This window comes from Prinia subflava (genome assembly GCF_021018805.1).
Source record: "Prinia subflava isolate CZ2003 ecotype Zambia chromosome W unlocalized genomic scaffold, Cam_Psub_1.2 scaffold_22_NEW, whole genome shotgun sequence".
Classification (NCBI taxonomy): Eukaryota; Metazoa; Chordata; class Aves; order Passeriformes; family Cisticolidae; genus Prinia; species Prinia subflava.
The window spans coordinates 4,751,810-4,823,380 of NW_026960606.1; the positions used below are offsets into that span (position 1 = coordinate 4,751,810).

General features: G+C 48.1%; 1 protein-coding gene across 1 annotated transcript; it reads left to right on the top strand.

The window, feature by feature from the left end:
* The first annotated feature begins 3,713 nt into the window (after nt 1–3,713).
* Nucleotides 3,714–56,243, top strand: LOC134564909 (protocadherin-19-like). The gene is given in 6 exon segments (XM_063424196.1): nt 3,714–4,785; nt 5,222–5,335; nt 5,337–6,644; nt 10,253–10,580; nt 47,604–47,662; nt 55,832–56,243. Coding segments are annotated over 6 exon segments (2,838 nt in total). The 5' UTR covers nt 3,714–4,069; the 3' UTR covers nt 56,145–56,243.
* The last annotated feature ends 15,328 nt before the right edge of the window (nt 56,244–71,571 follow it).

A 71,571-nucleotide genomic window follows, 5' to 3' on the forward strand; every position in this document is an offset into this window, starting at 1 on the left:
TATTGTTTGAAATTGTTATAATTTGATTCTAAATTTTGTAATTTAGATGTTAATAAACCAAACTATTGAATTTGACAATAAATTTGTCCTGGCGTTTATAACAGTGTCAACCAGGGTTACAGGTGATGTGTGTCTGGCTAGCTGTGGCCTGGCTTCTCCTTAGTCAATGTGATAAATGACATGGGATAATTCGTGTTTATAAAATATAAATTAAGAAATGTTCTGTAAAGTAAATGAGAAAGTCGGTCGGGCTTGGGACAGATGGATTTTTAGGATGCACAACTGCCTCTGCCAGGAATTTGGGATGAACAATACCCCTGTCTGGAAACTGGGAAATACAAAATTAGCAATGGAAAAGAAGGTGGGTCCAAAGACAGATGGGTCTTCTTGGGTGGTGGAACTGTGAACGATCCAGCCATTAGGATCGATATTGATCTCGATCCACCATCTGGGGGAAGCCTCTCCATTCACAGTTCTGAATTAATAATCATCCTCCCTTGGAAGAACCATTCAACAGAAAGGATGGCAGAGAGGAACTCCCATGAATATGAAGGAAAAGACGAAAGACAAAGAAGATGTGGAGAAATACTCTGCCCTCGGCTAAATAAACTGTATATAAGGAAACCCCAAAATACTGGACTTGTGAATGGGGAGGGGGTAGCTAAGGTTCACCCAGTGCTGATCCTGGGACTCGACACTGAACTTCTGATTGTTGGCTGACTCTAAATTTTGTTTTGTTAATTCTTGAGAATTAATAAAAGTATTTATTAATTTGGAATTGGCTAAATGTTTATAACAGTCAGAGACCATCCTGCAGAAAAGCACTGAGAGATGAGATGTTCTACAGAGGCCAAATCAGGAGACCTTGTGCTCCAGGACATGCCATACTGTTCAGGTTCTACATTCAGCAACCTCATATCAGTTACTGACCCACTTCTAATCCCCCTTCATACCCATACAGAGGTGAAGTTTCTCTGATTTCAGGGCCTTTTCAGCTCTGCCTGGCTATGAGGTGACTGGCACAGCATCCATTGTGTCAGTGATTTCCTTTATAGCAGCAATAAATATGCAATAAATTAAAAAAATTCAGGTCTTTTATAGGTGTGATCCATAAAGAAATATTTCAGTGGAAAAAGAGCTGGGAAATGAGGTGCATCCCTGTCCAGCTCTTGGTCCTCCACACAACCCCTGCCAGTAGTTGATCCCAGGTGCCTTTATATTCAGACTGATCCTGCCTGGTTTTAAATATCTCAAGCCACAGAACTTTTTCCCTCCAGGGAACCACGTTGCAGCCTCATAATTTTTGCTGTCATCAGAGGGGATTATTTCCCCTGTCACATTCAACCTAAATGCTCCATTTCTTCATTTCCTGTTATCCCTTCTGGTGATGCCCCTTGTTCTCTATGAAATAATTCCTTCCCTCCCCCTCTATTTACTCCAACCAGACCTGTTAGGCTCTTAGTTTGTCTCCCTATGGACAGCTCTTAACCAAGCAATATATATATTTAAGCCTTTTAATCTTCTTTCAGAAATCAGTCTCTCTGTGCCTTTGATCATTTGTGTGGCTTCCCTCTGAACTGCTGCCAGCACGTCTGTGCCAAGGGAGCGCTGTGCTTGGGCTCCAGCCACACCTGAGCCCCCCAGCGCGTCCCTGCCGCCCTCAGATGTGCGGGACCCAAATGCCAGGGGCTGATCCATCTCTGCTGCCCTTATGCACAGCAGTCTCCTGCATCCCTCTTGCTGACACCTGGCCCCAGGCCTTTCCCTGAGGTGTTGCTCTGGATCTTGGCTTGGCTCGGCTCAGCCATTGCTGCCTGTCCTGCTGTTGCTCCTTTGCATCCCAGCTGCGCTCGCTCACATGTGTCCAAGGCACAGCTCCTTTCGCTGCTTCCTGCCCATATTTCTGATCTCACTATGCCCTTTTTTGTGTTAATTTTCTATGCTTGCTGGAGCACACGTCACCTCCCAGTACAGCATCATCTGCCAAATTCATTAATGTGTAGTTTACTCCCTCTCCCCAGGTCATTAATGAGGGTATTAAATGAGAGCAGCCCTAACCTAGATCCCTGCAGTACCCCATAAACACCTCCCCCTGCTTCTAGTTACCCTTTGTTTATGATCCCTCACCCAGGTTTTCAATCCACATGGCACAGTTCAAGTCATCAGAATTATTTTTTTCATGGAAGACTTCTACAGGGCTTTGCCCCCTCATGCTGTCCCCACCTGCCACCCCTCCATGTCCCATTGCCACTCCCCCATGGGTCACAGTGACCTACACTGCTGCTTTCTGGAGAGGAGAAAGAACACCTGGCAAAGGCTTTTTCCTCTGCCGGCTTTTGTCCCACTGCGCCAGGACATGGCAGCAGAAATGGAGGGGCCCTTCATCCCTCCGATGTCCTGCGGGAAGGAGGGGGCTTCCCTCGGCTGTTCCTGGGTATTGTGTCCTTCCGTGGACGGATGGCATCTTACGGAGTGGTGTCGGTGGAGGGATGCTGTCCTGGGAGCTGGAGTCAATGGACTGATGATGTCCGGGACAGGTGTCGCTGGAGAGGTCGTGTCCCCGGACAGATGTCTCGCGGGATGGGATCACGGGGACGGTGTCTCCGAACGGATGCTGTCCCAGGGACGGTGATCGTGGATGGATGCTGTCCCTGGCGGCCGGCGGTATCCCGGTCACCCTCTACGGGCCATCCCAGCCGTGTGGGGCCCGTGGCCGGGCCGTGCCGCTCGAGGAGCCCCGCCCGGGCCGGGTGTCCCCATGTCCCGGTGCCGCCGTGCGCGGGCAGGGCCGGTGCCGCGCCCCGCGCGGCCGCGAGATGGCGCCTTTGTGCCTGGGAAGGCGCGGCGGGGCCCGACGGTGCGGCCTGCCCGGGCCGTGGTCGCGGGGCGCGGCACCGCCGACGCGTCAGTTCCCGATGCCAACCACTCAATGGGACCGGTGCCACGGCAGATGCACCGGACCTCCGCCCTGCTGCCCCTCCTGCCGCCTGACCGCTATCGACCGGCGGGCTGCGGGGGTGTTTGCCGACGGCCGCGCCGGCACTGGCACCTCTTTAACCCCGGGGAGGGGAACGGCGTCTTGGGAGGTTTCCGAGCCGCAACCCGCCGGGGCCGCTCCGCCTCACTCTCGGTGACACATTCCCCGGGCCCCTATACAGAGCACCCGGGACCCTGCGTACGGCGCGCGCGGAGACAGGAGGTAAGGCACGGGCTCACACACCTGGAAATGCTTTATTTCATTGTTAGGAGGACACGGTACCGCGGAGGTTTCTCCAGGGATCAGCACGGTGCAGCGAGCGCTGCGGGGCTGGAGCCTTCCGGGGGCGTTGGGCGGTCCCGGGCCCCTCTCCGGCTCCCGGGAACACTGCCCGGCGGGGCGGGGTCCTCCTGCCCCAGAGGGTTCAGTCTCTACTGAACGGACTTGGGGCGTCCGTAGCTTCCGGGCAGCGGGACGGGCTCAGCAACGCAGGGCACCAGGGGGAGCAGGGACAACAGGAACAACGGGCTCCCAGCTTGGACAGCGGGTCCGTCCCGTCCCGCTCCGCTCCGTGCCCACTCCACTCCCGTCCGCGCCGCTCCGCCGCTGGCCCCGCTACCCGGCCAGCGCCGCTATCCCATTGGCCGCGGCGCGGCGCGCCGGTCCCGCCCCCGAGCACCTATTGGCTGCGGCTCAGAGCTACCCGGCCCCGCACCGCCGGCCGGCGCTCCGGACTGTGGTCAGTGGCGTGCGTCCGCCGCGGCGAGCGCCGGCGGCGGCGGGCTCGGCGCGGCTCGGCACCGTACGGCTCGCCTCCTCGCTTCTCGCTTCGGTACCGCTCGGCTCAGCACCCCGCTTCTGCTCCCGCACCCGCTCGCCATGCCCGGCCCTTCCGCGGCGCCGCCGGCACGGAGCTCCTGAGCGGACGGCGTTGGCGTGTGCGCGGGGGACCGCGGCTCCGGTGCCCGCACCCGCCCGCCCGCCGCCGGGGCAGCCCGGCGGGCGCTGCCTGTATGAGCGCGGCGGGTCCCTGAGGCGCGCGGACGGCGGCCGTCGGGGCGCGGCGCGGCGGGCGGAGGGGGCGGCACGGCGATGGGGGCTCTCCCGGCTCTGCTGGGGGCCGCCTTGCTGTGGGCCGGCGTCGAGGCCCTCGTCAACCTCAAGTACTCAGTGGAGGAGGAGCAGAGGGCCGGCACGGTGATCGCCAACGTCGCCAAGGACGCCCGGGACGCCGGTTTCGTGCTGGACCCCCGGCAGCCCGCCGCCTTCCAGATGGTCTCCAACTCGGCCTCCCACTTGGTGGACATCAGCCCCGGGTCCGGGCTGCTGGTGACCAAGCAGAAGATCGACAGGGACCTGCTATGCCGACATAGCCCCAAGTGTGTCATCTCGCTGGAGGTGATGTCCAGCTCCATGGAGATCTGCGTGATCAAGCTGGAGATCAAGGACCTAAACGACAATGCGCCCAGCCTCCCCACCGACCAAATCGAGCTGGAGATCTTGGAGACAGCCAGTCCTGGCACCCGAGTGCCACTGGAGAGTGCCTATGACCCGGACTCGGGCAGCTTTGGTGTGCAGAGCTATGAGATCACCCCCAATGACCTCTTTGGGCTGGAGACCAAGACACAGGGTGATGGATCTCATTTTGCTCAGCTGGTGGTGGAGAAGAGCCTGGACCATGAGACCCAGTCCCACTACAGCTATGTGATCATGGCACTGGATGGTAGTGACCTGCCTAACTTTGGCACAGTGGAGCTCAGCATCCACGTCATCGACTCTAATGACAACAATCCTCTCTTTGAGGAGCCAACCTGTTAGCATAGGAAAACATATAACCACATGAAGGCGATCATATGCGGTTCTTTATTCAAGCGCGCGGGGACACAGGGGCATACAGTGCCCAAATCTTGTGCCCAAGAAGACAGAGTCGATTTGTGATTTTTATAGTTTCAAATTATACATATGTTAGCTAACCTCCACCCCTAGATACTGGCTATCCTATTTCTTAGTTGCTATCTTAGGTCATACCTATGCTTTACCCTGTGTTATACTTGGTTTGGTTAAAACAATGCTTCTCAATTATCTCCTGGGCTGGAGTGATACTTAAACAATAGTATGCAGCTAGTTGCAGAAGCTGACGTTTGTTCCAAGCTATCTGTAAAGTTCAGATTGTGCGTCTTCTACCTACCCCAACTACCCGCAGTTAGCTTAAACAGAAATTATTATTTTAACCCTCCACCATCAAACCTACACTGTCAGCATGCCTGAAAATACCCCTCCAGGGACACCAGTCATTTGCCTCAATGCCTCTGACCCAGATGAGGGCACCAATGGCCAGGTTCTCTACTCTTTCCACAGCTGTCTCTGAGCAGGCCCAGGAGCTCTTCCAAATTGACCCCCAGAGTGGCCTCATCACAGTGAGCAGTGCCATCGACTATGAGGAGGGTCATGTCTATGAGCTGGACGTGCAGGTCAAGGACTTGGGGCCTAACTCCATCCCCGCCCATTGCAAAGTGACCATTAGTGTCCAGGATGCCAACGACAACCAGCCCCTCATCAACCTGCTCTCTGTCAACAGTGAGCTGGTGGAGGTGAGCGAGAACGCCCTGCTGGGGTACGTCATCGCCCCGGTACGGGTCTCGGATCGTGACTCTGGGGCCAACGGGTGGGTGCAGTGCAAGCTCCTGGGCAATGTGCCTTTTCGACTCCAGGAGTACGAGAGCTTCTCCACCATCCTGGTGGATGGGCGGCTGGACCAGGAGCAGAGAGACCAGTACAACCTCACCATCCAGGCTAGGGATAATGGCATCCCTTCCCTGCAGGCCACCAAATCCTTCACTGTCAAGATCACCGATGAGAATGACAACTATCCCCATTTCTCTAAGCCCTATTACCAAGTCATTGTGCAGGAGAACAACACCCCAGGGGCCTACCTCCTCTCAGTCTTAGCCAGAGACCCTGACCTGGGCCTCAATGGCAGTGTGTCCTACCAGATCGTGCCCTCCCAAGTCAGGGACATGCCTGTTTTCACCTATGTCTTCATCAACCCCAATTCTGGAGATATCTATGCTTTGAGGTCCTTCAGTCATGAACAGACCAAGGCCTTTGAGTTCAAGGTCTTGGCAAAAGATGGGGGTAATCCTTCTCTGCAGAGCAATGCCACTGTCAGGGTGATTGTCCTGGACATCAATGACAACATGCCTATGATCACGGCCCCGCAGCTGGTCAATGGGAGGGCAGAGGTGTACATCCCCAGGAATGCGGGGATTGGCTACTTGGTGACAGTGGTCAAGGCAGATGACTATGATGAGGGTGAAAATGGCAGACTTTCCTATGAAATGGTGGAAGGAGACAGAGGATTTTTTGAGATCGACCAAGTCAATGGAGAGATAAGGACCACTAGAGCCTTTGGGGAGACTGCCAAAACAGCCTATGAGCTCATTGTGGTGGCTCATGACCATGGGAAAACATCTCTCTTGGCTTCTGCGTTGATTTTGATATACCTGTCTCCAGCCCTGGATGCCCAGGAGTCCATAGGATCTGTTAATCTCTCCTTGATTTTCATTATTGCCCTGGGGTCTATTGCAGCCATTATTTTTGTCACCATGATCTTTGTGGCAGTCAAGTGCAAAAGGGATAACAAGGAAATCAGGACCTACAACTGCAGGTAAAGATACCTTTGTTTATGTGCACCTGCAGGTCTGCTTTGATTTTTGCCATCGCAGTTAGTTTTGCATTTGCTGCTGTATACTTGGGGGTGGTGAAGAGGGGTGGATTTGCCTTAGGAACAAAATGAGGTTCCTGTCCTTGTAAGAAAATTTCTTGCAAAGCTTTAAGAAATTGTTCTCTGCGAGGAGAGCAGAGTAACAAATCGACTTAATTGGGCGGCTTGACAATCTGTTGCCACATCCCCGATTTTCTGTGCTCCATCACAAAAAGCAGGGAGAACGATTTTACAGGGGCATGGCTGGTTCCCATGGGCAGCCCACAGTCCCAGCTCAGCTCCCCGGGCTGGCAAGGGGAGAAAGCCCCCCAGCCACCGCAGCATCCCTGCAGCAGACGGTGTGAGTGGCGCGGCGGCATCCCTAAGCCTCGCTGGCCGTTCAAAGGAGCTATTGTGTGCCCGCTCCAGCTCCTGGCCACGACCAGCCATGGGGCCAAACTGCAGAGAACAGTGGCGAACTCCTCCCGGCCGCCCCCGGACCGCAGCTCCAGCACCAGGCATGGCTGGCTGGGCTGGTAGAGATGGGGCGAGGGAGGATTTTTGCAGCGCTGTGTCATTTTGCTCTGGCTGGATGAGTGCTCTGGGGTCCGAAATGCCGGAGGGGAGGTCAGCCCTGTGCCTGGAGCCGCTGAAAGGCTGATAGGGGAAATCCAGTCCCCTGAATATGTAACAGCCTGGCAATTATTGTCTCTTTTTTACTATTTTCTGTGTTACACAAGTTAGGTGACAAATGCTAACCACACATGAATATCAAGCAGATGCCATAAAAGAGCAGCTGCAATGCCTCATAAATGGTTTAATCCTGTTACTAGTGAAATAGCCATGACTTCTCCATTCCTTCGGCACTGAGTCGTTTCAGACAGGAGGGATGGAAATTAATTTTGCTCTACCTTGGAAACGCACGCTCACCCCTGGCAATTCAGTGGTGCGGGGGGATGTGCGTTCTTTAAAGTTTTATTTACGCAGAAATAATGCTGGAGAGTACCCCATTTTCACAGCGTAAAGTTCATATATAAGCCTTTTTGCTTGATGGGGGAAAAATCATCTGCAAATAAAGGTTGGTCTGTGCTGTATTATGGGATGTCTAGCTTCAAGTGAAAGCTCATAGACCAGATTTCTTGCCAGCTCGGTCCATTAAAAGAGGATAGGACCTGAACGGATAAAAATCATGTTGTGGTGGTGCCCCTAACAGCTTCTCACATACGTATGTAAGAGTCATTTCGAAAATCCCTCATCTGCCTCACGACTGTCAGAGGCTGAGACCCGCAAGGACCCTGGGCCACAGCACAGGAGAGATCCAAGTTTTTCCCTGCAGCTGCACCCACTGGACCAAGACGCCCTCCTCAGGGACCCATGCAGGAACAATGGACACTGTCACGGTTCCTGGCCGTGTTTGCAGAGGCCGTGTTTGCTTTGACTGACTGTGCTGTACCTGCTGCAGAGCCCAGACCTGCTTGCCCCAAACCTGCCTGATCTGAATGGTTGCACCTGATTCCCAGAGCAAGGGGCCTCCTCACAGTGACTCTTGGGTGCTCCCCCCACGCTGGCCAGGTGTCCCCCACTTCTGCCTGCATTGGCCGGGTGCCCCCTGCTTCTGAAATGACTATAAAAGCTTCCCCCTGCGACTCACACTTTGAGGCCCTCCCCGGCGGACGACGGATCTATTGATGCGTGCCACGAGGACTGCGAAGGTGGTCATGGTTTCCAGCATCACGAGGACTCCCGTCTGTCAGTCGGTAGCTATACCCTTTCTTTCCTCCTTTCTCTCTCTCTCTCTCTCTCTCTTTCTTTCCCTTCTTTTCTATCGCATAATTGTGTGTATCAATAAAGATACAATTGATTTTACTTGAACTAAGTTATCACTGCCTCTTTTTGCACTCTGAAATCAAAACAAACCATCACGACCATCCTTTGGCTCGTGACAACGTATAAGCCCTGAGTTTTACTGAGATGGCTTAGGGATTAATGAAGTGCGGTTTAATTAAATAATTGGTCAATAGAGAAAGGACAGCAAAATGAATGCCTGCAGGAAATAACTGGGCTCTCGCATTGCCAAACTTAAACATTTAGGTAAACAAAACAATTAAAGCTTAATCAAGCATTGTTAGATGAGTCAGCAACGTATAGATTGTTGGCACAACAGAAATCTCTGCCTTCCTCTGATTTATTTGCACACTCAGGGGGTTGCTCCGGCTGTTATCAGTGTGTCTGAGCAGGAGTCAGCTGCAGAGGTGGGGAAGCACCAGGCAGGCTCAGCAGCAGCAGTGACCATGGGGCACCCTCTTCCCATGCCTTTAGGCTTTGCAGTGCCTTGTTTTAGAGATTCTTCACAAGAACTGCTGGAGAGTCTTCAAAAAATGTGTTATGAGGCACATATGAGGGCTGTTTGACTTAGTGGCATTTTCATGCTCAGGCAATTAGCTTTCTGGAACAAGAATATTTGTCCAAGATTTGCCTTTCCAGATAAACTGTATTAGTTATTCATCCTGTTATTTCTGTTGCAGCTATTGGATTTTTTTTATGCTGTTATCATAACAAGAAGAGGAGCAAAATCCTGACTTTCAAATGTGTATTTCTGACTGTGCATAGCATTTGATGTGCTTCCCGAGGAAATACCAAGCTGCCCAGTGCTGTGCATGTGCAAATTCATGGCAGGGACTGTTGTGGTGCTCACTGTGGGAAGATGAGCCACAGTCACTATGGTGGTGGTGTTTTGCAGTAACTTTTTTCCTCTGGTGTTTTGCAGAAAGCAAACAAGGCACTTCAGTTGATTCTTTTGGCAGGTGAGGAGCAAAGAGGGAAGGAAAGGCAGAGAAAAAAACAAGCTTGCAGTAAAATAAAAAGGTCAGAAAGGATCATTTTTCTTTGCAAAACACACAGTTGTTGTTCTCTGATATGTAGAAGGTGAAAGCATTTCCCAGCAGAAGGGGATGAACGTGTCAGGGTGAGGGAGGAATGGAATTCAGTTGGAGAAAAGATCAGGTATGATCAGGAGACAGTCAAAACACCAGTGATTTAGATAAAGCATTAATAAACAAACAGCTTTTGGAATGTGAGAGAATTGAGCTTGCCAGCTAGGACTGCTTCTGGGTCTGCTTTATTTACTGCTATGGAAAATGAACTGGGAAAAAATCTGCTATTCGTTTTGAATTTTCATTATGGGGACCAAATTAAATCACTTTAAAAATCCTTATTATGCATGGAAATGAATGCAGGTACCCTTTTTAGTTCATCAATTTTAACATCTCCTTTTTTCTCTTCTGCAGGCTGGACTTTACTTCTAGTAGCTAAATATCAGCAATTACATACACTAGATCAAAACAGAAGCATTCTTCCTTCCCATTTTTTTTACATATTTGACCTGAAAACATTATACATATGAAAATAAGCTAAAGACCGTGTTGTGCCACCAGACTCAGACCATGATGTAACATGCATGACTAAGAAGCCTACATGGAGATGGGGGCCAAGCCCTCTGGGTTTCTGCATGTGTATTTAGCAGGGAAGGGTTTAGCATGCTCTCAGCTTCTCATTTTCCCTCTGTCCCCCAGAATCGCAGAGTATTCCTACGGGCATCAGAAGAAATCAAGCAAGAAGAAGAAGATCAGCAAGAATGATATTTGCCTGGTACCGCGGGATGTGGAGGAAATGGATAAAATGAATGTTGTGAGCTGTTCCTCTCTCACTTCCTCCCTCAACTACTTCAACTACCACCAGCAGACCCTGCCGCTGGGTTGCCGCCGCTCTGAGAGCACCTTCCTCAATGTTGAGAGCCAGAACAACAGGATTGCAGGCTCCAACCACATCTACCACCACACCTTCATGGGGCAGAGCCCCCAGCAGCCCGACCTCATCATCAATGGGATGCCGCTGCCGGAGGTGAGTGCGGGCAGTGTGGAATTGCATTTTATTGAAATGGTATGCTCAAGCTCACCCCCCCCAAATCCAAACCGCAACAGGGCAAGGCTCCCGCAGCGTCAGGAGCAGGGTTGTGCAGAGCTGGTGCCTGTGAGTCTGTCACTGTCAGTGCTGCCAAACAGTGCTGAGCAAACAGGCACTGCTGGCTTCTGTGTGCTGGACAGAGCACACTTGGGTGGTTTTAGTGTGCTGGACACCCCAGGGGGAGGCAGTGATGGAGGATGGGCAGGGGGGAGCAGCCAGCACTCACCTGTGGGTTCTGGGGCAGCCCTGACGTGTGGCCATGGGTGGATGTTTCATCCCCAGACACTGAAGAGACCCTCCTAAGTGCCTAGGTGGGGATGGGCCAGGCCAGGCTGTGTCCACATGTCCGGGAGGCTGGAGGTGGCTGCTTTGCAGGTGGATTTTGAGTGTGGTGATGCTCAATGGAGAAGACGCCTTCACAGGAGTTTTTTTAAAAGGCTGTTGAAAGGGGTGTTGGTGGCTGTTCCTCTGGAGGCAGCTGGCTGTGCTGGGGGTGCAGACAGTGCAGGATGCCCCATTGTGACCACCTGCACACCTGGCCCAGTGCTGTCCCTTCACTGTGCAGGACCCTGGCTGGCATGGGAGGGATGTGTGGTACCTGCCAAAGGCAGGGAAAAGGACCACTCTGATCCACACCATCCTCATCAGTTTCTTCTAATTCTTTGGCTTTCCTGTACATCACAGGCATCATTTGATGTTGCTTGTTTGTCTCTCTTTGAATTATTGTTTGATTTTAAGCAAAATAATCAAAGGTTTGTCATGTTTCCTGCTTTGAATGGAATAACAAAGCTGAAAAAGCAGCTGAAATATTTATGTCTCACTCTGTTTTGTGTTGAGTATGCTGGTGTAAATGCAAACTGCTGCTGCTGAAGGCAGTGGAGCTGCTTCAGATTCATCCTGGTGCTGCAGAGAGCTGAGCCTGGCCCTCTGCAGGGCTGTTGGAGAGGGCTGGTCCTGCTGTGGTTGTATTGGCAGAATGCTCACTGAACTCTGATGTTTGACTTCCACTGAGGCAGAACCAGCTCTGAGAGGTTGTGTACCAGTGTTGACCCATACGAGTGAGCATTGCTGTTGGCATGCTGTGGGCAGTGGTCCCTGAGAAATTCCTGAGTTCCAGGAGCAGTGTCTTTTGGAGAGGATTCTGGAGTGCATCTCTGGCTGGTGCCTTGCTACGGGCACTGGAGCAGTGGAACATCCTGTCAGCCTGTGATACACTGCCACCAGTCACAAAATCCATCACGTGCTGACATATTATCCAGAAGCATATGCTGGCAGTGGGAGGTCTCAGGTTCCAGGGAGGATGGAAGGACCATCAGGAACATCATAACTCAGCTGATAAAGTTAACAGGAAGCTGCATGCAGAAGACAGTGCTGCCTGTGCTTCTCTTGGATACAACAGCTGGGCTGAGGTTTCATGGAATGTGCCCTCCAAAGATTTCCTTGCCTTGTTCACCATCTTATGAGGGAGATGGGGTGCTTGTTTTTCCCTTTGGCTCCAGTTCGCCCCATTTTCCCATCACTTGTGCAAACCAGGGCCTCTATTAATTACATGGAAGCTGGACTGAGCAACGCAGAGCACAACCAATATGGTGAAATCATACATTCTCCCATTAATTCCCCGAAATGGCCGGTTACATACAGTTTCAGATAATTTACAGTTGCAGGTGTTTTCTAATTGGTATTCAGCGTGAAAAAGAATGCAAACAATCTCAGTTTAAGGTAGCTACCATAATTTCACTACAACTATCCTATCTAATACATACACACACCTTAATCTAAATTTTAACTGTGCCACAGGCTTATCTACTTCTACACTGGCCCAAGCCTGGGGCCCAGTTTGGGATAGCTCAGATCTCATTCCAAAATACCTTATGTCCATGTTCTCTAAGAAATTCTGCTACACTTGTGCAGGTGAGCTGTACTGTGAAGACCTGGTAGCTTGCCTGGAGAAAGAAGTTTGTGTCTTGTAGTGAGTGGCCAGAGTGTCAGTGGAACGTTTCCCCCTGGCAGGAGGGCAGCAGGCAGCTTGCCAGTCCTGCGAAGGGACTGGTGGCTCTCATGCGAGAGAAACAGGTCCTGGCAGGGATCTGCTTACTCTCTGGAGGTGCTTTTGGACAAAAGGGCAAGATCAGGTTACGGGGTGGAAAAATCCCAACTGGAAGCTCTTTGGAAGTTTACTTTAGGATGAGAATGTCAATTTTTAGCAGAACCCCAGTGTTATGCTTCCAGCTGTTGCAGAAGCTGTCTTGCTGGTGGTGTGGGTTTTATTGACTTCTAAGAATCCCAGTGACCCCTGAGGGTGAGTTGGTTCATTGATGCTAGAGTGACAGCCCTGTCCTGGCACACAGGGTGACATAGAAACTCCATAGAAGTAGTTTCCTGGGAGGAGCATGGTAGCCCTGTAATCCCTGTAGCCTGTCACTGCTGGAGCAGGTGCTGCGGTGTGATGCTGGGGCTGTGCAGGATGCTATTGGCACACCTCTGGGTGGTGAGGATTTAATAAGCACAGTCCCTGACCAGAGTTTACAGAGCCAAACCATTCCCTGCACTGCTTCCACTGGTACTTTGTCTGGGCTGGTTTGAATCTCTTCCAGTGATGAAGCAGCCGTTGTTTCCCTTGGGAGGCTTTATGAGGTGTCAGCATCAGGGAGATATCATTGCTGCTCCACCTAGGAGTGACTTTTCCTGATGGGAAAGCAAAGAATGGGTTGATAACAGATAAAATACGAGGTAAATGTGTCTCTGGTGATGTCACTTGGCATATGGTGGTTGTGGCTCAGGGTAAGCGATTGCCTCTGCACACATGCGCTGCCCCAGCAACAGTGGGTTTGTGATGCAGCTAGTCTTTAACATGAGCCTTGTTTACTTGAGCAGTCAGGAGCCTTGAAATAAAAGTCCCCAAGGATGGCTTGTTTGTGGAACTTCAAGAAATGTTTCTTCTAGTGCGGTGGCAGGTCTTGGGGCTGGGAATAACTGGGTTTGTTGGTGCTTCTCATCTTTCCCTGGTGATCCAGAAAGGATTAAAGAGTGATGTCTGTGGGGGCTGCAACCCCCCTCTGAGGATGCAAAAGAAGTTTGAGACCACCCTTAGAAGCTTTTCCCTTTGAGTGGGGCTGGGCTTGGCTGTCGGCTCTGTGTGTGCCAGGGTATGGCTGCCAAGAGAGCATCGGGAGGCAGTGGGGATATCCTGGGGTGTTCTGGCCCTGTTAGGAATCAGTGGTCCTGTGGGTGCCAGAGTGCCACTTGGGGATGCCTGCCCACAGCCTCTCAGCATCCTTGTGTCTGTAGGCAGCGATAGCAGAAAACATTTGTGAGCAGCTCTGGTGATCATGGCTGACAGTGGGAGGCTTGGCCCCTGTTAGTGTTTGGATTTGTTTTGCAGCAGGGACAGTGGGACATGTTGGAGCTGCAAGGGCATTGCTGCTCAGAGGCTTTGCCGCTGCTGCTGGGAGCTCTTTTTTATCTTCCTTCTTAGCTGGAGAAGTCAGCTTTGAAACCAAAAGGGCTTGTCAGGTTTTGCATGTATATTGCTGGGAGTTGTACCAGGAGATTAAAAATCAAAATTAATAGGAGCCATTTGGCAGCTTCCTTGATAAAAATGCGTGTTGCATTGGGGTGATGTGGAAACTGGTCTGAATGCTGAGCCTTTTAGGATCCAAGGGACATGACTTGAATGTAGAGTTGTCACCTTTGGGTAACACTTACATGCCTGGATTTTGACTTGATGGTTTAAAAAGTAAGCAGTATGTGTGTGATGGCTGTATCTGTCTTTCAGAGGCAGTTTTACATCCCAGATTTGCACCAATTTGGAGCTGATGTTTGTTTGCTGCTCCAGGATGGGAAACACCCTGGGGACAGCAGTTCACTCTATCCCCAGGTCTCCCCTGGGGCCACCATGGTTGCCAGTCTGGGGCAGGACCTGGCATGCAAGAGGTGAGGAGGTGTGACGTGGAAGTGGGAGAGCCCTCTTTGAGAGGCTGGATGTCCCAAGGTGGAATTAGCACAGAGGTCCTTGACTGACTGTCTCTGGGGGTCCAGGATGGCTCCATGGTGGCAGTGTTGGGAAGTGGCAGCACTGACATTCCACTGTAAGCAGAGTGTGGATCAGGCGTGGTCCTGCTCTAGTGCTGCTTTGGTAGGGCCCACTGGAGAAGAAGGTCAAGGTGGAGCAGCCTCTGATCCAACAGGACCCGAGTCCTCCAGGGACCCACACACCCCACAGCTCCCAGAGCCATGTCCTGTGCCGGGAGGGCTGTGGCCATCCACCGCTTTCTAAGCTGATGGCCACCATCATTAAGATGGGGAATTACTGTTTTTAGTGATAATCCTGGTCTAATCCTCCAACCTTGATACACTCCTGCATAATCCTCACTCACACTGATGTAGTTGGGGCTCCTTGTGGCTGCAGGGATTATTTGAGGGAGCAACAGTTGCAGGATAAGGCCCCGTTGGTTTCAGATCTGCTTTGTACTACATGGAAAGCATTCTCCTCACTGTGGGAAATGGTTTTCTAAGCACAATAGAGCAATTTTCATTTCAGGCAGCATCGGCAGCTTTTGCTCTGGCTATCTGGCAGTGTTAAGTAAAGCACATTTCTACAACACACAAAGATTTTTGTTTTGTAAGAAATGAAATCAGTGTGGTGGTTTCTCTTTCTCTGTCATTTCTCTACTTGTCAATTCTTTCTTCCCCTCCAGCTTATCCTCCTCTTCTCAACTAGCCTTAAAAAGCCCCCAAAGTGTCTGTTATAATCACATTTTGTGTGTTACAACCAGAATGAATGTATTCACTTTAATATGCTGGGTTTGAGGAAATTAGTTTCTGTCTGGTATAACAGACAATTTGTTATAAACCATGACATTTAGAAGTGAAGGGCCTTGCTTTAGTGCAGCACTTGGGAAACGTCATGATATATAATTGGAAGGGATTTGGCTTGCTTCTGAGTAATACTGTGTATAGAGCAGGGGAAAAGGGAAAAAAAGGAGATGATTTCCAACCCAGAGAAAGTTTGCTTTGTTGAGACAGGCCAGGCTGATGAAATGAGGCTTTATAGCTGAGACCTGGCTAGACCGGGGGCTAGAGCTACGTGAGTCCAGACCAATATGGTGTTCAAGCACGTACTCCTGTTTATTTCCCGAGATGGCGGGTTATATACAGAGTGAGTCATTTACATTTAGCAGGTGCACTGTGATAGGCAGTGGAAATACAGAAGTATGTAAACAATCCAGGGTTAAGGTAGCTACGGAGATTTAGTGCCATTACTTCTATGCTGTAAGTGTCCATACCTTAACACATTCCTAGTACCAGATAAGTTTATCTGCTACTATGTATGCTGAACGTGCGAGGCCTACTAGGCTCAGGCCTGAGGCCTGGTCTGAGGCCCAGCTGGGATAGCTCTGCCTTATAAGTCATCCTGTTCCTGCTACAAGGCTGTCGTGGTTGGGGGGGAGGTGAATTTTTCCAGGGAGATGTGGGCAGTCCAATCAGTGATCAGCTTTTCTGCTAGCACCTGGATTGGTCACTCGGAGGTTTGGACACACCTCTGAGGACACAAAGAGTTAAAAGCAGGAGTCTGGGGGGCTCGGCCTCTTTTCGGATCCTGGTTTCAGCAGAGGGACGTGTCAGGCCTCCTTCCCCTGCCCGGCCACGAGGCTGGGTGGGGGAGGGGAAACACGTGGTCGGCTCAGGTAAGCCGGAGCCCCCCCGGGGGGGGAGAAGAGAAGGGACAGAACTGGAACTGAGCTGCCCCGTCCAGGATGGAGGGGTGGAAAACTGTGGAAGTGCCTTCTGTGTGTGCTCACCCCCCTCCTCCCCCCCCAAACTCCGGGAGAAGGTGCCCAGCCACGTGGGGGTTTGCGGAGCCTGGGAGTGCCTCCGCCTGCAGCACCCTGCTGAGAAGAAACTGTTAACCCTTGCTTGGTAGAAAGAAACTTTTCTTAGACATTGATTCTCATGACTGGTGGTTTTCGGAGAGAGGGAAGCGGCCTGGGACCGAGATGATAAAGCATGATTGGAAGGAACTCGATGGAAGAATGAGAGGAGTAGCCTTTTGAGCCGGACTTTTCTTGCATAATGTCAGCCATGGACTGAACTTAAGTCTCTTTTGAACATAAACTGCATTTTGGGTGGATGCAGCTGCCCCTGCTTTTGCTACAGTGACTGGCACTTTGAAGAGGAGCGAGCAGAGAAAAGAGGGGGAGGGTGAGGTGGCACCCTCTGCCCTCAGGGCAGACCTGCTCCTGGAACCCTGGCCCCTGAGTAAAAAGGGGAGAGCTTGGCATGCAAGTATCCTTAAAAGAGCCCTGTATGCAGTTTTCAGCCTGTGGACAGCGGTGAGAGCGCTGGACATAGGAAAAAGAGAGTGTCACCCTGGCAGACCTCTCTGGGCGGTGCCACGGGTGACATGGGAACACATAAGGGGTGGACCCGTGTTTTCTGAGGAACAGTCTGTGGTGCGAGAGAGACTCCTCTCTCCCTTGCTGAATTGAAGATTAGTTTGTTTTTGAGTGGTGATTGTTTGATCTAAAACCCAAGGGTTGGTCTGTGAAGAGTGATGGGTGGGGAGGTAGAAACTGGGAGAAGAAATGTTCTAAGAAGTTTTTATTTCTGTTTCTGTGTGTGTTTAAGAGTATTTCTGTCCCTGTTCTTATGTAATTAATAAAGTTTTGGTGGTTTTTTTTTTTGTTTTCAAGATTTAAGCCTGCTCTGCTCTGTTCCTGATCACATCCCACAGGAGTTGTTAGAGAAAAAACATATATTCATGGGTGCACTAACATCTGGCCAGTGCTAACCCATGACAAAGGCTTATTTTCAGGAGTGATAATAATTAAAGCATTATCAGAGATGATGTTCGACTAGTGGGAAGACTGACTTTGCAGGCAGCATTGCCAGTCTTGTTTTCTCCTTGAGAGGTCACTGTAACTCAGCACTTTTTTGTGCCTGCAACGTGATGCACACCATGACTGGTAAGTGCAGGTCACTGCTCTGCTCATGCCTTCCCGTGCCTGAGCAGCCCTGGCTGGGAGCCAGCCCCAGCCTTTATCCTGCAGGAGCCCCCCAAACAGGAGTGATGCTCTCAGCTTTAGACATCCACTGGTTATCCCCTCCATGAGGCTGGCTCCTGGTCCCTGCCTGGGCAGCCAGCATCACTCTGCATTGCCAGGGACCAGAGCTGGTGGGGTGGGGACCCCCAAACCTCCCTGTCTGCTGTCCCTGCTCACTCCAAATCCCACCAGATTTCTCAGCTTAACTACTCCCCAAAGTGTTTTGTGTATCGCTGTAGGTTCCCTGACCTCTCTGAGTGTCAGAGGCTGACATGGAAATCAGCAGCTCTTAATTCCATTCTGAGGTCAGCCTAACCAAATTATACATCTCTTAATATAATCGCTACAAGCTGTTGTATGGAGAAATTCACTTGAATACCTTGCGACAGAGATAAATATGCCAGCTCCCATTCATGTTTAGCCACGCCATGTTCCCTGGGTCTTAGGCAAGCCCTTAGTTCAACACTCTCTGGCTTTTCCTAAGATCATCAAATCATTTAGGTTGGAAAAGGTATGTAAGATTGAGTTCAACTAAGAGGTGAACATTGCCAAGTTCCCCAGTAAATAACACATTTTGTAGTGGTGATTTGGGGCTGCCACCTCATCCTAGCAGTTCTTTGAGCTTTCCAAAGATTTTGTAGCCCGTGGTAGGGTCCTGGTCAGGAGGGACCAAAGGGGTTTGCTCCAAGGGTTCATGGAGGATTAGGGCTGGTGTGGCAGTAGCTGTTTGTATTTAACAGCAAGACCTGAGTGCTCCCATGGGTATGATCATATTGTTATATACTACATAGTCTATGTTATGTCTTGTATTTGTGATATCCTACATAGAATCACAGAATCATTTAGGTTGGGGAAGACCTCCTAAGATCATCAGGCTGAAACATTAACCTAACACTGCCATGCTCACACTTGTATCCCTATGCAAACAAAAAGTGTGTATAGAATTATTACATATTGCACCTAATTATGTGAGTATATATGTCATATAATCAGATACATCTCATTTGTTTTTATGCTACTGCTTTGGTTTTTATGGTTCACTTTTAATGGAAGTGGAGAGGCTCCTCTTGTTTTCATAGAATCATAGAATGGTTTGGGTTGGTAGGTTCCTTAAATATTTCCTCTTGGAAAATTTGAATTTCTGATGCATATTTCTATTGCATAACTCGTGAAGTCTATAAAAAAAGCTTTTGAAACTATATTTATGTGGCAGATAAGAATTTTCTCTTAACTTGGGTGTTATAAATGCCAATACAATATTCCAATTAAATAATTTTGATTTACTAATCAAAAGATCGAATTACAGAATTTCGGTAAACCCACCAACAGCGGAGCTACTTGACAGTCTTTTTCCCGGGAAAATGCCAAGGGTGAACCGTGAGACACAGAACCTGGCCATCTGCTGCCTCCCCTTGGGTTCACAAATTTGCCCAGTTCGGGGCTTAGTTTTTATACATTTTATTCTGCCCCTGGCAATATTTCCCCATATTTCCCTTTGTTTCCCGGCTAGCTATTCAAGTCCAAGGGTGTCTCCGGCTAGGCTGAAAAGAGTTCTTTCTCTCAGTTCATATGTTAATGTCCAGTTTCTATAGATCCTTATGGCTGATGAATGGTCGAGATATGGGTGATGAGGCTTGATGATCAGAGAGGGTGTAGTCGGGAACCGTTGATGGTTCGGCTGCCTCATCTTGATGGGTCTCCTCCCGGTGCTCGAGGAGACTGCCGGTTTTCCTGTAAACCTTTTGTCTATTTCTGAATGTGAGTTTCTGGGGTGGTCCCTGCCTTTTCATAATTTGGTTTAACAAAATGTTACAGGGTGTCCTGAAACTTACATTTTCATACAACACACACATATATACAGTTTTAGTTTTCAATAATATTTCATTAACTATAAGGACATGAATTAATCATTTCACATTTTTCACATTGGGAAAGATTTCTATTAAGTTTTTTTAAAAAATTTCATCAGAAGGATAGTCTTGCATGGTACGTTATGGGCTTTCTTGCAGCAATATCCAAGTGAATTTGTGCTGTTCTGAGTGATTTGAACTCTGTGGTTTCTCCCTCTCGTTTCCTTTACATATAGCACATGCTCATGCAGAGGTATCATTGAGGCCAAGATCAGTAGCCTTTGAATAACCTTGTGCGCATCTGCTTGGCTGGGTGGAAGAGCTGTATTTTCCAGCTGCCATTTCCTGAAGTCCCTCCTGAGGGCTTTGAGCCAGAGAAGCTCCTCAGCCAGGTGCCCTTCCACATCCTTGGGCTCCTGCCCTCACTGACTGTGCCCTGCTCAGGTCTTTCCTAAATTCCCATCAGCCAGCAAGGGCAGAGCCATTGTGCCCTGCCTGATTCCATCCCCAGGCTCTGCCTGCAGACTCTCCAGGAATGAACCCTCCATCTCTTCTGGGAGCCCTCTCTCCTGACCTCTTGCCTGCTCTGGCAGCAGCTCCTGCTCTTGTGTGGTGGCTCAGATGGGATCCCCAGCCCTACCCACTCCCCCTCTCCTTCCAGGCTGCTTGTGGGGCTGGCATGGCCTTGCTTCAATAAATTATTAGATATTGTTCCCAGTAGAGGCTATAGTTGAGTTCCAGTCATTTTCTGTTAATTAAAATACAGGATGGTCTTATGTGTAGCATAAAGAGTTGTAATCTGTGTACTTATAAGTGTAATTATAATTCAAATTAGAGCATGATCTGAACTGGTGATGAGTGGGGTGCTCTGCAGGCAGCACTGCCCTGGCAGGGCTCTGTTGGGACTTGTCCCCTGGGGCACCCCACAGTTCCAGTCCCCACTGTCCCCAGGAGAGCATCACCCAGGGCTTGTCAAAGGGACACTGAGGCTGTTGGTAGCCCCCAATTTCACTGTTCCTGCTGGGGCAGAGCTTGTCTATGGCACCTGTTGGAGGGTTTATTGGAGAAGACAGCACAACATCACTGCTTCAGTGTCTCCCTCTAGTTCCTTGTCTAAATTTGGAGGGAAGTAATAGCTTATGTCAGCTGGACAAGTGATTAGTGCTGGGCTTTGGTGTGGAAAATCCTGAGTGGTGTGGAGAACAGGAGAAAATGGGCCGAACCTTGAAGGAATTTTCTGATCCCTCAGCTTGGGAATTTTCACGTGAACAAATTCAGAACTCAGATGAGATGGGGAAATATCTAGAGGAGAACTGCCATGATGACTCTAAGGAGAAAAAGCTTATTGCAATAAGCTGGGCCTTGGCATATGCTTATTGCACACTGCTAGATACTGTAGGACAGTAGATAGAGGCAGAGGAGCAGGGAGATAAATCAGCAGCTACCCCAGCCCCTCAGACTGCAGCCAACACCCCAGCTACTCAGACAGCAGCTAAACCAGACAGTGAGCCTAAGACACTGGCAGTCACTGCAGGAAAGAAGGGAAAGAAGCACACACGCAAAACTGATCGACCAGTGAATGTCACCATGAGTTTTCCTAGTTTTCTGAGCGTTCATATTAAAGTAGAAGTTTTCACTTCTCACGCTCTGTTCACGTAAACAAGAGATTGTTTTTTGTAAATACTGTCATTGTTTTTGCATTCTTCTTGATGAGAGGAGAGTGTTGGTTGATAGTCCGTCTGACCAATGTGGTTGAGAGGTGAGAATTCCACCCCCCAGTCCACGGTCACCTTTCTAAAAGTATATAATGGATGAAATAAACAAATCAGGGCTTTTTTGCCTCTGCTCTGGATTTCTCCAAAGTTCCAAGTGTCTGTGTGGTCATTTAAACGTGGCAAACAGTGACAAGTGGACAGTGGCCCAGGTGAAGGACCCTCAACGCTTCCCAATACACAATCAAAAGCTGAACCAACTAGCACCCAATCAGAAGCTGTCGTGGTTGGGGGGGGGGGGAGGTGAATTTTTCCAGGGAGATGTGGGCAGTCCAATCAGTGATCAGCTTTTCTGCTGGCACCTGGGTTGGTCACTCGGAGGTTTGGACACGCCTCTGAGGACACAAAGAGTTAAAAGCAGGGGGTCTGGAAGGTTCGGCCTCTTTTCAGATCCTGGTTTCAGCAGAGAGATGTCTCCAGTCTCCTTCCCCCCCCGCCCGGCCACGAGGCTGGGTGGGGGAGGGGAAACACGTGGTCGGCTCAGGTAAGCCGGAGCCCCGGGGGGGGGGAGAAGAGAAGGGACAGGACTGGAACTGAGCTGCCCCATCCAGGATGGAGGGGTGGAAAACTGTGGAAGTGCCTTCTGTGTGTGCTCACCCCCTCCTCCCCCCCAAACTCCGGGAGAAAGTGCCGAGCCACGTGGGGGTTTGCGGAGCCTGGGAGTGCCTGAGCCTGCACCCTGCCGAGAAGAAACTGTTAACCCTTGCTTGGCAGAAAGAAACTTTTCTTAGACATTGATTCTCATGACTGGTGGTTTTCGGAGAGAGGGAAGCGGCCTGGGACCGAGATGATAAAGCATGATTGGAAGGAACTCGATGGAAGAATGAGAGGAGTAGCCTTGGAGCTGGACTTTTCTTGCATAATGTCAGCCATGGACTGAACTTGAGTCTCTTTTGAACATAAACTGCATTTTTGGGTGGATGCAGCTGCCCCTTGCTTTTGCTACAGTGACTGGCACTTGAAGAGCGGAGCGAGCAGAGAAAAGAGGGGGAGGGTGAGGTGGCACCCTCTGCCCTCAGGGCAGACCTGCTCCTGGAACCCCGGCCCCTGGGTGAAAAGGGGAGAGCTCGGCATGCAGCATCCTTAAAAAGCCCTGTATGTAGTTGTGGCCTATGAGACAGCGGTGAGAGCGCTGGACATAGGAAAAAGAGAGTGTCACCTTAGCAGACTTCTCCGGGCGGTGCTATGGGTGACATGGAAACACATAAGGGGTGGACCCGTGTTTTCTGAGGAACAGTCTGTGGTGCGAGAGAGACTCCTCTCTCCCTTGCTGAATTGAAGATTAGTTTGTTTTTGAGTGGTGATTGTTTAATCTAAAACCCAAGAGTTGGTCTTTGAAGAGTGATGGGTGGGGAGGTAGAAACTGGGAGAAGAAATGTTCTAAGAAGTTTTTATTTCTGTTTCTGTGTGTGTTTAAGAGTATTTCTGTCCCTGTTCTTATGTAATTAATAAAGTTTTGGTGGGTTTTTTTTGTTTTCAAGATTTAAGCCTGCTCTGCTCTGTTCCTGATCACATCCCACAGGAGTTGTTAGAGAAAAAACATATATTCATGGGTGCACTAACATCTGGCCAGTGCTAACCCATGACATTCATGGTTCCCTGACCGGGAAACGAACCGAAATTTTTAAGTGAGTAATAAGAATGATAGAATGAAAACTGTGAGATAAGATCAAAGAGGAACAAGAGCAAAGCATGAATTAAGTGATGATGTAAATTTATAGATGTAATGTTAGTTGTTACTTTAAGACAGTGTGTCCTCAGAGGCGAGGGGTGGAGACTGTCGTGGTTGGGGGGGGGGAGGTGAATTTTTCCAGGGAGATGTGGGCAGTCCAATCAGTGATCAGCTTTTCTGCTGGCACCTGGGTTGGTCACTCGGAGGTTTGGACACGCCTCTGAGGACACAAAGAGTTAAAAGCAGGGGTCTGGAAGGTTCGGCCTCTTTTCAGATCCTGGTTTCAGCAGAGAGACGTCTCCAGTCTCCTTCCCCCCCCGCCCGGCCACGAGGCTGGGTGGGGGAGGGGAAACACGTGGTCGGCTCAGGTAAGCCGGAGCCCCGGGAGGGGGGAGAAGAGAAGGGACAGGACTGGAACTGAGCTGCCCCGTCCAGGATGGAGGGGTGGAAAACTGTGGAAGTGCCTTCTGTGTGTGCTCACCCCCTCCTCCCCCCCAAACTCCGGGAGAAAGTGCCGAGCCACGTGGGGGTTTGCGGAGCCTGGGAGTGCCTGAGCCTGCACCCTGCCGAGAAGAAACTGTTAACCCTTGCTTGGCAGAAAGAAACTTTTCTTAGACATTGATTCTCATGACTGGTGGTTTTCGGAGAGAGGGAAGCGGCCTGGGACCGAGATGATAAAGCATGATTGGAAGGAACTCGATGGAAGAATGAGAGGAGTAGCCTTGGAGCTGGACTTTTCTTGCATAATGTCAGCCATGGACTGAACTTGAGTCTCTTTTGAACATAAACTGCATTTTTGGGTGGATGCAGCTGCCCCTTGCTTTTGCTACAGTGACTGGCACTTGAAGAGCGGAGCGAGCAGAGAAAAGAGGGGGAGGGTGAGGTGGCACCCTCTGCCCTCAGGGCAGACCTGCTCCTGGAACCCCGGCCCCTGGGTGAAAAGGGGAGAGCTCGGCATGCAGCATCCTTAAAAAGCCCTGTATGTAGTTGTGGCCTATGAGACAGCGGTGAGAGCGCTGGACATAGGAAAAAGAGAGTGTCACCTTAGCAGACTTCTCCGGGCGGTGCTATGGGTGACATGGAAACACATAAGGGGTGGACCCGTGTTTTCTGAGGAACAGTCTGTGGTGCGAGAGAGACTCCTCTCTCCCTTGCTGAATTGAAGATTAGTTTGTTTTTGAGTGGTGATTGTTTAATCTAAAACCCAAGAGTTGGTCTTTGAAGAGTGATGGGTGGGGAGGTAGAAACTGGGAGAAGAAATGTTCTAAGAAGTTTTTATTTCTGTTTCTGTGTGTGTTTAAGAGTATTTCTGTCCCTGTTCTTATGTAATTAATAAAGTTTTGGTGGGTTTTTTTTGTTTTCAAGATTTAAGCCTGCTCTGCTCTGTTCCTGATCACATCCCACAGGAGTTGTTAGAGAAAAAACATATATTCATGGGTGCACTAACATCTGGCCAGTGCTAACCCATGACATTCATGGTTCCCTGACCGGGAAACGAACCGAAATTTTTAAGTGAGTAATAAGAATGATAGAATGAAAACTGTGAGATAAGATCAAAGAGGAACAAGAGCAAAGCATGAATTAAGTGATGATGTAAATTTATAGATGTAATGTTAGTTGTTACTTTAAGACAGTGTGTCCTCAGAGGCGAGGGGTGGAGACTGTCGTGGTTGGGGGGGGGGAGGTGAATTTTTCCAGGGAGATGTGGGCAGTCCAATCAGTGATCAGCTTTTCTGCTGGCACCTGGGTTGGTCACTCGGAGGTTTGGACACGCCTCTGAGGACACAAAGAGTTAAAAGCAGGGGTCTGGAAGGTTCGGCCTCTTTTCAGATCCTGGTTTCAGCAGAGAGACGTCTCCAGTCTCCTTCCCCCCCCGCCCGGCCACGAGGCTGGGTGGGGGAGGGGAAACACGTGGTCGGCTCAGGTAAGCCGGAGCCCCGGGGGGGGGGAGAAGAGAAGGGACAGGACTGGAACTGAGCTGCCCCGTCCAGGATGGAGGGGTGGAAAACTGTGGAAGTGCCTTCTGTGTGTGCTCACCCCCTCCTCCCCCCCAAACTCCGGGAGAAAGTGCCGAGCCACGTGGGGGTTTGCGGAGCCTGGGAGTGCCTGAGCCTGCACCCTGCCGAGAAGAAACTGTTAACCCTTGCTTGGCAGAAAGAAACTTTTCTTAGACATTGATTCTCATGACTGGTGGTTTTCGGAGAGAGGGAAGCGGCCTGGGACCGAGATGATAAAGCATGATTGGAAGGAACTCGATAGAAGAATGAGAGGAGTAGCCTTGGAGCTGGACTTTTCTTGCATAATGTCAGCCATGGACTGAACTTGAGTCTCTTTTGAACATAAACTGCATTTTTGGGTGGATGCAGCTGCCCCTTGCTTTTGCTACAGTGACTGGCACTTGAAGAGTGGAGCGAGCAGAGAAAAGAGGGGGAGGGTGAGGTGGCACCCTCTGCCCTCAGGGCAGACCTGCTCCTGGAACCCCGGCCCCTGGGTGAAAAGGGGAGAGCTCGGCATGCAGCATCCTTAAAAAGCCCTGTATGTAGTTGTGGCCTATGAGACAGCGGTGAGAGAGCTGGACATAGGAAAAAGAGAGTGTCACCTTAGCAGACTTCTCCGGGCGGTGCTATGGGTGACATGGAAACACATAAGGGGTGGACCCGTGTTTTCTGAAGAACAGTCTGTGGTGCGAGAGAGACTCCTCTCTCCCTTGCTGAATTGAAGATTAGTTTGTTTTTGAGTGGTGATTGTTTAATCTAAAACCCAAGAGTTGGTCTTTGAAGAGTGATGGGTGGGGAGGTAGAAACTGGGAGAAGAAATGTTCTAAGAAGTTTTTATTTCTGTTTCTGTGTGTGTTTAAGAGTATTTCTGTCCCTGTTCTTATGTAATTAATAAAGTTTTGGTGGGTTTTTTTTGTTTTCAAGATTTAAGCCTGCTCTGCTCTGTTCCTGATCACATCCCACAGGAGTTGTTAGAGAAAAAACATATATTCATGGGTGCACTAACATCTGGCCAGTGCTAACCCATGACAGAAGCCAAAGCAACTGACAAAATCAGAAGCTGAACCAACTGATACAAAATCAGAAGTCCAACCATCTAGCACAAGATCAGGAGCCCAATCAACTAGTACAAGATCAGGAGTCCAACCAATTAGCACAAAATCAGAAGGCAAATCCACTGGTACAAGATCAAGAGTCCAACCAACTAGCACAAGATCAGAAGCCAAACCAACTGACACAAGATCAAAAGCCACTACTGAGTCCTTTTCCCTGAAAGACCTTTGTGACCTAAGAAAAGATTACACTCAATGACCTGATGAATCTATAATTAGTTGGTTAGTCCGTCTTTTGGATGCTGCAGGTGAGGCTACAATTCTGGACAGCACTGAAATGAGGCATCTGAGATCCCTGTCCCATGATCCGGCTATCGACCAAGAAATCATGAGGGAGGCTCACCCTTGCAGTTGCTGGGAACAGGTCCCGGGAAGTGTGGCACAAAGATATCTGTGTGCAGAGGATCTCTATATGCAGCAAACCCAGTGGAAGGCGATAGAACAAGAGATTCAACACTTAAGAGAAATGGCAGTGGCAGAGATTGCCTTCTCAGATGACCTAAACATTAGGAACCCAGACTTGGTACCATGTACACCTGTAATGTGGTGAAAACTTTTACGACTTGGGCCTCAAGAATACTCTTCTGCTTTAGCAATAATGGAGAGGGATGACATGGAGGAGACCATGCAAGATATTAAGAAACTCTGAGCATATGCAGATGCTGTGCATAGTCCAACACATGTCAGAATCGCAGCTGTAGAGACATGTCTATAAAAACTGAAAGATAAGATAGAGGAGAACCACAAGAAACTCAGAGAAGAGATCAGAGAAGAAATGAAAGAGAGCTTGCACCTGTGGCTCACCAGGCCTGGACCTCCAGAGGGACTGGGACCAATAAAAAACTGAGTGAGCTGAGCCACCCACAGCAAAACTTTTCTCAAGTTTGCCATCTCTCTTTGGAGCAGCGAGAGGTTTTATTGTTTCATATTATTCAGTCTTTCTGCTTGTGAGCATTTTGTTTGTTAAATAGTTTTTTCCACTTTTCTCTGAGGAAGTTCTTTCCCAGACCGGCTGAGGGGGAGGGACCTTTTGGGTTTGCTTTCCAGAGGGACCCTATTCAGAGGTTTCCTCCCAAATTTGCCCTAACCCAAGACAAAGTGTCTCCCTGTTTAACATGGAATTACAGTGAGTTCTCCTGGGTCTGGTGAAGGCTGGAGCACAGCTGATGCTGCAGAAGGCAGGTGTGTGACAGGTATTGCACTTCCTACACCCTCTGATGGAAACTGAGCACCCACGGGTAACGCCAGCACTGCTGACATCCAGGACAGACAAGTCAGTGATAAACCATGTGGGTCAAAGTGTATTGGAGCCCTGTAGATGAGATCCTCATCTCAACACCCTGTTGAGATCTGGGTGTGAATCCTTCATGTTTCTCACCGGGATCTGGAGCTTGTCAGATTATACCATCGTTTGTAATGGCAGGTGTATGCCACAGGGCAGGTTTTAAAATTCCTGTGTTATTGGATTGCATTAACCCATCCTAAATCAGGTATGAAAAATTCCATTAAGCGAAACCCCTCTGGCATTTTCTCACTCGTGCTCAAGTTCTGCAGGCTATGCTAATGCAGTGTGTTTGCTCATCTATTATAAGGATGGTGGCTTTAAAATAATAACATTTATTTTTGGCAGCAGACCTACAATACTGCACACCGAGTACAATTTTGTGAAAGGCTCTGCAGATGTTGCCTCATTCAATCTGGGTCAAAAAGAGTGCTTAGAATCAAAAAGGTTAGAAAGAGATCAAATAATTCAGTGGTTTTATTGCTGAATAATGTACTTGGAAAATATCATTCACTATTATTAGACTGAGTACAGAAAACATAAGACTCAATAGTCATTTCTAAGTATTGGCTGATTTTACTGTTTTTATAATGTAGCTAAATTCCCTGTTATTGATTCTAGCATCGATTATCGATCTGGAAATGTAAATGTAAGTGATGGTGGGAGCACACGGAAGTTGGACAATTAGGGAATTAGGCTTCCTCTTCCCTGCAGTGCCTGGTGATGGGCAGCACATTCTGTGGCAGACTGATGCTGGTTTGGGGGAGCTGTCAGGGTTTTGGGAGCTGTTTTCACAAGTGAAGATAAAAAAAAAAGGAAAACACCTATTATGTGTGTTCTTTTTCATGCCTGAGAGCTTATGTAAACTTGCTGAGACAAACCCAGATGGGCTGGGACACTGGCACCAGGATGGGGCTCAGAGCCTGCGCCTGTGCCTCAGTCACCTGCTCCCTCCTGGACTTTTCATATTCAGATTCACATCTGGATGCTCTGGCAGGGACTCAGCTTAGGCAATGTTCAGTAAGCAAATCCTCACAGATGGTAGCTAAGATACAGCACCGGAACCTGTCTGCCCTGTGAAACACTTCTCAGGCGTTTTTGAGTGGTTCCTCTGACTCCTTGTTCAGCCCCCAGAGTGGCTGTGTGAAAGGGCAATACCACGCTTGGGCTGAGAGCTCTCCCTGTAGGACAACTAATTATGGGGATTGGGTCAGTGAGAGAGCAAAGCTGTGTCCCTTCCAGGCTCTGTGTCCCGTGGTGAGCCCCTGGACCAGAGCTGGCAGTGTTGCTGTGGGAGCCATGGGCTCCTGCCGGGCTGGGGCTTGCTCAGCCACGCCATTGGGTTCCTTTGTTTGGGAAAAAAATAAATGAATTTTGGAATATGTTCATCTCTTGTTCTCTGCCCTTAGTTGTTGTCAGCATTAATATGCCATTAACACATGCTCATTAGGAGGAGAATGATTGTACCCTGCAGAGTATGGAGGAAACCTTCATTAGGAACTAACATATTGAACTGAGATGCAAATTTCACTTGGGAAAACTGGGGAATGTTCTGCTTGGCATCAGATTTCCCTAATTTCTCCTTTTGGTCTGATAAAAGTACCTCATCTTCTGGCATGTACTTTTGGCTACAAATGGGTAGGATGTGCAGACGAGCCTGGGCTCAGCTGGGTCTCAGGGTCCAGCAGTGAAATCTTTTTGGGACCTCAAATCCATCTTTCCCCAGATCTAAGACTTCCTCATCAGTGCTTATTTTGCCATGCAGAGAGGACACAAGCCCATGTCCCCCCTCCAAGGGCTCTGTTGGCCCTTCAGCCTTAATGAGATGAATTCGTCACGGAGCTGGGAGATGCTCAGGGAACAGATTTGTTGAGAAAGGAGGTGTCATTTCTACATCCTTGCTTTTTACACTGTAACGACATTTTAAGCGTTCATATGGCCTTGCTGCCTCCAGTCTGAAGCCATAACCTGCCATGTGTGACAGGGCAATTGCTCACCCTGGTAATGATTACAGCGGCGCCTGGCATTGTTCCCTTGTTTGCTTGGCGCGTGGCAGCTCGAGGCATGTGCATGGTGCTGTCTTAAAGTCAATCAATAAGAGTAATTGCAAGTTCAGGTGGGAGTGAGGGAGGAGGGGCTGGATGTCATGGGTTTTCACTGGCCAGATGTTAACGCACCCATGAGTGTATGTTTTTCTTAGCAACTACTGTGGGATGTGATCAGGAACAGAGCAGAGCAGGCTCAAAACTTGAAAACAGAAGACAAAAACTTTATTACATTACATAAGAACAGAAATAGGAAAGAAAAAAAACAACACCTTAAACACACACACAAAAGAAAAACAGAAATGAAAACTTCCCAGAGCATTTCTTCTCCTCCTGTTGTTGTTTAAATTTATGGGGGGGTCCCCAGGGAGGGTTCCCCGGAGACCCCCGGGGTCCTTGGGGGGTCGTGGGTGTTCCCGTGCTGGCAGGCAAAGAGACTTCAAACGCCGGGGGGGTGCTGATGAGGTGAGGGTTTATTCACTGAGGGAGAGGGGAAGGGAAGGGGGGAAGGGGAAGGGGAAGAGGGAACGTCCGGAGGCCTCCAGGGAAAGGGGGGCAAAGAGGGCAAGACCCCTTGCCTTAGCATTCTTATCACAGAGGTTCAAAGGGGCGCGGTAACATTCTCCAGCCAATGAGGTTACAGATAACTTGATACTGCAGGGAGGATACAGACTTGGGATAAACCATACATTTTCCAGGGGTGAGCTAGAGCAAACCATTTTCATAAAATGCAATCCCACATCCTCCCCCTAATTTTCACCCCTTACACGTTACCCTCCATGGACCAAAACCTTGGGTTTAAAATCAAACAATCACCACTCAAAAAACCTAATCTTCAATTCAGCAAGGGAGAGAAGAGTCTTTCTCACACCACAGACTGCTCTTCAGAAAACACAAGTCCACCTTTTATGTATTTCTGTGTCACCCATGGCACCACCTGGCTGCTGTGGTGACACTCTCTTCTCCATGTCTAGTGCTCTCACCACTGTCCATGGGCTAAAGCTGCATATAGGGCTCTTTTTAAGGATGCTTGCATGCCGGGCTCTCCCCATTTTTCCCCTGGGGCCAAGGGTTTCATCTCTGAGGGCAGAGGGCACCACCACACTCTCTTCTCCTCTCTGTTCACTTCACTGCAGCAAGTCGAGCTAAGCTGCATCTACCCCAAAATGCAGTTTATGTTCAAAAGAGTCTCAAGTTCAGTCTATGGCTAACATTATGCAAGAAAAGTCCAGCCTAAAAAGCTACTCTTCTTCATCTCTGCCCATCTGGGATTCTTTTCATCTTTCTTTTATCATCTCAGTCTCAAGCTGTTTCTCTTCTGAAGCCACTAGCCATGAGAATCAATGTCTGGGAAAAGTTTCTTTCTGCCTCAGAAAGGGTTAACAGTTCTTGGCTCCTGGCAGGGCTGCAGGCTCAGGCACTCCCTGCCTCGGCAGCTCCCACTCGCAGCTGGGCATCTTCTCCCCAGGGGGGCAGGGGGGGGAGACACACGGAAGGCACCTCCACAGTTTTCCACCCCTCCATCCTGGATGGGGCCAGCTCAGCTCCAGTCCTGTCCATTCTCTTCCCCCCCCCGGGGCCCCAGCTTACTTCAGTTCGGCCGCATAGTTCTTCTCAGCCCGGCCACGTGGCTCCCCTCCCCCACTCAGCCTAAAGCTGATCAGGGGAGAGGAGATGTTTCCCTGCTGAAACTGGAACTCAAAAGAGGCAGACCCTCTGGCAGTCCCCGCTTTTAACCCCTTGTGTCCTCGGAGGTGTGTCCAACCTCTCAGTGGCTACTCCAAGTGCCAGCATAAAACCTGACCGCTGATTGGTTTGCTCACAACTCCCTGAAAAATTGACCTCCCCCTCAAACTGAGACACTGGAGCAGACAAATATCTGCTGATTAAGATCCTGTTTATGTGCAGGTGCCTCTATGATAGGTAACCAGGGACGGACAATAAGGACCATATGTGGTATTTAATCAGAATTTATTCTAAATGGAGTGATTTCATAGATTTCCACAGAGCTGGCAGCTGTCCTCTGTATTAGAAGTGAACATCCTGGCTCTGTCCCAGCTCCATCCCTACCCTCTGCCCCGGGGTTTAGCAGGATTTTTCAGTGTGGGTGCAGTGTGGTCCCATCCTCTCTTGCCTTTGTGTAGGTATAGCCAGAGGTAATCCCACAGTTTTCACCAATAAACCTAAACAAAGCTAAAATGACATTTGACTGGCCTGGGTTTGCTGTCGTGAAGGTAAATGAGAGCATAGCCCAGTCAGGAGCACAGGCAGGTCCTGCAGGAGGTGGCTCTGTCTGTAGCCAGCAACAGCCTCAGGAGGAACAGTGCTGGGCTGAGCAGTGCCTGCTGCCTGCAGGACAGTCCCTGATTGCAGGGTCTGCTGGGGCTGCAGTGCACTGTGGAGAGACTCAAACTGCAAGTTGGAGGGCTTCTTCCTGCAAAGGTGAAGACAGAGAGAGCTGGGACTGTCCAGCCCAAGCTCACATTGCCTTTGGTGATCTAACCCCCCTTTTGTCATTGATCCTAAACCTAATGGAAGCATGCCAAAACCAGACAGGTGATCCATGATCATCTGTCCTTGACAGGGAGGGAAATGCGGTGGTGAGGTGAGATACCAACATGTGACGGGTCAGGCTTGGAAGCTTTTTAGTGTCTCCCAGTGCCTCTCTTAGAGGACCATCTCCTGTGGTGGCCAGCTGGCCACTGCAGCAGTTGAGGAGACAGCTTGGTGGCTGTCCTAGCTCAACCCAACTCATGGCTATTTTTCCTCCAAGCTCCCTGATGTCTCCCTCTGCAGGCAGAACAGACACAGGCTCCCAACTAATCACAGCTCTCCATGTTGGAGATGTGACTGTGTCCATTTGCTGGATGCTGCATGACTCGTAATCACCATGCAAAATGCATAATTCATAAACTGTTTAGTGTGACCTTTTGTACAGTAGCACTAATTATTATTATCATCACAGAAGCCCAGTAAACTAGACTAGTAATTACCAGGGATTTATTTGGATGGACAGCTAAGCTATTCTTGGCAAGTTAGTCAAAGCAGTTGTCATGACAGCCACACAAATGTGTCTTATGAATTGGGTTAATTAGGGTAATTAATAACTGTTGTTTTGCCCTTTTTAACAAGGTATTGCTGAGACTCTATCAAAAAATAGCAGTTGTACCTAACAGAAAGTCTTCTTTTAGCAGCAACCTTCACATCACAAAATAAAAGTAGTAAATACTTTTTGGGTTGTTGTTTCACAAAGAAATGTGTCATCCAACCTTGTCTTTGAGGAAAAGCAGGGGGTTAGAGGCTCTGCTGTAATTTTTCTGCTGTGCTTCTCCTCCTGGGTTGTATTACCAAGAGATGGATCATCATCCTTACTGATATTATCACTATTTATTGTAATGCTGTGCTGCACTGAGCTGTTGTCATAAAGAAGTCTCTGCCATGCCCAGCTCTGTGCGACTGGTGAGGGCAGTCCCAAGGTGCTCCTGTCAGTCGGAGCAGGCTCCACAAGGACTAAAAGCCAATTTTAAAGTTGTGACCATAAATCATAGCCATTTTGCTGATGCATTGTCACCGTCGTCATCAGGACAGCAGGTGCCAAACCGCCGTGTCCTTGCTCAGCGGAGCATCTGCTTCTTTAAAAAGGAGGGTTTTGCTGAATAAAGGGATTTGGTTTTCATAGAATCGTAGAAGATCCTGAGTTGAAAGAGACCTACAAGGATCATGGAATCCAACTCCTGGCTCTCTCCAAAAACAAAACCATGACTGTCATGGTTGTTGCTGATATTGATTAATGGTGATAACTAAAGCTCTTAATAACCAAATAGCATCAAAATGCCTCAAAAGGGAAAAAACCCATAGTCCCTATCTCAGGGAGCACCCTGGGCACCCTTGGTGGCCTTGTAGTGGGTTGCAGCCTGTGGTGGTGATGGTCATGTCCCATAGCAGTGTGCTGGGTGCTTTCCAGCACAGAGCACTGTCTCCCCAAGAACTGCAAGATTTGGTGCTGATTATTAAAAATGACTCAATAGATGCAACTGAGGAATATTATGTAAGTCTTGTAGAAAAATGACCTGAATAGATGAGTGAAGGCTCTGGCTGATTCTCCAGCTGCACTGAACTCTGTCTATTTATATCACCTCTGGGCCCTCTTTTAACTAAAGCTCATTTGATAACACATGTCTTTTAAAAAGATAATAATAATAATAATAATAATAATAATAAAGGAGGATTAAAAAACAAAGAAGGAAAGAAGGAAAAAACCCCTAAAGAAAAAGACCTCTTTGGAGAAGGTAGAGTTTTAATGAAGAAATATTTTATACTATTCTCCTACAACCTTAGGGCTAATAGCCTGGAACTAGTACTTTGGCTCCTTAAAAAGCCCAACAAGACAAGCCAATTACGGCCTCTGAAACATTTTTATTTTTACTTCCTTGTAATAGCAATTTATCCTCGGCTATGGTACATTAACTGGAAGGAACAAGAAATAGTAAGGTTTTGACATCTTTGTAATAACCAATGGGCTGTGTTTACCAGGCTGTTAATAATGTGGGGTGGCTGTGGGCAGGGGAGAGGACAATGTGGGGATGGAAAAGGGCATCCAGCTAGTGCCAGACTGAGATCCCCATATCTGGTGAGCACTTTATTGTCATTCATTTACCTACAGTTTGTTCTGGGAGAACACAGGCTCCTGTTAGCTTGAATTTCTCCATTTCTGCTGCCCCAGAGCTGGTAGCATGGCTCAGAAGGGAGGAAGGGCTGTGCAGAGGGTGCTGGTGTGTCCCCAAGGATGCTGGAGCTGGTGGCACCTTTGGGAGGCAGTGGGTTCTGAGAGGGGCTGAGCTGAGCAAAGCCAGGCTTCACATCCACTCCCCACACAGGGTGAGACAGTGATGGCAGTGGGAGGAAATCCAGTCCTGCTCAGATTTGCTGCCAGTCGCATAGCTGCAGGGTAATTTTGTGGGCTGGAGAGCTGCATTTTCCTGCCCAAGTAGGGGGAAAAAATTAAAATAGGGGAAAACTGGTTTTGATAAAGAGTTTTGTTGTGAGCAAAATCCCCTCGAGGCTCTGAGTGGGAGCTGCCTGAGGCTATCCTGATTGCAAACCTTTCCATCCAATTCAAGATAAACAATGTGAATGATAACACCATGAGCATGCAGGACAGTGTTTGTCTTGGTTTGATTATCTGCCAGTGTGGGGGGATTTGAGCTGAAGCCAGGCAGGAGCTTCTGGTGCAGAGGTTCCACTCCAGAGCTGGGTCTGGATGCCCGTGACCATGTGCCAGGGGCACAGGTGGGACCAGATCTGGCCTCTGGTGAAGCTGTGGGAGGAAGATGACTAGGGGATGTGTCGGTTGGGAAGTGACACAGCCAGTATAGTTCCCGCTAGCTCTGTCTTCCTGGCTGTGCCAAGAGCTGTTCCCGAACCTGCCAGCAGGTTCAGGTAACGGTGCAGAACAAGGCAGTTCTTCTACGGCAACAGGTGTTACGGTGCCTAGACTTCAGAGCAAGAACTAGAGAAGACTCCTTTTCATACAATTTCTCAGAGACCTTTATTCCCCAAGACGGGGGTATGAAAAGGAGCCAAGAACAAAGCCCGAGCCCGCTTTTAAACCGGAGGGGTGGGAGAGTGTGGAACAAGCAGGTGATTGGTCCCAGGACAGATGGACAGGGGTTTTTCCATAACATAGGGCAGGATCAGGGGAGAGATGGACAGCTAACCAAAGCTTCTAGGAACAGGGCAGGGGTAGGAGAGGTAGATAAAGAGGGGGACGTGCCTGGGCAGCACCCGACCCTTCGAGCAGGGGGAAACAGGGAGGAACCATTGAAATACAGAACTCCAAACAGCTTAACCAAAACCTACCACCACAACTTCTCCATTTTCGTTTAATTTGAAAAGAAATGAGAGAGCGAGAACTAACACTTTAAACTCCTGTCTGTGGCTCTTCCCACCATCTTTCAACAGCAGCCACAGTGAATTTGGAAGGAGCCAATTTTTTGGCTCTTTTAGCTAGAAATCCCTTTAGCACTTTAAAGGTTAGAGAAATTAAAAGGATAATGAGAAAAATCATTAGAATATCTTTTACAACTGATGATATCCACCCTGGCAACCCCCAGTCTCTAAAGATGTCTTTCAGCCAGTCTCCTGGTTCTCGCTTAATTTCTTCAATCATGTTCCTCATTTCTTGGATGGAATCGAAGATGCTTTGGCCTCCACTGGATAAATTGAGGCAAGGCATCATTCTAAAGTCATCATGCTCTTATTCATGCTCTGCTGACAGCGTTAGCAGGAACAAAAACCACAGGAATTCTGGCTTCATTCTGGGGAATAGGAGGATGTCTAAAAACAATATACACATTTAAGTAGGAAAATAACATGTAACACTCATCAGAAGAACTTATTAAACACTCTGGATCAGGGAAAATACAGGATTCAGGTTCCTTACTTCCTTTGTGTTGCCTTCGAGAGGAAGCTATGGCTACATTATTGGGTAGGGAAGGTGAAGGTGGATCTGCATTTAGGGTGTCTTTTCCTTTAGGTAGAACAGAAGGTTTGACCTATTTTTGCGGGACCCATTTCAAACCTGACGGGGTGGAAGCACAGGCGTATCCTCGACCCCAAGTGACTAAATCAAAGGGCCCCTGGACCTTCCAGGTCTCTGGGTCTTTCACCAGGACTGGTGGTCTCTCTTCAAACTTCAACCCCTGACTCTGGTTGAAATGCCTGATAACAGGAGGGTTGAGATTTTCAAATGAACAGTTGTGAAAGTTCATTGTAAAAAGAGCTTTACAAAGTCGTTGGTGTGGAGTGTTGATTTTGACATCTCCTCTCTGTTGTTCTAGGGTTTTCTTGAGAGTGTGATGGGTTCTTTCTATTACTGCCCGGCCGGTGGGGGAGTAAGGGATACCCTTGCGATGTTCAACCCCCCCACTCTTGCAGGAAATTACCAAACTCCTTGGAGGCATAAGTTGGACCATTATCAGTTTTGATCATTTTGGGGATCCCCAATGTAGAGAAGGCCTGCACAAGGTGTTTCTGTGCATCTGTGGTCTCTCCTATGTGGGCCGAGGCATAAATTGCACCAGAGAAGGTATCAACTGAAACGTGGACGTATTTAAACTTTCCAAACTGGGGTATGTGGGTGACATCTGTTTGCCACACTTCACAACTGCCAAGCCCTCTCGGATTAACTCCTGAACCTAACGATGGCAGGGAGAACTTTTGGCAGTTTGGACAGGTATGTATGATTGCTTTGGCTTGATCTCGCCTTAGACGGCATTGGCGGATCAGACCTGGAACATTTTCATGGAACTGTTGATGGCTTAACTTGGCTTGTTGGAAGATGTTAGGAAGGCCAACTAGCTGCACAGGAGCGTCTAGGGCATCTGCTCTGCGGTTGCTCTCTGCGATGAAACCTGGAAGATCTGTGTGTGATCTTACATGCATTATGTAATACGGTTGCTCTTGGTGGGAGACTAGATGGATTAGTTTTGAGAGCAAGTTAAAAATGCTGGATTTGAAACTTCTTTGAGAACTGCATTTTCAGCTCTTGACACTACCCCTGCTACATAGGCTGAATCAGTAACAATATTAATTGGTTCAGAGAACCTCTCAAAGACCCTGACTACTGCGGCCAACTCAGCAACTTGAGGGGAACCCTCAACTATCTCTACATCTGTTTCCCACTGCTGAGTCTGAGGATCTTTCCAAGTCATTACAGACTTGTGGGACCTTCTGGACGCATCTGTGAAAATTGTCAAGGCTTTGAGAGGTTTGCAAATTTGCTTTTCTTTTGGGATCAAATTAAATTCAGAGCTGAACAATTTGTGGCCAGGACAAAGAATTGAAATTTTCCCTGGGTAACTGTCTACAGCAAACTGTAACATTTCATTTTCACAGAGCAATTACTCCAAAGCCTCATTTGTGAATGTTCCAGTTGACAATTTAATTGGCATATGAATGCATGTAAACTCACCCCCCGCTAGCAGTCGCATTTTGAGCCTAACTTTGCTGATCAGCTGGGCCATCAACTCTTGTGGTTTGGTGATACTTTTGGACATTTGATGACCAAGGAACACCCACTCTATGACCAAGAGAGGGTCCTTCTGATCTTTGTCCCACTGAAAAATGAGCCCATAGAGGTGTGGCAATTTCCCCGGAATGATGAAATTGAATGGGAGGTCTGGCCAGCAACGATGGGCTTGCCGGCTTGACATTACTGACTGTACCTTCTCCAATGACTGCTGGGCCTCCTGAGTCAGAGCCCTCGGAGAATCTAGCTCTTCTCCCCCCTTTAACAAATTGAAGAGGGGGGCTAAGTCCACTGTAGTGAGGCCTAGCCAGGGCCTGACCCAATTCAAGGACCCACACAGCTGTTGGAGGTCTCTCAAGGTCTTAGGCCTCTCATTGATCACCAGTTTTTGGGATGTTATTTTTAGGTTACAATCTCAAGCCCTAACTACTGTCAAGGTAGCAGCCTCTGCACCATTTGTTGCTGCTACTCAAATCCCACAGTGGTCAGAGCAGTAATAGTTTCATCTAGTACTTCTGCGAGCATGTCACTATTAGGGGCACACACTAAAACGTCATCCATATAGTGAAGGATGACACCTTCTTCTGCTTTGACACGCACTGGGGACAGTATTTTGGCAACGTACCACTAACAAAAACCTGCACTGGTTTTCGTCCCTTGTGGTAAAACCGTCTAGTGGTAATGCTTCCAGGGAGCTTCCCTATTGATAGAAGGAACAGAGAAAGCAAACTGCGGAGCATCAGCTGGGTCTAGGGGAATTTGGAAGAAACAATCTTTTATATCTATGACAACCAGATTCCAGTTTTGGGGGAGCATTGAATGGGATGGCATACCCGGTTGAAGGGACCCCATGTCTTCAATGACTTCATTGATTTTTCGCAGATTGTGGAGGAGGCGCCACTTGTATTTCCCTGTTTTTTTGATGACAAACACCAGAGAATTCCATGGGCTGTTAGTTTCGACAATGTGGTCTTTAGCTAGTTGCTCCTCCATGTGCTCATTGAGCGCCTTCAATTTTTGCTTGTTCAGCGGCCACTGGTCCAGCCAAACTTGAGCATCTGTCAGCCAATTTAGTTTCTGGATAGGGCGCTCTTCAGTGGCTGCAACTGAAAATCCTGGGGTTTTTTTGGAATTTGTAATTGAACCCCCCCATTGGGACATGGCATCTCTTCCCCAGAGGGTATAACCAGAATCAACAACAAATGGACGTAAAGAAGACAATTTTCCATCCAGTCCTTCAATTTGAACAATGCTCTTTGATCTCTTGGCCTATTTTGTCTCCTCGACACCTGAAACCTCGCCAGCCACGGGTTGCAGCTCCCAGTGTGATGGCTATTTGTGTGGTGGAATAAGAGTTACAATTGACCCTGTGTCCATCATTCCTTGCATCTGAACAAGGTCGCCTTTTTTGAGCGCACACCAGACCAAAGGCTTTTGTTCACCTATAACCTCAGTCCAATAAACAGAAAGATCAGTATCATCATGAGGTTTGGGTGCTGATGGCAGTAAATTAGGAATTGGAATTGCCTGCACTATTACTTGACCTCTAGGAAGGAAAAAGGGAGGATGGACACAACATGCCCAGAGAATAATTTGCTCTGGCTGTGATGGTAAAATGCCAGGAACAATCTCAATCTCAGAGGGCGTGTGTTTTATGTCTCCAACAACAAGATACTCATTGTCAGCTTGGTGTAAGGTTGAAACTTGTTCAAGGTCAAATGTTATTGTGTGCCAGTCAGGTGAAGAAAAGACCATGGGAGAAGTAAGTTTGAGCCTAAAAGGCTCACACTTACTTTTTGTGGTAATAAAACCTGAGGGTTTTTGAAGATCTTGCACATTTAAAGAATCACTCTCTTTTTCAACTTTTACAACCTGGTGACCTGTTCAATTTTTTTCAGCGTGCGGGACAGGTTCGCGCTGCCCTTTTAGTTTTTTGATGTTGGAGCAGGCTCCCCTCCTCCTCCCCTCTCCCCCCTTGGTGTGTGTGATGTTTAGTTTTTGAAAGGACAGAACCACATTCATCAAGAGAAAATGGAGGTTGGACTCAGTTCCTTCAGTGTTTAATAATGTCCATCATAACAAAATGCCCTTTATTTAAGCTGCAGTAATAATTTAGAGGCTTGATGGTGTTAAGTAGCCATAGAGTCTGGCTCTGAGGAATATTCATTGTACCTCATTAAATTTGGAATTACTACTTAAAAGTCCAGAAATAAATATTCTGTTTATATTTCGGGGATAGTAAATCTAAATGGATGCTGTATTTGCACATCCTTGTCTCTCTGCTCATTTCTGCTGAAGTGAGCGAGGCACTGCTGGCAGTAGGCTTAGGCAGCAGTCAGTGTCTGCAAAACAGCCTAACCCCAAACCCAACCCTGGTTTCATTGATCAAGTGCAGGAAAATTATCTGCTGTATTACATTTAATTATAAAACATCGATATCAGATACTAAATGCACTTACTTTTTCAGAGATGCTGCATTGATAGTTTGCAGTTTGCAGTCTCCTGTATGAGAAGCTCTGTCAGTGAGCTGGGTGTGGGGAGAGGGCTGCAGAGGGAGATGCCAGAGGTCAGGTCCTTCCAGCTCTTCCAGGTGACTGGCTCTAAAATACTCTTAAGGAGCTGAATTGCTTTATGTTTTACTTCTGTCTTGCCTGGGGTTGTTGGCAGATAGAGGTGCATCCTCTGGTCCTCTGCCCCCTCCTCTGGCTTGTGCTCCAGTGCCTGTGGAGTGGCTGGAGCTAATGATGGACAACAGTGGCCAGATGGGTTCTTTCCAAAGGCGTTGACCCTGAAGGGGTCTAAGAGCCACAGCACAGCTTGGCTGTCAGGGGACAGGGTGGTGTGTTCCTTAGTGTGACCTGGGCATCGCTCCCCTCACTGTGTCTGTCAGTTTGCTGATTTTCCCCCATGGTGGAAGCCCCAGTAGCTATTTGGGTGGAGTTTGCATTGGTGTTTAACCCAAAGCCTCAAACTGCTGCTGCTCTCAGACCTCTGACACCCACCATGCCAGGAGGTGCCAGTATGGGAGAGTCAGGACCTGGGAAATAGGGGTCTGTTTGGCATCTCCCTGGCTGTGCGCAGTGTGGATGTCGCAGGTGCCGTCGGTGCCAGAGCGGAGCTGGTGGTGAGCAGGGAGAGAAGGAGCAGAGTTCCTTGAGTGGGTCAGGCACTGCACCTGGGCACAGCTCCTGGCCCCTGACTCGTGCTGTGAGGCAGCCTTGTCCTTGTCAGGGCCAGTAGCATGGGGCTAATTACCTGTCATCACACACAACGAGGGGGGTGGAAATCTCTCAGCGCGGAGCTGGATCTGATGAGTCTCCTGCTGGTGTGCAGAGGGAGACCAGCCGTGTTGCTGGGTGTGAGGGCATCAGCACCAGCCTGGCTATTCCTCTTGGGCCGTGGGGCTTGATTCTAGTGTTCCATGGGGTTTCCTACTGTACCTGCTCCCAGTGGGAAGGAGTCTCAGACCGCTTCCTTATTTCCCATGGGCTAAATAAGCAGCTTGCTAAATGATTATGACTTTCCCTCTTTGCTGATGCATACTTCACTTGACCTGGTCCCTACTTTGAAATTTCCACTGTTTCCCAAGTGCAGCTAGAGCGTTCTTATATAATTTGCATGAATTCTGTATCACGCACAGTGTCGGAGAGTAGAACATCCCTCTGGCCACCCTGGAGGGTTTGGAGACTGGAGAGGGGGGTCTGGGATCTGTACAAGGGGGTCAACCAGCCTCACACAGAGCCCAGGAGGACACTGCCTCTGATCCCTGGCCATGGGAGTGAATGCCCACATTGTATGAAAAATCACAAGCTGAGAGAATTCAAAATAAGTAGTAGTTAGTTAATCACAGAGTGTAAATGTAGAATCTAGGATTTTTAGTATATGGGGTTGAAGAGACAAGATGGAGGAATTGGGGAGTGGTCCTGTCCTCCTTGTTCTTGTTCTTTTCCCCCATTTTCTGCTGAGTTGTATCACAAGGATTGGTTTAGAGTAGAAATGACATGTTAACATAGGTAGTGGGCATTGGTAAAATTTTGTAAATAGAAAGTACGTTTTGGACTGTGGTTGGGTCAAGGGTACCGTACATAAGGTCTGGAACCCTCTGATCTGCCCCAGTTCACTGCATGTCCTGCTCTGCTGGAGATGCCTTGCAGAGCTGAGAAAGAACTGAGAGATAATGAAGAATAAACAACCTTGGAAACATGCACTAGCGGACTCATCTTGTCATCTCTGGCTCCGGCGTGAGACCTTTTGGGCAAGGGAAGCTCAGAAACCTTATTATCTTGGGGAACAGCAACCCTGAGGCGAATCTCAGGGAACAGCAACCCTGAGACCACAGTATAATTCAAACAATAAGAATTAAATGCTGGTGAGATCTAATAGGCAGCATCAGTTCTATTGCAGATGCCTGTGATTGAGTGGACCATGGAGAACAGGACTGAGGATACAGAAGGATCAGGAGAAGCGGTCTTACAAGCCCTACCCTTCCCACCAGGGAGGCCCAGTGAATTTTTGGGAAGATTTTGCCATTTTTGTGGTCCCCAGTGATGCCTGCAGCACAGAGGCAAAGTCAGGAGACTGGTGCTCCAGGTGATGTGCAGCTTGATGCAGAGGATGAGGAGCTGCTGCATGTTTCTGGAGGATTTTGTGAACCCCAAAAGGAGAGATGCACATTGCAGCCTTGGAGAAAGGTCTGCTTTGTTTTTTAATAATAAAGGGTGACATGCAAGCTTTATTAACAAGGCATGTAGGGGGGAAAAAGGCTCAAGGGATAACCCTGAAAAAGTGGTGCTAAATGTGTCATTTTTATGAAGCTGATTTTGTGAAGAGTTCCTACATGCTTTGGCAGGAGGTTGCAGCAGGTTTACAATAATTTGTGGAAAGACAAAAATGTTTTCACCCTGAAGTGTGAAGAAGGGCAAAAAAACCCCTGCGTTGAGATGCTTTAGAGCCGTCTTCTGAGGCAGAGGCTGGCAGATGGATGGATACCTGTCACTTCAGGTAGGGAGAGATGGGTCCAGCTCCAAACAACCATGGACTTTGTTGGGGATTGATGTGTGAACTGAGGAACCAAACCCTTAATCGAGAGCCTGGATCCACATGCAGTGGAGAAAGCTGGATTTTTACCTCTGTGGAGTTTGGTTTGAAAAATATCCCACATTTGAAATTGCTGAAAAGTGGGAAGAGTCATCAGCCCTGAGGCGAACAGGCTGCAGGGACATGACTGTGATGATCCCAGCCTGCTGGCAATGGCCCATGACACATCCCTCCCACCCTGGGGACTGACCCCAGCCAGCATCCTCTGTTTCTCCAGCAGTCCATAGTGCTGGCCATACCCAGAGTTGCTGCAGCCTGCTGACCTTTCTGCTGGCACTTGCATTAGTTCCTCCTAAACTGCCTTTGAATCCGCCAGGGTTTATTTCTGTTTCTAAGGCAGAGAGTGAGCAGTTGTTAGAGCAGTGCCCTGTTGCTAACAGACCTTTTGCTGTCGGGGAAGTCACCCCATCAATATCCAGGTCAAGAAGAGTTGTACTGACGTTGGTACATCTATTTTTTTTTTTTTTTACTTTAATGGAATTGGCAGTCCTCAACCAAAAGCAACCACTAGGGGAAAAAAAAAGTTTAATATTTCCCTCCTGACTGCTCGATTCAGAGTATGTCTGTTGTTATCTTTATCTTTATATTTATCTTTATCTTTATCTTTATCTTTATCTTTATCTTTATCTTTATCTTTATCTTTATCTTTATCTTTATCTTTATCTTTATCTTTATCTTAGTATTTATATTCATATTCATATTTATACTTTGTATTTGTATTTGTATTTGTATTTGTATTTGTATTTGTATTTGTATTTGTATTTGTATTTGTATTTGTATTGCTAAGGCAGCGGTTAAAAGCATTTTTCAAATTAGGCACTGGTAAGCTGTATGCCAAGCCAGGCCTCTCTTTGATGACACTGACACCAACACGTCTGTATCTGGAAAGCAAATCCTGAGCCTGGAGGACAGCAGGATTGCTCTCCTCCAAGAAAAATGCAGGCTGAAGCCACAGACTATGCAAGGTGTTATTTAGCGTTTCCCAACGTCTGGAATGTATTGTTTATTCATGGCACAGAGGCTGCGGGGCTGATCATGACAAGTGTGAGCATCCTTTCTTCAGTTACAACAAGCAGGAGATAAGAGTTGACAGCACGTGTGGGAGGTCCTTGCTGCACTTGGCTCTGAACATGGAAAGGAGAGGCTGGACTTGGGGCTGGGCTCCCCTTTGATTTCTGCAGGAGTGATGCTGATTTGTGAGAAAGTGACAGTTCATTTGCTTTTGCCAAAATAATGAAGATGAGGGCCAGCCTCTCAGTGATGCACTTGATGAAGAGCACACTTTCATCGGTGCCAGCCAGCCTTACCTTTTCCCTCTTTTTTGTGTTTTCACTTTGTTCTTTGGGTCTTATTAAGAGAGGGAGCGGATCCTTTCCCAATTAAAATGCTGACATATCGAAGATGCTCTCCTTTCCCATCATTTTGCCTCTAAGTGGTTGCACCTTGCAGGATGAACTAGAATTAAATCAAGCAAACTTTGATTGAATAATGCAAGCTGTAAAGCAACTCTTCCGCATGAAAAATCACATTTCTTTTTTATTTTTCCTGTTTTGATCCCCTAGTCTGCATGGAGATAACAGATAATCCCATAGCTAAGTGAAGAAACTGGGCTGGAAGGAGTGTGTTAGTGCGTGAAGGATGGGCAGCCCACCCTTGTGCCAGTGTGGGCAGCACAGGCAGCTCTCACCTCTGAGGGTGCAGACCCAGTGAAGAGGATTTCCTTTCCTTGTTGCCATGTAACTCCTTGTTTTGTCTGAAATCTGGAAGTAATTATCATTACTTGTGCTTTGTCCAGTGGTGGGGGAATTCCAAGCCTGGGAACGGATGCTATGTCCAACCCCTCAGGAACCCTCTTGTTCCATGTGGATGTAGGGGTTTCATCAGTGGTGTGGTGCAGAGCATCCTGAGGAGAGGGGACACATGGAGCAGGGAATACACAGGAAGGACATAGCTCCTGTCCGTCGAACATAAATCATGGGGAATTTGCTCATCGGTGAATGAGTTGAGCCAGGATATGCTCTTTGTTTTTGGTTTGAAATCAATAGCAAAGCTCCCAGTGATGTTGGTCCGAGGGGGATTTAGTGCCAGGTCTGTATCTGGACTGTGGCAGTTTGATGGCAGCACGTGTGGTGTCTCCCCACCCTGTGGGATTTGGTGGCAGTGGTCAGTCTTTCCCTGTGGATGACCTTGGGTATTCCTTGACCCCTGAAGCCTTGGCGATGCAGTGTCCATGCTCTGAGTGTTTCAAAGCTCTTCAATGTACCTGTATCTATTGAAAATTGCTGTCTGCATCCTCTCACCGAGCTGTTCCACTCCTGGTTTTCCCAGGGCTGAGCTGTGCACACATAGGGATAGAGGTGATGGAGTCAGTGGTGGGTGCAGGGGGTCTCCCTGCTGCTGGGCATGGTGGTGGGGCTGGGGATGCAGGGATAGAGTCAGCTGAGGCTCTGGGCCTGTGGGAGCTGTCCCCACGTCTGCCAGTGCTGGGTGATAGAGGGGGCTCCTCACTCTGTAAGGAGTGTGCCAAAACTCCTCCCATCCCTTCTGCCCTCCATTGCTTGCCTGCTCTCAGCTCATTTGCAGGGCTGGGGTCTGCTGTGAGGCTGCTTGGGGGAAATGCTGTGGGGTGGCATCCACCCCCTAGGGGTGGCAGCACGGGGATGGATGGACTGTCCTAGGGTGACTTTATGATGCTTGTATCCCCAATCATCTGTTCTGTCTGTGCTGTATATTAAGTTCTGTGCCTTTAAGACTGGCTCTGAGAGCAAAGCAAAGAAAGAAGCGCCAAGTTTGTTTTGGAAACAGCTCTCACTCCTGCACATTCCTCTCCAGACAGTGGTTCGTATGAAGCACAGACCAGCAGCTGGGACAGAGATCTTTTTTTGCTTTTTAGTTAGTTTTAGCTAGCTAGAGCAGAGAAGTTCCCTAGACTGTTTTTTTCCTTTTTCTTGAGACTTTTTAAATCTGCTCCAGACTAAAAACCCCAGAAGAGCACCAAAGGCTCACACCTGCTGCCCACTGGGCCTGGACCTCCAGAGGGACTGGGACTGATAAAGAACTGAGTGAGCTGAGCTACCCACGGCAGGGATTTTCTCAAGTTTGTCATCTCTCTTTGGAGCGGCAAGAGGTTTTATTGTTTCATATTATTCATTCTTTATGCTTGTGGGCATTTTGTTGGTTAAATAAATAGTTTTTTCCACTTTTCTCCGAAGAAGGTCTTTTCCCAGACTGGCTGAGGGGAGGCGCCTTTTGGGTTTGCTTTCCAGAGAGACCCTTTTCAGAGGTTTCCTCCCAAATTTGCCCTGAACCAAGACATGGACAAACATAGGGTCAGGTATTTTCTGTGGTATTTAGGTTCCTGGGTATCATATGCTTTGAAAACATGTGTGTCTGTTTGCTCCTGCGTTCTAAGCATCAAAGTCATCCGGCAGAACCACAGATGCAGGAACTGCAGGGACCAGTAGTTTGTGCAGTAAATCTCCAGTGTGACTCTCCAGCAGTAATTACTGTGTGAAAGTAATAACCGAGCTGTGCTGAGTGCTAGGCCAACTCCCCCCAGCTCGCTGCTTCTTGCATGTTTCTCTCTGGGAGGTTCCTGTTTGGTAAATTAGATATTGTGCTGTATTGCAGAAAAGGTTACACTTAACCAACGCTGCCTCTGCTTTATTATCTTGGCAGAGCTGTGTAACCTCTGCTGGGGTACAATTGGATTTCACATTTGGCTCTGATGCAGTGGCCCCACTCCCTGCATCCTGCCATTGTGCAGCAGCAGACTCTGCTTTCCTTTATTTATTGAGACATTAAAGATGCATGCATTTATTTTTACCATGTTCATAATTGCCATAAAAACAGGCCATAGCATCCCAGAGCGGCTCTTTGGGAAGGAGAACAACCATGTGACTGGGGCGAGGAGGAACGAACATGGCAGAGAAAAGGCAGGACAGGGCTGTGGGACAGGTGGATGTTCCCATTTCTGTCCTGGGAGGATGCTGCTGTTGTCCTCAAGGAAGGGGAACAGAGCAAAGACTTCTCCTTCTGCTGCTCAGGAGGCAAGGAGCATCCCCAGGGCCAGGGGTGATGCTGGTGGGAGCCCTGGTAGGATCCCTGCAGGTCTGGGGGGGGACTTTGTATGGATGGACAGGTGGACTGGAGTGCCTGACTTGTACAAGATCCTGCATCCTCAGGAGTTCCTGAAGTGCAGGAAGGATCCTGGCCAGGCTATGCAGATCCCACCATGTTCCACCACTGTGGTTCACCATGCATCTCCCATCACATCCTACCATGCATCTGCCACTGCATCCCATTGCACAGCTCCCACCATGTGAGAGCTCCCACCATGGTCTCGTGGCTTTCCCCCTTCTCTCTCCCTTACCTTCTGGTTGCTTTTTTTGGTTCCTCACCTGCTGCCAGCACCAGAACCCTCAGGGCTGTGTAATCTGAGGTTAAAAGACGGCGTTTCAAGTGCAGAACAAGTTAGTGGGTTTTGCTTGCAAATAACTCCTTTGACTTTTCTCCCCTTCTCTTACTCCTCTCCAACTTTTAAGCATATCACCCATTGTTTGTTTTTTTCTTAATAACAGATCGCACTGTCTCTGCAAATGAAATTATGTGAAACAAAGAAAAGTGCCTGCATTAAATTCTCCGGCAGGGGATTACCTTGCTGGCATTTACATATCTATGCAATAAATATTTTAACATGTTAATTATACACTAATAAGAAAAATACCTTTTGAACTTTCAGTCAAATTGACACACACAGAACTGAGTCCATCAGGGAATTAAAAGCAATTAGTTTTGTAACAGAGCATAGTCACATTGTTTCTTCTCTGCAAATTGTTCTGTGGTCACCAGCCAGCCTTTTTTTTTGGTGAAAGTTGATAGAAAGACTGACAGGTACTGGAGTTTTCCATTCCTGGCTCTGCCCTGCTCACAGGGGCCTGTGCCATCATGAGATGCTCCTTCCCTCCTGCAGGGTTTCATCCTGGCCCTGCAAACCTGACTCTTCCCAGTCATGGAGAAATCAGACTTGTAACCATCTCCCTTTTCTTTTCCTCCTTCCAGACTGAAAACTACTCCTTTGATTCCAACTACGTGAACAGCAGAGCTCATTTAATAAAAAGGTACGTAGGCTTGCTTGAAGGGCTTGGCTTTGCCCAGCCAAATCCCAAGAGTTTAATGTTCTTTCATACTGCATTATATACTACTTTCTTATTTTAATATGCAAAACTTTTCAAGAGTAATAATTTGATTTTAAAACAGTACTTACTTCCCATTAAGTACCATTGCTCATGGTTTGCAATAAAGGAAATATTTTTTCCTTCTCTTTGGCTTCTTCATGCTGGGAAGGTGCAGTAAGTGAGGTAGAGTGCTGTTACCCTGACAGCTTTCAAATTCTGAGAATTTATTCCATTTGAATGCACAGGAATAAAAGGATAGATTTGGGTGGTGAAATCTCCCTGCCATGTGAGGCGGGGAAAATTAAAAAAAAAAAACAAAGAACAACAGGTTGTTTGGGAGCAGGTAATTGGGTTGGATGCAGCTCACGGTTCTAGCTCCCTGTTTTAGTTTTAATACCAAGGCAAGCAGCACTTTGCTAGGCTGATTTTTTCCATGTGTAAAAGGAAACTATCAGTTCAAGTGCAACCTGGCAGTTACCCTTGGGGAAATGGAACCCTGTTCTGGTTTGATTCAGAACCGGGCAGAAACACCAAATTTTGTGTGTCCTCTCTTTTCTTTCTGTAAGATAGACTTTTGGAAGGAAAAGGCAAAACAGGCCAAACTTAAAGGTTACAAAGATAGTTTTATTAACACACACTAAAGGAAGAAACAAAAGAAAAAAAAGAAAATTTGAACCCTTTAAAACTCTTCTCCCTTCCTCACAAACTGTTCACTTTCCTACAACCAACATAGAGAGACAAAACTATAATTTTCAGTCAGTTTCGCCATTTAAACATAATCTTCTATCACTTTGGGAGAAGAGTCTCTCTTGATATCTCATGAATTTTCCCCACTGTTTTCTTGTGGGCCTCAACTCCCACAAAGCCACCCAGGAACCTGCCTTTGTGACGTCTCTCCCATTAGCAGCTTTCCCAACACTGCATATGGGCTATGCCTGCTCATTTAGGGTACCATTTAAAGATGTTTCTTCTAGTATAAAGCAAAGATTCTTTTCTTCTGTCTCCAAAATTATCTTCATCTCAAAAACTAGAGATCTCCTTTTTCCCTAGGAGCAAAGGGCTTCATATCACTTTCTCCTGTTCAAAATTCTCTATTAAATCCAAATTGTATCAATCTACAATTCTCAACTAGAGCCACGCACCCCCCCAAACAGCATTCATATGTTACAGGAAATAGTCCATTCTCTGTGGTTTCACAAGAGACGTTCAGCCAAATGGCAAACTCCTCAATCCCTCCTTCCAATAATCAATTCTTTTGCTGACTTTGATCATGCTGTTTCTTTCCGTGTTCCTTCTTCTCTCTCTCAAGGAAAGGGCTGGAGTTCTGGAGGCTTCAGGTTGTCCAACTCCTCTCTCCCTCTGCTGCGGCTTATGATGTCAGATTTCAAAGCCGAGCAGAGCTCCGGGTGACCGGGTAGTCAGGAATCATAAATGCTTATAAATGTCTCTTGCCCACCCCTTGGGATTCATGGGGGGGGCTCAGCCCAGAGCTGCCATCAGAAGACACAGACTCCCCTCCCCCTGCTGGGGGAAGGGCCCAGGGCCACAGCCAGGCCTCTGGCTGGCTCCCCCCCCAGCAGGGGGAAGCAGCAGCGTGTTTACATCTGCTAGAAACCCGATCCAGGCCAGGACCGGGGGCATATTCTTATCCCCTCCCCTGGCCCGGGAGTCACCGGGCCAAGGGAGCCTCCCATGAAAGGCCCGGGCCCGGGCAAGCCTCGGGCCATCCCGGCCCCCTGTAAGAGTCGGTCCGAAAATCCCTCATTTCTGCCTCACGACTGTCAGAGGCCGAGACCCTAACCCATGGACCCTGAGCCACAGCACAGGCCAAGTTTTCCCTGCAGCTGCTGTCACTGGACCAAGACGCCCTCCTCAGGGACCCATGCATGAAACAATGGGGGACTGTTACGGTTTCTGGTCATGTTTGCAAAGAGATGTTCCTGTACTGACCGTACTTGGTAAGACCTGAGCCACACCGCTCCCTCTATTGTGAGAGAACACCTGTGATGCCCATGAAGCTGACCCCCCTTCCTGGCATCTTGCCTCTCGCTTCAAAAAGAACTATAACAACCCCACCAGGATAGCAGGCTTTCGAGGCCTCCCCTTCGGATGACGGCTCCATTGACCCGCGTGCCACGAGGACTGCAAAGGTGGTCTATTGGTATCAGCGTCACGAGGACTCCCGTCTGTCAGTCGGTAGCTATCACCCTTTCTTTACCCCCCTTTCTCTTTCTCTTTCTTCTTACCCCTTCTCTTCTATCGCATAACTGTGTGTATCAATAAAGATACAATTGATTTCACTTGAATTAAGTTATCACTGCCTCTTTTTGCACTCTGAAATCAAAACGAACCATCACGACCATCCTTTGGCTCGTGACACCCCCCCCTGCAAGGAGAGTGCCGGGACTCCCTCTTACCTCTGTCGAGGCCGAAAGGAAAGAGAGTGACTTGGACTCACCTAGAATTTTATATGGGTATTCCTCAAAGTCGCATCTAGCTTCCTCAATGGTCCAACAATAGGTCAGTATTCAAAAATGGACTCTGATAGTTGCTTTTCTTGAAACAATCCCCAGGTCCTGCCAGGAAACTATTTCTACTTTAATTAAAAGCCAAACTGTGTCAACCTATAACAAACCTTTTGGGTGAAATACTGCTGTCCTCAGAGCCTAGCAGTGGTTAGGGAATGTCTCTGGGAGTTTCACACCGGGGTTATCCAGCCGAACCCCACTGGGATGGGTTCACCCAGAGGTGAGCATTGCCCCAGGGACAGGAGGCCAGGTTTGCCACTCCTGGGAAGGGCACTGACACAGCACAATCAATACTCTCACTGGGAGCTGCAGGGCTGCAGGGCCAGGTCCCCACACAGGACGAGGGTGCAGGATGCGGCCAGCAGCTCCTTGCCCACCTCCCTCCTCTCCCCAGGGCCCAGCCAAGGTGTGTGGGGAGCAAGCCATGCCTGTGCCCGTGCCTGTGCCCAGAATGGCTGTGCTCGGTAATGTTAGGAACGAAAGGGAAAAAAAAAAACCCAAAAAAACCCACAACAAACTAAAAACAACCCACCCCACAACTGACCCTCTCCTGGCTAGAGTAACACCCCCACACCCCAGCCAATCTGAGTAGGGAGAGCTGCCCTGAAGGAAAGTTGCCTGGCAACTTTTCCCTACCTAATTGAAATGTGAAAAGAAGCTGCCCACACCTAGATAGCCCTATTGTCCTTTGTAACTACCTCATTCAGCAAGAGTAACCTCGGCTACAACCAGGACAAATGCATATGCATGTGTATATGCAAATAAAACCACCCTGGTGGATCCTGGGAGGATTTTTTTAGGGAAACTAACCAGCCAGCTGAAGCAACTTAAGCTGAGAATGGGAAGCTCTCAAAGCTTTTCCCTGAGGGCAAAGAGCTGACTGCCATTGCTCTGCCTTCTGATGGTTGACCAGAGAGAACTGCCAGCTGTTTCTATGGAAACAAGGACTCAGCATCCCCTGAGACAGCACCTGCTCCTTCAGATGGGCGGCAGCAGTGTAGAAAACTCCGATCGGACTCTGCAATCCTGCTGATGACTTTAATAATGAGCTGATCACTTTAATAAAGAGCTGAATATTAATAAAGGCATATGCCCTGTTCTTTTCAGGTAACTGTAGAAGCCATCACTGAACCAAGGGTTTTACAGAGAGCAGAAGCCGGCCCTGAACTGTTGAGATCTGATCTGAGCAGTAAAATATCCAATTATCTGCCTGGCTGAGATCCCATTTGTTTACATCTTAAAAACATGAGCAGTGAGGGAGCTGTGAGTGCACTGTTTAAGCTGCTCAGGTTCAGGTGGCAAAGGGCAGGTGTATTTGCCTGAATGGCTCGTGGTGTTTAATGGTACTAATAGGACTGTGAGAGTTGACTGGCCTGTGCCATGCTGCTCCTCACCAGAGAGTCTTCGGGCACACTGAAAAAAACCCAAATCTATTAATCTTTCCTTGTTCACATCTAAGATAAAGGCAAACAGCACTCCCACCTGCCACAGCGGGGCTTACGTCCAAGGCTGTATTATGTGGGAAATGCTACTGCTGCCAATTGCCCCAGACCTGCCCATTCTTTAGGGAAGTATCAGCCACGTAAGCATGTTGTGTGGATGGTCTGGCTCACTGCGGGAAAGATAAATGCCTTGTAACATGGGTTGCCTGTGCATAACAAACAGCAGCTTCGTGTAGGACAGCAGTTCCCCTTGCTTTCTACCTTTGTCTTGTATCTTAAGCACAACGGGTGCCAGGAATGCTGTGCAGACATCTGAGAACAAAAAATATTTTCTGTGACATCCTGTGGCATCATTTTCATCCTTTGCCTTTATGAATATGTTGTAGCTCTGTCTTTGGTGAGTGAATCTTCTCAAATCCAGCACTTAATTAATCTATTTGTACTTTTCCTGTGTTGTCTGCCTGCCTGTTTCACTCATCTACATGCACACAAATGAATTGTAGATTTGTAGTGCTTTCTTAACTTAAAAATCTTTGATGCCACCTGGAATCAAAGTCAGTGGCTTCAATAGGGACATCTTTATTTAAAAGGTAATGTTTGAAGGTTTACCAATTTATATGTATTTCAGAGCTCCCCCCTCATGTGCTTTTGCAGACCAGCAGATGGTAGGTGGTCTGCTTGGTTTCTGTGGAGACACAAAAGGACTTTCCAAAGTAATGAAAATCTCCAGCTCTTTGGGGCTTTGAAGCCCAGGCCGTGTCTTTCACTGACGTTTCACACCAAATCAGCCAGTGAGAAAGTTTGGAGAAGTGGGTTCAGGTGGATCCTCCCAATGAGTGCAGTTTTCCCATGCCAAGGCTGGGCGTTGAAGGAGCATAGGGTGGGTGTCCCCAGGGATACCCCAATGGCTGTGCCACCTGGGACAGGTGCATCTCAAGGTGTTCCTGCTGCTAGCAGCAACCCAGTATCCTGGGGCATGGCCCCTCTCAGGGTGTTGGGGTCCCAAATGCAGCCAGAAATGCAGGTCTTCGTAGAATCACAGAATAGTTTGGGTTGGAAGGGACCTTAAAGATCATCCAGTGCCACTCCTGCCATGGCAGGGACACCTTCCACTATCCCAGGTTGCTCCAAACCCTGTCCAACCTGGCCTTGGACACTTCCAGAATTCCAGGGGCAGCCACAGCTTCTCTGACCACCCTGTGCCAGGGCCTCACCACTTTCACAGGGAAGAATTTCTTTCAGATATCTAAATCTCATCTCTCTTCTTCCAGTTTAAAACCATTCCTCCTTGTCCTATCACTATCTGCCTGTGTAAAAAGTCACTCTCCCTCTTTTTTGTATGTCCTGTCACTATGTGCCCATGTAAAAAGTTACCCCTTTCTATAAGTCCCCTTTAGGAACTGGAAGGGGCTCTAAGGTCTTCCCAGAACATTGTCCAGGATGAGCAATCTCAGCTCTCTCAGCCTGTCTTCATAGGAGCTGCCCTTCTTTCATCCCTCTGGCCTGGGGGCTGTGTTCCATGGGCTGTTGGGGCTGCTCAGCCCTTGGGGGAAATTTGGGAGCAGCTCAGTCCTCGGTCCTCCCAGCAGTGGCTGTGCTTGCAGAGACTGTCAAGGATATTTGTGTATCAGATTTCCTTATAGCTGCATTGTATGGCGACAGTGACCATCGTGTCCAGGGAGGTACAGCCGCTGACAGGGAAACAGATGAGACAGCCTCTATTTGTTAAGCACAAGGATCCATTTTATTTCTCCCAGGACTGGGGAGGGAGAGGAAAGTGAAGAAGACAAGAGACAGGAGCCCAGTCTTGGGGATTTATCAGGTGTAGGGGTGGAGTTTTAGGGTCTGGGTCACAGGAGGGGTTAACACAAGGAGAGTAAGATCAGATTCTAATGACCTTGAAACGGGAACACTCACAACTCCTCTGTTTATAAATTGGTTGAAAGGTGTGTTGAATAACTCATAATAAAGGGATTCTTGGGAATATGACAATAGTTCAGAAAACTAAATGAACATTTTTAAGCTTAATTGACAAGCAATGAAAAGGCATTTGAGACTTTATTACAGAGTATAAAGTAACAGAAATGATGGTACTGAATTAAATGAATACATTTTCACCTAATGAGTTAATAGTTCAATCTCCTTTGGCTTTTGGTCTTGTCACAAGAAGGGGTGCAGTTCTTTGGTCTCCTCTTGACGAGGGGCATAGTCCTTAGTGTTTGGTCTTGGCTTTGGTACTGGTGTTGTGGGTGTTATTATTGTAGGTGATGATGAGGATGACTGTGAAGCAAGGAACAGTGAAGGCGGCGACGGTGGAGCCAGCAACAGCATGGCAGGGCCCAGCCCTCTCTCAGCTGACTAGCCCCGCCACATCTCTGCTGCTGCGTGGGCCCGGGGTCAGCACCCCCACCGGCTCACTGCCATGTGGGCCTGGGGTCGGCCCCTCTGTGGGCCGGCTGCCACATGGGCTTGGGGCGGGGCCAGCTGCAGCAGCATGGCAGGAAGGGGGAGAGGTAGGTAGGGGGGAAGGGAAAGTCTTGGGACCGGAAAAGACGGACTAGGCGGGAAAGAAGGGATCTCAAAAACCGCGTGGTGAGCGCCATTTTTGGGAGGAATGCCCGAGTCAGCATGGCCACTGCTTTCCTGGGCAGGGAACGGGGGATATGGAAAGATGAGGGTGAAGGACGACACAGGAAGGCAGGAGGACGGCAACACTCCTGCGTCACCTCTGAACAGGTTCTGACCTTTGTCCTGCCTTCAGGGAAAGGGGGATGGGGTGGAGAGGGGCACGGGGTGATGGAGAGACAGTAGCAGCTCCAAGCCATCCTGGCAGTTTCCACTCCTTGCTGTGCTCCTAGGAACAAAGGGTAAGGAAAGACATGGGCAGCTTCACAGAAACTGAAAAACGTGGAGGTTCACAGGAGACAGGACCACTGATCTAGGGCACCAACACTCTGCATGCAAATCATCCATAATCATCCATATGTAGCTGCCAGGGCTTTACCATCCATAAGCTGCAGCAGCTGTGTCAGGAGAGTTGATAAGAGTCACCAGCATGGTCCTTTTGCAGGCAGACTAGCTGCTTGTAGCTCTTAAAAACTCCCTCCCATGAAGAATGAAAAGACTTGTGATGCTGGATGTTGGTCCATCACTTGGTCCCCAGTAAGCCAATCTCCTTACTGGGGGTTTCCCTCCCCATAAGCCTGTTACCCCCATGATTTTAAGATGAGGGTCACATAAGATGTAGCAGTCTGCAGGTGACTTAGGGGGTGCCGGTCCTGCTGTCCTTACTGGTTGCCTGCATTCTCTACCTATTGTTGCATCATATGGCAACAGTGACCATCGTGTCCAGGGAGATACAGCCGCTGACAGGGAAACAGACGAGACAGCCTCTATTTGTTAAGCACGAGGATCCATTTTATTTCCCCCAGGACTGGGGAGAGAGAGGAAAGCGAAGACAGGAGACAGGAGGAGCCCGGTCGTGGGGATTTATCAGGTGTTGTAGGGGCAGAGTTTTAGGGTCTAGGTCAGAGGAGGAGTTAATGCAAGGAGAGTAAGATCAGATTCTAATGACCTTGAAACAGGAATACTCACACTGCATGAACTTGGACCCAGAAACACTGGTTTATTTTTAAAAATAAGAATGCATCATCATGATTAAAAGACATTCCTGTTTCCAGGAAGACTTTTGGTTTTAAGTGATTAAGATTTGGCTTATAACCTAAAAAGTGGGGTTTAGATCTTGTGTAACTTCAATATGAGGTATTACAACTTGGGAGAGCCAAACTGTAGAAACAGCTCATTTAATGTATATTTTTAAAATTTTATTTCAAATCCTGCTTCACTCTGAGCTTCCTTAAGACCCACAGCAGCCTGAGGGTACCCACCAGCTGACACCACACCCAGGGGCAGGAGCAGCTTGCGTGGTGCTGCAGGATGGACGCTGTGTTTTGGGGTGCAGAGGTGCCAATCAGGGAGTGTTCCCCCCACACTCCCTGCTCCAGCTCTCCCTGCCTGGGCAGTATCACTGGATGCTGTGGAGGGCAGGGACCTCCCATCCCTGCAGGTCTCACAGCAGCACCGCAGGGAGACGGGGGCCACCTTGTCCCATCCTGGAAGTGACAGCTATGTTTCCCCAGCAGGTCCACATTCAAGGACTTGGAGGGGAACAGTCTGAAGGACAGTGGCCATGAGGAGAGTGACCAGACAGACAGTGAGCATGACATGCAGCGGGGCCTCTACTGCGACATGGCTGTCGATGTGCTGAAGACCAGCATCCCCTCCATGGGGTCCCAGGGCCCCAAGCAAGGTGAGCCATTGCTGTGCCCTGGGGGCGTGCCCACTGCCCCCCCACATGCCCCATCTGGTGGCTCTGGTGCTGCCATAGTGGGTGTGCAGTGGAGATGCTTATTGCCTGCTGGGGATAATGCCATACATCATCAGAGTGCTGGGTAGATATAAATAAATCTTCATGCCACGCCTGTCAGGTAAGTGAGCAGGTGGGATTATCCTCTATTCACAGGCAGAAAACCCAAGGCCCTGAGCATCTGCCTGACAGTGAGTGAGCGCTGGAGTTGGGATTAGAACAGGAAGTAGAGGAGCTGTGCCCAGGGCTGGTCGCTGCTTACCTCCACTCCAGAGTATCTGTGATGTGTGCCTTTCCCAGCATTCTGTCCCAGCTCCAGAGCTCGCACACAGGCACCATCCAGGCACCTTTCCCAAAGGTCAGCAGAGTACTGTCTTGGGTTGAAAAATGTAACCAAAAATGTGTATTCTATTTTCATCTGTTGAAACCGGGTGGGAGATATTGTTCTTTATCTCTTGTAACTCAAGGGGGGGAAGAGGGTGGATGCCTTCTTTTAATGGGACAACTGATAACACCAGATAAGGCAGTGCCGCCTTCTCTCTTCCTCCACCCATCCTCCTCCAAGGGACATCACCTGTGAATGGGCCATTTAAGGCCTCTCACATGACTGACAACATTACTTCATTCCATTGTGAGATGCTCCACCCAGTAGGAGGAGCCAAAGCCTTTCCACCAGCATAAAACCTGCAATCCCAAACACTAATTCAGCCAGTTTTCCACTGAATCCCTGGAGGAAGACTGGACCCATCTCGCCAGCACTGGACACTTTTTTTTTCCTCTACAGGATCATCTCTACTTCACAGAGCAACATCTGTTACTTCAGGAAGACTTATTTGGACTGCTTCCAGCACTCTGACAACAGGGTGTCAGGCTGTATCTCTGACTCTGTCAGGGTTTTCTAGGACTTTTGTCTGTTTGCTTGTTTGGGGTTTTTTTGTACTACTGCATTTGTATTTTTTTTTAATATTCCTAGTAAACAACTGTTATTCCTATTCCCATATTTTTTGCCTGAAAGCTCCTATCTGCAAAACTGTAATAATTTGGAGGGAAGGGGTTTTTACATTTTCCATTCCAAGGGAAACTCCAGTTTTCCCTGACAGGTACCTGTCTTTCCAGATGTCTTCGTTTGAAAGACAGGTATCTGCTAGGAAGGGTGCAGGACCTCCCTAGAGATGGAGAATTCAAATCCCCTCCCTCCAAATTATTCTAATTTAGAAAATTAAAGGGGCTTTCAGGCAAAGGTCTGGGGATAGGAATAACAGTTCTTTACAAGTATATATGACAAAACAACAAACAAACAACAACTACAGCATTAATAATAAACAGAACCAGGAATTTCGAGGGCTTTCTTTCACAAAAGCCTGGGGCAGTTTGATCTCGGTGCCCCTGCAGGACGCCAAGAGGCCAAGCTGGAAGGGAGGAAAGTCCCAGGCTAGTGGATGAGATGAGGAGCTCTGCGCTGGTAGCTGGAGCAGCAGGGGTGTCCTGGCAGGGCTGGGCAGTGCAGGGCTACAGAGTAGCAGGAAAGCCTCAAAACTCCAAAGAAACATCAGTGGTGAGGGCAGGGCCTGAGAAGGTGAGCTCAGGATTCCTGGGTACACGAGCAGATGACGGTAGATTTCCCAGGACGAGGCAGAGTGATGGCCGTGAACTCTTCCTGCAGCGAGTGGCAGCTTGACTGTCCTCCTCGATGCCAAAAAGCAAGAGTGAGCAACTGCCCCCCAGCTCTTTTACCTTTCCCAAAGCTCGTGTTATCTCTCCCCTCTGAGGGAAACTCCCAGAGACTCAAAAACAATAGGTGTAGCCTTGTGCTGCCATGTCCTTCAACTACTCCCTTTGTTCTGGCTAAGTACTGCCATTAAGGTTTCTTGTCTATGTGCTCACTGAGAGCCGATGGGCTCTGTCACAGCTAGCCCAGAGCAGGGACAGGCGCCGTAGGGGGGGTCAGTCTGCGAGCAACGCAGGCAGTACTGACTCCTGTGAGTTCTTTGCCTAGCAGAGGCCATGTGAGCGATGGAGATTCGACAGGCAGTGGAAAGAAAGGAGGAAACAAATTCCAGATGAACAGAGGGTTTATTACAAACACCTCTCCAGCCCAGAACTGTTCGGGTGGAGGGGGGTGCAGGGGGTTTTTGTCTGAGGGAGTCGGGGGGGGGGCAAAGGGGGTGGTCAGCCGCTGCTAGCCAACCAGAGCAGGTTGCCAGGGGATCTGGGGGCAGTGGAACATATTTTGGGCTAATCAGGCGAGAGTGGGCGGGATTTTACAAAGGCGGGAGAAATAACAGGCAGCTAACCGTGTGCTGCATAACAGGTGCAGGAGTCATGTGAGTTAAAGGAACAATCGGGGGTGGGGTACAGAGAACCCAACCAGTACAAAATTATACAAAGCATAACTGATTAAATTAACACACTGCCACAGTTTCTTAGCAACTTATGGGGAAAAATTCTGTAAGTGAAAAAGAGGCAAATATAACCTCCAACACCAGACCAAGATAAGCATGTAGGTAGTCAGGCATCCCACAAGGGATTAGCTCAGACCAGTGGTCGAGGATTTGCATCTTTTCACCTGCATAGGATGCAGCTTTCAGCTCTTATCCTCTCCATGTGCAGGGATGAAGTCCTGCTCTGAAATCAGACTGGTATTAGCTAGAGGAAGGAAGTCAAAGGAGTTCAGCTGAGCCCAAGTATCACTTGTACTTGGGCATGAATGTTGCTTTTAATGTCTGAGGGATGCAAACATCCTATGCAAACATGCTGTCTTTTTCAGTTAAGAATCCTGAGTGTGGTTTGGTGCTCTGGCAAGGGGGGCCTCAGGGCACTTGGCTATATCTTGAGATAAGTTGTAGCTGAGGCTCAACTGGAAGCCCCACGGCTAAAAGACTTAAGGATATGAAAACAAAATGCTGTGATTATGAACTGGTCTTCAGCTGTTTAGCTCAATTCATGGTAGACATCATTAAAAGCCTTTGTTGTGCTGTCATAAAAGAGTCTATGGGGGAGAGAGAGTTCTTGCCATCTGTGCCACCAAGTGTGGGTTTTTTTCTGGAGATAATCTGATTGCTGTATTGATTCTCGATAGTCTGTTAAATGGCAGTAGTTAACCCTGTAAGACTCCATGAGAAAGGGAACAGAGGTCACCTACACACTCCATGCTGCCAGCCACACTAATTGGAGAGGGATGGCATCTGCAGTGATAATGTATTACCAGACAACCCTACTGTGGCCAAAGATGAATAAAATTAAACATTTATATAACTGTACAGTGGCAGTTTAATTCTCCGTGGACCAGCACCATGTCAGAGAATGCAGGCTGATAGCCATCATTTATTATTCTTCTATTATAAAGAAATGCTTTTTCATTTCAATCAGGAGAGGGTTTCCTGAGATGTATTTGTCGTAAGGGATGACTGTAGAAGCAAAAATGTTCATAATTGATTCCCATCCTGGTGAATCGTCTGAGCAACATCTGTTAATTTTTTGTCACATTTCTTCAGCAAAAACCCCAATCTCAATGGACTGCAAATAGGGTTTTACAGGGATTACATTCCTGATAAGTCTGTGTGCTGGCTCTGATAACAATGCAAATAAGTTAAAGAGGCTGAGTTGGAGGCAGAGCTCATCAGAGGAGGCAGATGGAAGTAAATATGGTTCAGTCCATTGTAGCATGAGCTCCTCACTGCATGTAAAATACACCCCAAAAATCAGGTGTATTTCCAGAAGGTGACTTCTGAAGGCAACCTGTCTGTCTCCCAGTCCTGCAGTGGCCAAGGGGGTTGGTGCTCCTGGGTCTGGTTTATTTTTGGGAGGAAAGCAGCATGCCAGTGCTGCACTGCCATCCAATTGCACCTTCAGGCAGGTGTGACGCAAGCAGTTCTCTTGTCCTGCGGGACCCCCACTGTCATGTGTGGAAGATCTTGGGGTAACCCTGTGAGGTCATCAGGGTGCTGGTGGAGCTATGAGAGGAGCAGCTTAGGTGGGGAAATAAATGATTACTGTCACAGAAGCTGAAAAAAAGGTTCAAGACAGTGTCGCCTGATCTGATTTGTCAAACAGGAACTGCAGAAAATAATGAGGAAAGTCAAGATGCTGGGATGATTGTGATAACAGCAGCTCCCACATGATTAAAGCGATGGTTTTTGCTTGGTAATTTTTACCTGATTTTGGGGCAGAGTGGCAGGGTGGGGAGGAAATACAAGAAATTCATTGACAAGGATGTGCAGGACTGTTGGCTGACTACTGCTCCAAACACAGAGTCCTTGTCTGAAGAGCAGCCTGGTAGCTCATGTACCCATGCTTTGCTTTTGCTTGTCCCTGCCCAAACTGCATCTCATGAAATCCCAGAGAACTCGAGTAGGGGAGTTGTTGTTGGAGTTTGCTTGTTGATGGTAATGATCTCCTGTCTGGGAGCCTTGCCTGGTTCCCCTGTGGCCAGTCTCTGCTGGGCATGGACCTCAGCTTGTGACACCATGAGTCCTTCATGAGTGGCCAGCTCTCGGACTTTGTCCCAATAATTTGTGAGTCTTTATTTGCTCAGTGGGTAACCCTGGATCTACCAAGGCAGACACTGGTTGGCAGAAATCCTTGTAGCTGAGTAGTAGAGGATGATCCCTCTGTGGTGGCTCAGGGTCGTCAGTGTGGACCTGTCTGGCCAGCCTTTGCATACTGAGATGCTGCATTTCCTGCAGAGGGACGTAGGCTTGGATGGGTCCAAGCTCCTTTGTCTTCTTAAACCAGTGGCACCAGTGGTAAGTACTTAGGTGTGGGAGCCCCAGGAAGCTGCTGGTCTATCGCTTTCCTGATGCCACTCTTGGGTGAGAGTGACACCTGCTGCCAGTCCTGCTGGCAGGAGCCCTTTCTCCTCCTTTGGAAATGTCTTAGATTTCCAGAAAAATGGCAAACCATAGCATGGAGAGTGTTGAGCTTTAGTGGGTAGCAGCAGGTCATCAGAAATACTGCCTGGAGCTCAGCCACACTGCATATTTTGGGAGCAGGACTTCTGCCCAGTCCCTCTTTATCTCAAGATCTTAATTATTGATTATAAATTCATCTGATGAAAAGACAGCTTTAATTGCTCTAATATGTACCCAATTTGGAGTTCATTATTGTCGTGGTTGCGGGGGAGGTGAATTTTTTCCAGGGGGATGTAGGCAGTCCAATCAGTGATCAGCTTTTCTGCTGGCACCTGGATTGGTCACTCGGAGGTTTGGACATGCCTCTGAGGACACAAAGAGTTAAAAGCAGGAGTCTAGGGGGTTCGGCCTCCTTTGGGTTCCGGTTTCAGCAGTGGAAGCATCTCCTCTCTCCTGCTCAGCTCTGGGCTGAGTGGGGGAGGGGGAAGCCACGTGGCCAGGCTCAGGACAACCACGCGGTGGAACTAAAGTAAGCTGGGGCTCTGGGGGGAGAAGAGAATGGACAGGACTGGAACTGAGCTGCCCCATCCAGGATGGAGGGGTGGAAAACTGTGGAAGTGCCTTCTGTGTGTGCTCACCCCCCTCCCCCCCCCCCTCAAACTCCGGGAGAAGGTGCCGAGCCACGTGGGATTTGCTGAGCCTGGGAGTGCCTCAGCCTGCAGCACCCTGCCGAGAAAAAACTGTTAACCCTTGCTTGGCAGAAAGAAACTTTTCTTAGACATTGATTCTCATGACTGGTGGTTTCGGAGAGAGAGAAGCGGCCTGGGACCGAGATGATAAAGCATGATTGGAAAGAACCCGATGGAAGAATGAGAGGAGTAGCCTTCTGAGCTGGACTTCTCTTGCATAATGTCAGCCATGGACTGAACTTAAGTCTCTTTTGAACATAAACTGCATTTTTGGGTGGATGCAGCTGCCCTTGCTTTTGCTACAGTGACTGGCACTTGAAGAGCGGAGCGAGCAGAGAAAAGAGGGGGAGGGTGAGGTGGCGCCCTCTGCCCTCAGGGCAGACCTGCTCCTGGAACCCCGGCCCCTGGGTAAAAAGGGGGAGAGCTCGGCATGTAGCATCCTTAAAAAGCCCTGTATGTAGTTTTGGCCTATGAGACAGCGGTGAGAGCGCTGGACATAGGAAAAAGAGAGAGTCACCCGACTTCTCTGGGCGGTGCCACGGGTGACATGGGAACACATAAGGAGTGGACCTGTGTGTTCTGGAGAACAGTCTGTGGTGCCAGAGAGACTCCTCTCTCCCTTGCTGAATTGAAGATTAGTTTTTTTTGAGTGGTGATTGTTTGATCTAAAACCCAAAGGTTGGTCTGTGAAGAGTGATGGGTGGGGAGGTAGAGACTGGGAGAAGAAATGTTCTAAGAAGTTTTTATTTCTGTTTCTGTGTGTGTTTAAGAGTATTTCTGTCCCTGTTCTTATGTAATTAATAAAGTTTTGGTGGTGTTTTTTTTTGTTTTCAAGATTTAAGCCTGCTCTGCTCTGTTCCTGATCACATCCCACAGGAGTTGTTAGAGAAAAAACATATATTCATGGGTGCATTAACATCTGGCCAGTGCCAACCCATGACAATTATATCCCAGGATTTTTTTCCTTCCCTTGCTAATCGACACCAAATGGGATGCAGAGGAAGGCAGGCACTGGTGCCGTTCCACCTTCCGCAATTGCCTGGCTGCCATTTAATTGTTTGTTTATTTGTGGAGGTGTTAAGTGCTGCTGGAAGTTTATATGTACTCTCTTCCTAATGACACCCTCAGCTGAACTTCCAGATGGATTTCTTTGAGAGAGGGGTGTTTTCAAGCAGCTGTTGAATCTCAGCGATGTTTTGGCATGTCTGGAGAAGTCTGCTGGAGGTTAAATCCTGGGGTCCCCTTCGTGTCTTGGCCTATTTCACTGCATGATGGGGTGGATTTTCTCCATATCCTGGTGAACCTGTGACTCGAAGTCCAGCACTGGAGGAACCCCTGATTTCCAGGAGGAGCTGAAGTGTGTGGTGCTGCTGGGCAGGGGCCCACAAGCACACTGCCCCTGTGGATGGCGGTATGGGATGGCAATGTTTGTGGGAGCTCTGCCGTCAGGTTCGAAGCTCCTGACACCTGTTCTTCTCAGCAACATGGGGAGATAGCAGCGTGAAATGTTTTCCAACACTGCAGTCTATGGTGGCGGTTTTCCCTGGAAATGGCAGTGCGGACCAGATGTTTCACAGGGTAATTGAAAATTCCATTTTATCAGAAAGTGTTTGCTGTCAAAAAGTTTTATCTTTACTTCAACAAATAGGTCGATTAGATCCCTCAGGTCCTGAATTAGCATCTTTGAGGCTAGATGCTCTGTTTTGTGATTCAGGTAGTTATTCCTCCCTTGTTTTTGCTCATACTGGTACCTTTTTCTTTACATCCCTTTGCCCTCTCCAATCATAGTGTTTGTGCAGGCTTGGCTTGTTTTCTTTGTGTGGATGTGCACAAGCACCTAGATATGCTTAAATGTATTCTATTGCCTTTTTCACCTTGCCTTGAGCGAGAGCCTGTAAGTCATAGGAGCTCTTGCCAGCATAGAAATCAGAAAGGAAATATTTTGAATATAGATTTTTAATGTTAGAAGCAACAGATTTCACACTTATCTTAATTCCCATTGCTGGCCAGTATTTTAGCCATCAATTATAGAAAGAAAATCATTGGTCCAATGAAGCAGTGATTCACTGTTTAAGATAAAAAAATAGAAAATACAAAAATAATAAGCACACACTAATCATTAAAAAGAGAGTGTTAGAAATACTCACCACAACCATAAAACAGTGAAAAAGCTTTAAAGTCAAAATGAGAGGGTTTTAAGCAATGTCAGTGATGGATCTCTACAGAGAATTGCTTCTAAAAGCATCACTTCCACGTTTCTGGTGCCAGATCAGCAGAAACGGTTCACATGAAATGTCATCTGGAAAGACCTGATCCTGCATACATTTTCACATCTGTGTAACTTTGCTCACAGGGGAGATTTAATTGTATCTGAATCCCATAAACTCCAGCAAGGTGAAGGGTTCTTTGAATAGAAATGGGTTATATTTAAATAGTTAAGTCTTCTTTATACTATCACAGTATTGAGATAAGATTTGGATGTAAAGGAGAAATGGGCCCATGATATTCACTGAAACTTTTCTTGCTGGTTGCATTCTGAATTGTTCAGATGTATCATCATTTAGGGGATCGGGTTTTATCTGGAATATTCCAATTGGCTCTTATGCTCATCTCCATAGTATCTGGGTGTATTTCAGTTGTGAATTGAGAACATGACTAATGGTATTAACTGGAGGCAAACACAGGTATTAGAAACTGTTGATTTTTTAAAGCTGATTTCCAGCAGTCATTCTACCTACAACCCCCTTTCACTCTGCAGAAAAGTCTTTCTGTAGAGCTGCATCTACATAAAGACCTAAGTGACATATTGTAGGGCTTTGGAAGCTGCATTTCTCTGGAAGTTTCTGCAAATTAATAAAAGTACCTACTTTCTTGTATTCATATATGCAGCACAAGACAAAGTATAACATTCATATGTGAGTGACAGCAAACCCCTTAAGATGGATAAATGCTGTAAGCTTTCTTTACAGGGCAGTGTCAATTATTACAGCTCCTCTGATTTCTGTATTATTGCACGGCTCTGGTAAAGCAGCCTCAGTGAGCTCAGTGGTGCTCCTGCAGTGGCCAGCCTGGAGGGAGCAATCAGCTTCTCAGAGTACTTGGAAAGCCCCGAGAAAGATTTTTCTGACGAGTGGGTAATCTGGTCTTTGGGAAGAAGAGTTGATTGTCTTATGATTCCCACACTTTTAAATGATTGCATGTTGAGCATCTAAGTCAGCTCCATGTGGAGGTTACTGATGCTTTTGTCCATGCTCTCTCCATCCTCCCCAAGCTCCTGCTGACATTTCCTAACCTGGATTGTGGAGGGGCATACTATCTTTTGTTAGACCATTGAATGTAACTCAGCTCCTTCTTCAGAGGGTGATGTGGACAGGCAGAACTGGACAGAGGGACAGTGGCTCCACCTTCGAGCTCAGCTCCCTTCACCTCCGTGCCACGTCGCAACAGAGCAGGGCAGTGGTCACTTCCAGAGGTTTAATCCATGCATGGACTTGCTGGTTGGTACAGACAGATCCCTTGTGCTGCTCTCCCTTAGTTTCTCAGTAACACTGAGCACAGCTTGGAGAAGTCCTTGCTGGAAAGTGATGGGGGGCAGGGGTGACACTGAAGTCATCTCTGTAGTAATAAGTGAATCAAATCCCTCTTTGCAACAGCAGAACTAAATAACAAACAGATGTGCAACCTCCTTTGTTTGCATAAGAAGCATTGTTCTATATCCCAAATTCCTGGCACTCTTCCTTTAGTTTTCAGGTTCCTTCAAAGATAGTTCTTGCAGAGTCTTCATCACTGAAGTTACTCTATTCAGGGTCACAGGAGTTATAACCTTTAGATCCTCAAGTTTTTTCCCCCTAAGCACAGAGAACACTCACCAGATGTGAACATTTTGGCAACTTGAAGAGGAAAACAAACTTGAATCCATGCCCTGTTGTGTTGGTTTGTGATGGATGAATGATCAGCCCAGAAATTTGGAAAGTTTCTACTGTTTTATTGTACTTTTTAATGAGATTTTGTCAAATTCAGTCATTGCTTACCCATATTTTTGCTGGGTGACTGGAGAGCAATTTATGGGAGATATGAAGAAGAGATATTTCAGATTAGAGAATTTCAGCATCTATTTCTGCTTGGTTTTTTTAACTGTTCTTAAACTCCAGCCCAAGGAGAACCTTTGCAGAGAAGATCTTTGTCTCAGGGTTCAGCTGAAGATGGGGTGATTTTAACCCTGGCTCTTCCAAAGCCTCCTTTTCCAGAACCACTGCCCAATACTTGGACTTTAAGATATTTTAAGATAAATAAACATTCAGGCAAGCTTTCCGCTTCCTTTTGCCTTATAAACAAGTAAAAAAAAAAGTCTCACATGGCCTCCTTTTGCAGTAACTTATAAGGAAACCTTTAACACTACTTCTCACAGCAGTTGAGACTGGCAAAGTGATCAAGGTAATAGCCATCAGATTTAACAGTAGAGAAGGTATATGAATAAAACCAAACCTGCTAAAGCAGCAAGCTAGCACTTCCCAATCTCCTCCTGTAATCAATCTACATCGTTAATGACTGAAAACAGACTGAATGGCTGGGGCTGGCGCCAGGAAACTTGCATTGCAAACTAATCATCTCTAATTAACCTTTTGGTGTTTTCTTCACAACACTAATTAGAGCCACATAAAACTACTGTTTGAGAAACTCTTAAGTTAAAATATAATTTTCAGAGAAAATATGGTAAACTCCAGAGCTCCTGTTTGCTTGGCCTTTCTTTTTAATTATGATAGGGGACGGCTGTTACTTGTTTAACAGAGGCTTACATGATTAATGCTGCAATGTTACTGTAATTAAAACAGTAAAAAAAGATGTGATTGGGGCCTGTATAATTTACAGCCATCTTGGCATTCTGGTGGCAGAGCTGCTCTAAGTGTTGCAAAGGGGAATCATAAAAATTTATTCTAATTAAAATTGCCAGATTGACTAAACAACAGGTGACATTTAACTTGAGCGACTTGTGCTTGGGGTGAGAAATCATCTGAAATCAGTGAATTATACAAAGTTGCCTATTATTCTGCTAAATGGGAAAGTGTGTGCTTACTATGGCAACCTGCATCAATTTTGCAGCCACTGGAAAATACAGGGCCCTTTATTAAAGGAATAATCAGCACAAGCAGCACAGTGACCCCGGCTCTGCAGGGCAGGGACACAGCCCGGCAGGTTCAGGGTGGCCTCCTGGGCACAGGTGGGTGCCAGCAGGTGAAACCCTGCCATAGTACCTGGGCCTTCAGGTGTGAACCAGTATCTACAGAGGGGCTGCCACAAGTTGGGTGCCTGTTGTTTTTCCCTCCAAAACGTGGTGTGATTACATTTATATGTGTGATAATGATAAATCATTTGGACCTCTGTTAATTAGGCTGCACATTGCAGAGAGCTGTAGGGCAGGGACTGTGTCTTCCCTGGGTGCAGGGGAAGGAGCCCACCCATCTTCAAAATATGGTGATATGGGTGAGTGTCTGCACTGCTCCAGTTCCTGCAGATATCTGCTGAAGGGAGACACGCCACTGGGTTTGTATGTAGATTGTTTTACTAAATGATCTATGTCATAATATATAAGTCAAAACTCTTAATAATTGGCACCAAACAGCAAAGAGAACTCGCAGCTTTTATCTGTCTTGAGAGAAGTGCTGCCACTCAAAACTCGTGAATGCTATATTTTATTTCTCATACAGCATATATGAATGTAAGACTAGATAGTTTTAAATGGGTCACAGAATTATTAAGAAGTTTGGCAGCCATTCCTCCCGGTGCACACAGATACATGGGGAGTGGGTGAGCTGGGGAGCAGGAGCGTGGGTTGTGCCAGGCTCTGGCTGGGTGTTTGTTGCCTTTGTGCAATCATTTCCCCTTCCATCCTGCATTTAACCCCTGTATCTGTTTGGAAAATAAGTTCTTTATAGCAAGTATTATTATAGATCTGTTAGTCACCATGTCTATAACCACGGTACATGTCATGTGGCCCCTATTTTTGCTGAGCATCTGTAATGGTAGTGATCAGTTTCCCCACTCTCAGCATTAGCTTTTTTAGTGTTTTTATTTTTCAGCAGAAACCCCTTTTTTGTTCCTTTTTCCTTATTGCATTTCACCCTTTTTCAATTGTGAAGAACAACTTGCTTTGTAACCAGCTTCATTGGCTACCAGCACTTTGTGTTTCATTACCAACATCCACAGCTGGCTGGGGATGCTGGCACATGGCAGCAGGTGACAGGTGGTCACCACTGTGTCACCTCCCCTTTGGGTGGTGACAGTCACACCTGGGGCAGGGCAGTGGAGTTGGGTCGAGATGGGTCAGGCTCGAGGTCTGGGTGTCATAAGTAGGGGGACATATGGGTGTGTGGAATGACTGGTTGTAGTGAAACCAGAGCTTTATCCCAAAGAAATCCTGGGTTAATGTCAGTCCCTGCAGGAAAAGGAGTATAAATTGAACCACGGTGTCGCTATTGGACACAAAATAAAAATGCTTGACTCCAGTCAGAAGGCAGAAGAGAATCAGGTGGCCTTATTTACAATTCATTCAGCCTTTTTATAACATGCTGCACTAAAAAGGCACATTATTGGTCCATAGGATGGACACCTCTCTCCATTGGTTAAGTAACACAAACAACACCTGGGAGAGAGGTTCTTATGGGAAAGGAATATTGTTTACTTAGAAATGTTATGGGAAGAATAGTTATTTACACAAAGTTGTTTGGGAAAGGAAAAACTGTTGAAAAGTTTCCCTTGGAAAAAACTATCAATTCTCAGGCTTCAGAAATATTGGGCCCACACCACAGGGGGAAAGAAAAGATGAAAACCCCCTCTCTGAATTGAAGCAATAGGAAATGAAAATTGCTGAAATATACTGTAATGTGGGTAGTGGTGCTACCAACCTTGTGCTGCAGTAATTACCTCTATGCATAAAATTTGTGCTCAACTACGACTGATTTCCCACATCATCTGGTGCCTAGGCTATATTCAGTCAGTCCCAGTTGGAGAAAACTATCTTGGATCATTTGGTGAGATTTCGCCACAGATGCTGTCTTGCATCCTGGGGAAGCACTGCAGAGCCGAGCGCTGCAGAGCCGCCCTGGCACACGGCTGGAGGTGTGGAGACAGTCACAGGAGGGTCCCTCTGACCAGGGACACGGCATGCCACGTCCTGTGGGGTGCTGAGGACCTGCAGCTGATGGGGGTGAAAGGCGAGGAGCTTCTGGCACTTCCTAGGGAGAAGACTTGGCTCTGCTGGGTGCATGCTGTAGAGAGAGCAGGTTTTGTGGTTGTTCCTGCACTGTTTTATGTGAAAAATGAAAGAGTGAAGAATGTCAGCTGGAAATTTTTGTGTGAAGCCAAGAGAGGTGGGTGTCCTCATCTCTTGCAAATCAAAATAGGTTGAGCACTTGATTTCCTCTGACTGCTTTGGAACTGTTGGCTTCAGTAAAGAGATGAGGCAGAGGAGCTGGTGCGAGCTCAGCACATAGTGCTGCCTTGTCTGCTCGGGCACATTCCCAGACAGCTCCTTCAGTAGGCATGGCTCCCAAGCCATGCAAGGAGCCTCCAGATTTGCCCTGAGAGAGGAACTTTCTCAACTCAGCTACCTGTGATCCTCAATTAGGTACAGCTTGGTGAGAAGTTAGAAAGGGACAGCTGTTGTGTGGGAAGAGGAATTTGGCTAGAAACCTGAAGTTAAAACTGTGCATAGTAGTAATTCAGGAACTGTTAGAGAAGGTGCTTTTTGGGAACAGTAGCTGCATTATTGGAGGGCATAAATACCTTTGAGGAGGGTCAGGCACACTCAAGTGTGTCCTGGAAGATTACTATGTGTATTCTGGACTTTGATTTGTTTTTTACTCTCTGTGTTTACCACTCCATCATCATCATCATCACAGAATGATTAGGGTTGGAAGGGACCTTACAGATCATCTACTTCCAACTCCCCTACAATGGGCAGGGACACCTTCCATTATCCCATGTTTCTCAGAGCCCCATCCAGCCTGGCCTTGGACACTTCCAGGAGTGAGGCACCCTCAGCTTCTCTGGGCAACCCATGCCAGGGTCTCATAACCCTCACAGTAAAGAATTAATTCCTAATGTCTTATCTAACCTGGGAGTCTAAAGCTATTACCCCTTGCCCTATCACTCCACGCCCTTGTCAAAAGTCCCTTCCAGCTCTCCTGTAGCCCCTTTATTTATTTGTGCCAATGACGCTGCTGCTCACCAGCACATTTCAGTGGGAGCTGTGTGTTCAGGATGTCCTGCTGTCTGTCATGTGGCAGGCTCCCAGGGAGCCACCCCTGGAGCCCAGGAATGCCGAGTGCCTCGCAGCGCTCACTAGATGACTTCCATGTCCTGCATCTGTTCTGACAGGCGGTGCTTTTGCAGCCGCTCTCTGATGAGTTTTGGTCCCTCAGATGCATTGATTCACAGACCTTTCCTGTGCAGTACAGCTCTTCTTGATGACAGGCTGTCACGATCCGATGGACAGTCGTGATGGTTCGTTTTGATTTCAAAGTGCAAAAAGAGGCAGTGAGAACTTAGTTCAAGTAAAATCAATTATATCTTTATTGATACACACAATATGCAATAGAAGAGAAGGGAAAGAAAGAGAGAGAGAAAAGAGGAAAAGGGGGGTCATAGCTACCGACAACAGACGTGAGTCCTCGTGACGCTGGTACCAATAGACCACCTTCGCAGTCCTTGTGGCGCGCGCCAATAGATCCGTCGTCTGCCGGGGAGGCCTCAGAGTGTGAGTCGCAGGGGGAAGCTTTTATAGTCATTTCAGAAGCAGGGGGCACCCGGCCAATGCAGGCAGAAGCGGGGGACACCCAGCCAATGTGGGGGGAGCACCCAAGAGTCATTGTGAGGAGGCCCCTTGCTCTGGGAATCAGGTGCAACCATTCAGATGAGGCAGGTTTGGGACAAGCAGGTCTGGGCTTTGCAGCAGGTACAGCACAATCAGTCAGAGCAAACACAGCCTCCGCAAACACGGCCCAGGAACCGTAACAGCCCCCCATTGTTCCTGCACGGGTTTCTGAGGAGGGTGTCTTGGGCCAATGGGTGCACCTGCAGGGAGAAGCCTGGGTCCCACCTCGGTCAGGCCAGAACTCCTGTGCTGCGGCCCAGGGTCCTTGGGGTCTCAGCCTCTGACAGTCGTGAGACAGATGAGGGATCTTCGGACTGACTCTTACACAGGCCATGAAGCACATAACTCAGCAGCCTAATGTCTTGGGTTGAAAAATGTAACCAAAAATGTGTATTCTATTTTCATCTGTTGAAACCAGGTGGGAGATATTGTTCTTTATCTCTTGTAACTCAAGGGGGGGAAGAGGGTGGATGCCTTCTTTTAATGGGACAACTGATAACACCAGATAAGGCAGTGCCGCCTTCTCTCTTCCTCCACCCATCCTCCTCCAAGGGACATCACCTGTGAATGGGCCATTTAAGGCCTCTCACATGACTGACAACATTACTTCATTCCATTGTGAGATGCTCCACCCAGTAGGAGGAGCCAAAGCCTTTCCACCAGCATAAAACCTGCAATCCCAAACACTAATTCAGCCAGTTTTCCACTGAATCCCTGGAGGAAGACTGGACCCATCTCGCCAGCTTTGGACACTTTTTTTTTCCTCTACAGGATCATCTCTACTGTAGCAAGAGCAGGATGACTTATAGAATAAAGGTAGAGCTATCCCAAACTGGGCCTCAGACCTGGGCCTGCTAGGCCTCAACGTTTAACCTACGTAGAACTAGATAAGCTTGTGGCGCAGTAGAAGCTGGGTTAAGGTATGGGTATCAATAGAATAGGGCAATTACTGTGAAAACGCAGTAGCTGCCTTAAACTGTGAATGTTTGCATATTTGCTCACGCTTCCCTAACAATAGAAATGCACCTGTCACTGTAAACTATTCTTACTGTATATAACCGGCCGTCTCGTGAATAAAGAGGAGAACGTATGATATGATCATGTT